At 45.5% G+C, this 63146-nt stretch overlaps 1 protein-coding gene across 1 annotated transcript; it reads right to left on the bottom strand.

The window, feature by feature from the left end:
• Positions 1-5807: 5807 nt before the first annotated feature.
• LOC137527354 (cytochrome P450 2G1-like) lies at positions 5808-26990 on the bottom strand. The gene is made up of 9 exons (XM_068247864.1): positions 26889-26990; positions 25468-25630; positions 22044-22193; positions 20280-20440; positions 17792-17968; positions 13039-13180; positions 9607-9791; positions 9169-9310; positions 5808-6019 (listed from the first exon to the last, which is right to left on the bottom strand). Exons 1-9 carry the CDS (start codon positions 26988-26990, stop codon positions 5808-5810), a joined length of 1434 nt encoding a protein of 477 aa, XP_068103965.1.
• Positions 26991-63146: the final 36156 nt, after the last annotated feature.

The raw sequence follows: 63146 nt of genomic DNA, 5'->3' as shown, positions 1-63146 counted from the left end.
TATGCTTAAAAAGGCACTGTAATGACATATAGTAGAATGCAGTAAATTATTCAGGATACCCAATTTTATGTTAATTATCCTGGTTTCATCATCAGAAACACTTTTTATGTCTATATATTGCTGAATATTATGAATCCCTGCCCCTCAAGCAGGGGCGTAACTAGACTTAATAGGGACCTCCTGCAAAGATGATAGCATGGGGCCCCCTTGGTCCCCCAAACCCCATGAGGGTCATGTGATCGGGAGTCAGCGAATGGCAGCAGGGAGGGTTCTGCTGTGAAGCAGCCTATGGAAGCAGAAAAAAATTACAGCTACTTGCTACTCTGCATGGCGGAAGGATGTGGGAGGGACTTTTTTAAGGGAATGGGGAGGTTTTTTAGCCAATTGGCTGCACTTGCGGATTGGGAGAGGAAGGAGGAGAGGCCCCCAAAGCCTCTGGGCCCCCCTGCCATGGCAGTGGTCGCAGGGGTGATTGCTACACTCATGCCCTCAAGTGATGTTTAGCCTAGGCCAGTGATGGCTAACCTTGGCACTCCAGCTGTGACAAAACTACAAATCCCATCATGCCTTTGCTTCCCTGAGTTATGCTTAGAGCTGTCAGAGTATTGCAATGCCTCATGGGACTTGTAGTTCCACCACAGCTGGAGTGCCAAGGTTATCCCTCACTGGCCTAGGCTATTTAGTTATGCAGCCCTCTGCCCCAGATCACTCTGTGAGAACAAGTTTTTCTGCTCACTTTGGAACACACAACAAAAATAACATTTTGCATTGATGCACTTTACCAGCAGTAAATATGTCGCCACTTGTGATAAATCATGATAAGGAAAGATTTTACAATGGGAAAAAAATCGAAATTATGTATAATTTAACCACTTCCGGATTCCGGGTGGTTTGGCTGATCTGTGCTGCGGGGGCTCTTCAGCCCGCAGCACAGATCAGAAATCAGGCAGGGTGATCAGACCTCCCCCCTTTTTTCCCCACTAGGGGGATGTCCTGCTGGGGGGGTCTGATCGCCGCCGCGCTGCTGTGCCTAGCGGGGGGGGGGGGGGCTCCTCAAAGCCCCCCTCCACAGCACTAGTCCTCCCTCTGCCTCCTTCCCTCCCTCTCCCGTCCCCTGTGTGCGGCGCAGGACAGAAAGCCGTCCTGCGCCGGATAGGATAGGCTTTAGCCTATCAGATGCCGGCGATCCCCGGCCAATCAGAGGCCGGGGATCGCCGATCTCCTCTACGCCGCTGCTGCTGCGCAGCGCCGTATATATGTAAACACCGGGGAAGATCTTCCCCGTGTGTTTACATTTACCCTGCGAGCCGCGATCGGAGGCTCGCAGGGTGTTCACGGAGACACCCTCCGTGAACTGACATGGAACGGCCGCTCGTACGAGCGGCCGTTTCCATGGAAACCACTTCAGGATTCAGGGGCGTAGTTAAGCGTACGCAGAATCCTGAAGTGGTTAAATTATGTATAAATTGTGGTAATAGTTTTAAAATATAAGCAATGAATTAATGAAGTTACATTCAGTAAAGTTCCTCTGTAACATACATCACGTAGTTTCTTCCTGCCTCATGTCTTTGTCTAAACCTTTTTCACTGCTTTTGAAATTTTCAGTGCATTTGAGGCTATATTCACCCGTTTTTCATTAAGTTATCATCACTTTTTCAACATTTCAATGGAATTACTTTCCATCAATAATTATGATGCGACCACCATTTGCCAATGAAATTTTTTTTACCCCTATTCAAATAATTAAAAAAAAAACAGTTTCTTGGCCACTCCAAGTCCCTTAAAGCGGGATTGTCACCATAAAAATCTAATTTCAACAGCAACTGGTCTGAGTGTATTAAGTGATAAAGATGCTAATCCTGCATTCAAAACTTTCCAAAAAATTGTTGCTGTTATGATTTGGAGTAATCACATACTTAAGGAGCACTGGCCTTTTATTAGTCAGTGCCAAACAGTTGCATGCTGGGAGTTCTTTTGATCTATAATATATTCCTCCTCTTCCCTTTATCTCCCTGCCGAGCTGCTTATCTGAAACATGATCCACTGCTCACTTGTGTTTACAAGCACTGAGGTGACTCAGTGATTGGAGGAGAAAAGAAAAAAAAAGTAAAGGGCAGAAATGACATCAGGATTTAGCCTAAACTGTGGGCAAAAGACATGGTGTCCTCCAGACCAGGAACAGAATTATCTTAACTTACTATATATTATTCACTGAAATCAAAACATGGACAGTACAATACATGTGTTATGTAAAAAGATCAAGTATTTATCTATTTATATATGTTTTTTTCCCCCTGGCATAGTATGAATAATCCTACTGCTTTAAAAATCCATTTTCACCATGAAGTGCAGCAAAAGTGTTTATTCTCTCAGAACAAGCTGCAGACTCTGTTTTCCTTAGTGTCACAGGATGTAAGGCCCATACACATGCTAGATGAAAATGGACCACCCCCATAGGGATCCACTGGCATAGCGTTTTGCTGCCAAGCAGTGCCAACGCGTGCCCAGTGGGTCTTAGCCCTAAATTGAGTGACATGCAATAGCTTTCTTCTCGCCCTACACCCTCTCCTCCCCTGCGGTGCCACAGAACGTGTCTTCAGCTCGCAGGCTAAATACGCATCTGTGCAATCTCGACCCACACAGTCAGGCCATGTCTGCAATCTCTGGACCTTACACTTCACTGAAAATTTAGCAATAGTCAAAAATAGAACTTGAGCTTTGTATGCTACATGGTTACAGGGTTCTTCTAGCAGAGGGTATGTTCTGTCTATTATAATAACAAGCACATTTTGGTACTGTGTCACTCTATCTGCATTTCCATCACATCACATCACAGTGTTTCCTGTTTACTATATTCAGTATATTACTACTGCATATTATTGCTACTTTAACTGTTTGCATATTCAGCTCAGCTGTGATGCATCATGGGAGATCTTTCTCGTTCACTTAAAGTGTACCCAAGGCAACATGTGACATGATGAGATAAACATGTGTATGTATAGTGCAAAACATCATTAATAACCAAGCTGTTTTTATTTATTTATTTTGCTGCCTGAAACTGTTAATTTTCAGGCATGCAAGTGACCTCTATTGATGGTACCTTGTCAGGAAAATAGTAAGACATCACTGATAAGCAAATTACAGCCATAAATGTTTTCCTGGCAGAATACAACTTCTGAGGGCAGGGAGAGATATAAAGAGGTCAATAGTTGATGCATTTGAACTCTGGGATTCTTAACCTCCTTGCCGGTTTTCCCGACCTGAGCTCGGGGTAGAAAAAAGCAGCTGCTATCGGTGATCCCGAGCTCAGGTCGGGGTAGGCATTGCAGAGCTTTACCTGCAGTTGTGGAGTCCCGCGCGCGATCTCGCTGCGCAGCGGGACTCCAGCCTCTCTCCCCGGCAGTGTGGGGTCTTTCCCTGGCCGCCGGGATCCCCCATGTCCCCGCTATTCTTCCGGGGACCCGGCAGCCAGTTGGAGCAGCGCAGCCGTGGTGGTGGCAGCAGAGCGGTGGTGGCAGCGTGACGTCATCGGGGGCGGGGCTAACATTGAAAACGAACTTCTCTATATTAGAGAAATATAGAGAAGTTCGTTTATATGTATATTAGCGCCATCTTGTGGGCAAAGAGAAAACTGCAGCCCAGGAGCACAGGAAGGTAATTTTTTTTTTAATTTTGCTGCAGATCTCCCTGCCAGAATGATTTTTTTCAGGTTTTAGGGTCTGAAAGAGTGAAAAAAAATTGCACCGCTTTTAGACCCTAAAATCTGGAAAGAATCAGACCGCCAAGGAGGTTAATAGACTGCCATTGAGCAGAGACAATAAAACATTAAATCTACATTGTAAATGTTTTAATATCAATAAAAAAGGTCATTTTTATGTGTAGGAAGACAGATCCAATTGTTTATCCCACCAGTTTATTTTCTCTGCAGGTTCACTTTAAAGCTGAATTATTGCAAATACCTTTTGGTTTCAAGAAGGCAAAGTTATATTTTCTATCTACTACAGAAATTTCTAAGTTACTGCCAATCACACGACCTTTTTAACTAAAGCTGAGGTTGAACATGAAGCCAAACCAGCACGGCAGGTTGTGGCATCTTGGTGTAGTACAGTGCTGGCAGCCAGCTGCAGAGTGCTAAACAAAAGAAAGAGCTGTGGGTGTAGGGAGGGTTTATTGAATAATAGTGCTATGATGCATTCATAGAATCAAGGGAAGAAGGAAAAAAAGGTGCCGGCTGAGGGTGGAGGAAAAGGGCGCCACCATAGACTGTAATGCAATTATCGTTAATACCGCGAAAAAAAGCTGAAAAAAGGGTGCTGCAATAAATATCATTAACAACATTAGAGCATTAAAGATTTTGAAGTATGTTATCATTTTAGAAGCTTGCAATGTTATAGTTTTTGCCATATTATTTCATTTGTATGTACAGATTTTACGTTATCAAAGATATTATCGTTTCTATGTGGAAAAGGGTGTTTCTGCAGAAAGAGTGGTTAGGGTTAGGCACCACCAGGGGGAGGGGTTAGGGTTAGGCACCACCAGTGGGAGTGGTTAGGGTTAGGCACCACCAGGGGAGGGGTTAGGGTTAGGCACCACCAGGGGAGGGGTTAGGGTTAGGCACCACCAGGGGGAGTGGTTAGGGTTAGGCACCACCAGGGGAGTGGTTAGTTTTAGGCACCACCGGGGGAGGGTGTTGTGTGAGAGTAGGATTGGGTTAAGCTGTATTGTTGAATTACGCAATGATATCTTTTCGTTATTATGTCCCATCTGTTTTAACAATATTATTTATCGTTAACCAAGTTTGACAACAATGTTTATCATTATCAGATTTTGTTATTCACCGGCGCCATTTCGTTATCCAGCCTGGCCCTTTTTTCACAGCGCCCTTTTTACATGCACACGTATAAAGACACCTGAGAATTTGGGCGTCACAGTGTTACCAATATTCTACTATCACCTTTACTAACCTATCTCTCACATTTACCTCCCTACCACATCACCTCAGTACCAAACATTAGCCTCCCCCCCTAGTTACCTAACACTAACCTACAGTCAAGCTGGGGTTCGGGTACATAATAGTTTAACCCTGGTTGCCTGGTTACCTATTCCCGCCCATATCCTACATTCCCAGTGATTGGCTACACTACAGCTGAGCAACCACAACTATTTCCGGTGCCCAAATTATTCTCTTGTCCCTCCATTACCATAACGATGCTCATCTGAACCGTGGTGTTAGGATCAGGACTACAGGTACAACTGTTTGTCTCAACAGTTCATTTTCACTTCAGGTTTGCATTAACCCTTTAGCAGCCAATTTATTTAGAGGTTTGTACTGTAAGTGCTCCAGGCCAATTTATTTTAGCACATGCTTCTCTTTCCTATTTGTTACATTCCCCTGCTTCTAATTAGTACTGCTGTACTGTGTATGTATGCCCACCTGTCACTAGGGGGCAGTGTGAGACAACAGAGGACTTCTGCTTTCATTTTCTTTATTTTCTGCTAAGGAGAGAGACCAAAGCATTCCAAGAATTTACAGCACAACGAGTTCTGCTGACTGAGGTCAAAAGCACTGCACTTATCTCAATTGAGATAAAGCTATTGAAGTTGCTAATGGGTTAAGAAACATGTCAGTAAATTAAAATATGTCTTCATACCTGCTTTTGAGTTGTATCCATATGTAATAATCATTGCATTACAATAATCAGTTTGAATAAATATGTTTTTATTTCATTAATTTAATATAAAAAGACAAAAATAATGTAATATAGTTTAATCCAAAAATATATACCAAAACAAGTAAAATGCAGACTTTAGCTTGGAATAGATGAGGGTACGTTTCTAGTCCTAGGAACGGCCCTTATTTTGTAAGAGCGAGGTAAGTGGCCAGAGCTGCTGATCTCAGGGCTCAGGTCCAGTTCTTCTTGGGACACACTGGTGGTCAAGGTGAACTTCTGGAGGATGGTGGTGACAAATAAGAAGATCTCTGTGCGAGCCAAACCTTCTCCTGGGCATATGCGCCGACCTGCAGTGATAACAGATACGGTGTTATAGCTGCCATCCAACATTTGACAACATTCTGTGTTCAAATTTGTCTATAGAAATAAAGTTTTTTTATGTAAATTGGTAACTGAAAACAATTGCCAGAAAGCAATGTTTTCTAGCAAAGTCGTCTACCTACATTTGTAAATACCTTACATGATCTCTGTGCATTAAAATGTACCTGAACTCTTGCACAGGACAGAAGGAAAACATAGAGAAATGCACCCTGTATGTATTTACACTGTTCAGCCTGTCTAATTCTCCCTCATCTGTGACTTATCACAACCGTAGTTTGATCTCTCTGGAGCATTCAGGCTACCACCTACTAAGGTAAGTATATAACTTTTTTTTAAGTTACAGGTATACGTTAATAATACTTATTAGAGAGCAAGTTGTTCATCTGATGTTTGGTTATTTCTAGATATTATTCCTCCCGTGTAAGCTTAAAGGATACCCGAAGTGACATGTGACATGATGAGATAGACATGTGTATGTACAGTGCAAAGCACACAAATAACTATGCTGTGTTCCTTCCTTCCTTCCTTCCTTTCTTTCTTCCTTCCTTCCTTCCTTCCTTCCTTTCTTTCTTTCTTTCTTTCTTTCTTTCTTTCTTTCTTTCTTTCTTTCTTTCTTTCTTTCTTTCTCTGCCTGAGAGAGTTAAATATCAGGTATGTAAGTGGCTGACTCAGTCCTTACTCAGACAGGAAGTGACTACAGTGTGATGTATCTCACTGATAAGAAATTCACCTTTTTACCTTTTTCTTGCTCTCAGAAGTGATTTTCTGCTAGGAAAGTGTTTTATAGTTGGAATTTCTTATCAGTGAGGGTCACACTGTAGTCACTTCCTGTCTGAGTCAGGACTGAGTCAGCCACTTACCTAATATTTAACTCTTTCGGGCAGAGAAAGAAAAAAAGGAACACAGCATAGTTATTTGTGTACTAGGCACTGTACATGGTAACAGTTAAAAAGGGCGCAGGAGGCTAGTGGACAAATCGGGGGCGCCGCCATTCACTCCCATAATAAATATCGTTTAATGGGCGCCCGATAGGAAAAAAGGGCGCCGGAAAAAAATAACGTTTTAAAAGCGGCGCCCGGAGACTTAATGTTTTATTACTGCTTCTCATGATTACACATTATTTAATGATTTATAATTTTTTTAATATTATTTTTAAACGAAAAACAGTACAATATTTTTTTCAAACATTATTTTTAAACCAAAAACAGTACAATTTTTTTTTTACATTATTTTTAAACGAAAAAAACGCACAATATGTTTTTGAAACGTTATTAATGCTTATCACAGGGGGGTCTTAGGTTTAGGCACCACCAGGGGGGTCTTAGGTTTAGGCACCACCAGGGGGGTCTTAGGTTTAGGCACCACTAGGGGGGTCTTAGGTTTAGGCACCACCAGGGGGTCTAGGGGTTAGGGGTAGGTACAGGGAGGGTTACTTACTAATTTTTTTTTAAACGTTATTATACGTTTTACTTTTTAAACGGAAGATTAACGTTTTCACAATTGCCGATTTCATGAACATTATTTAATGATTTATAACTTTATAAAACATTATTTTTAAACGAAATATAGTACATTATATTTTTAAACGTTATCCATGTTTATCGTTTAAAACCCCGCGCCCTTTTTTCCCAGCGCCCCTTTTTAACGTACGCACTGTACATACACATCTCTATCTCATTATGTCACATGTCACTTTGGGTATCCTTTAAGGGCAAAGTGAATGGTTGTAAAGGGAAAAAAAGGCATTTAAGAAAAAAAGGCAGCATTAAAAAATAATACTTAAAGAGTTCCCTTAGGGACTCAACTTTTTTAATATGTATTGCAAATAAGAGCTTGTAATTAGCGATATAGTGTAAACGAACAACACAACTGAAAAATACACCTTTATTATCAAATAAAATATTGTTGCCATACATTGTACTAGGGACAGAATTTAAACGTTGTAATAGTCAGGACAAATAGGCAAATAAAATGTGTGGATTTTGTCCACAGTAGCACGTTTCATTTTTAAACTGTAATGGTCGAAAACTAAGAAATAATTTTTTTTAAAGATTTTCTATTATTCCCATTAAAATGAATATAGATTAAAACAATTCTTAGCAAAAAGTACCATCCAAAGAAAGTATAATTGGCGTGGAAATAAATAAGATATAGATAATTTCAGTGTGAGAAGAAGTGATAAAGTTATTGGCAAACGAATAAGAGGAACGCAGAAATGTGAAAATTGCTTTGTTCCATAAGGGAACAACACCTGTAGTGGTCAAGTGATTAAGGGGCCAGAGACTTCTGGTACTGAAGTAGTTACAAATGTTTTTTGGTATTTTATTAAAAAAAACACTGTGATCCTCATCTCCTCCCCAGTGTTTGTTCTTTTTGAAATAAAAGAAAAATCTCTTCATTATATTTATTTTGATAAAGAAGCAGTTTCTATGTTACTTTAGCTATTTCTTCTGTCATTTCCTCCAGGCTATGTAGGAGATTCTCCTTGGTGGGACTGCATCCCAGATCAATGACATCAACTGCCAATTACCCCTACATAGCTGGGTCCAAGGAAGAGGTAATTTTGCCCATCTAGTTGACAGTGACGGGGAGTAGAACCCGCCAGATGGGCAAAGCACCAGTGCTGAAAATGATGGAACAGTTTGGAGACATGTTTATATAAGACAGTGAATAATACTGAGATTAGGGTAGTAAATCCCTTTCAGTAGTTGTATATACACAGAGAGTTGGACTGTGAATAATGCACTGGCAATTTAAAAAGTGATTTATGTGTTCATTAAAATAAATATCATGAAGTGGTAGGAGTGTAAATTCTCTCCAACCATGAATGTACAAGAAGCCATATTGGTCCATATGCAATTCACTTTTTTTCCTGACTTTTCTCCTGGGTGATATTTTCATAGTTGCTAATTAAATGCCTTTTAAACCCACAGCAAGCGCAAGGAAATACTCTAAATCATTTCTATAGGACCTTTTCACTTATTTTTTGTGTTTTTAATTGCAACATGGTTACAAATTATTTTAAAGAAAAGATGAAAAATTATCTCCTAGGCGATAACCTAGGATAAAAAAAAATAATTGGACATGGGCCATTATGAATAAATAGATTTGGTACCTGCAGAAAAAGGCAGCAGGGCAGGGTTCTTCTTTACGTTTCCCTGGTTATCCAAGAACCTTTCTGGTAGAAACACTTCTGGATTTGGAAAGTGTTCAGGATCTTTCAGTGAGCTGGTCAGCAATGGAAACACATCTGTACCCTGCAGAGATTAAGAAGCATGTCAAAAGGGATGACAATCACTAATGTGTGAATACTTGTGAATCGGGTTATTGTCATCTTTCTTCGGTATTTGGGAAGTTACTACTAACTGCCAGGAAAGCATTTTCCAACATAAGTAGTAATAGAAACAATACAGAAAAACTGATCAACATAGTTACACTGTGAAATTAGAGAAAAGCAGCATTGACACTGGAGGCCACAATTTTCTGCTGGACTTGACATAAACTGCTCCACCAAAAAATGAACTTTATCAAGCACTACTCCCATAGTATTTACCTTGGGGATCAGGTAATTCTGAAACTGCACATCCTCAGTTGTGGTGTGTGGCAGTCCTGTGGGGATAATGTCCCCAAACCGCTGGATCTCATGGATTACTGCCTCGGTGTATGGCATCCGGGCTCGGTCATTTACTGACGGGTACTGGTGACCCATAACCTGATCAATCTCATTCTGGACTTTAGCTGAAAAATACACAACAGGAAGTGAATGTAACCTATGAACCTGATTCTACCTACAAATAAATGTAGCCTCAGAAAAGAAGTTTGAGCACAGAGTAGTTATACATCCAGATTACTGTTTACACAGGAAATGAATTCGTCCCTAGTGGGCAAATCGAAGGACAAGGCCCTCAGGTCAGCTTCTTGACTACCTCTGAGTTTAAAGCGGATTCGAGATGAAAAACTAACTATAAGAAGTAACTTGTCTATATATCTTATCTAAAGTTTAGATAGTTTACTCAGCAAATCTAGCTGCCAACAGCTTCAACAGTTTATGATTATTTATTCCTGTGATACAATGATACTGTGATACATGTTCTGTTTGTCACATTACACACAGGCAAGCTGATCTGTATCTCCCCTCTCCTACTCCCTCCTCCCCTCTGCGTCTGAAACCTCTGGCTAGTAACCTCCTCCTGCCCAGACTGAGCTCCCATAAGCCCTTGCTACTAAGGCTGAGAGTGCCAAGGCTCTCTGGAGAAGCTGTGGGCGAGGCTTGTTTAGTTTATAGGGAATTAGAGTATTAAAACAAAACAAAAAAAGTATTTGGCTCGAGGAATGCGCTATAAACTATATGAAAGGACCACAATTATGCAATGAGTAGAAGTTTCTCTCGGATCCACTTTAAGTAATTACTTCTTTTAAAGTTTTCTTGATGTCTTATCTCTATATTTGTAACACTTTCTACCACTTTCTGTTTGGATAGGATGTGGAAAGCCTCTCCAAGAATGACAGACAAAACGCAAACAACGCCTCTCCGCACCCACGAATCTGGCCAGAACAGTGGCGGATTGAGGCGGGACGTGGAGCCGTGACTTTGCCCGAATCACAGGAGGGTAACGTATGTGGAGTTGAGATCATATGTACTGATTAAAGATTGGACACTAGGTCCTTTATTGCCAGGTTGGCGTATGTACTGTGGAAGATAATCTGAAGGAGTGACACGCATCATCCTATACAAGTTGCATAACAGCTTTACTTATACTATCTATACTGTGCATGCCATATACCGCTAAGCAGTTTGCATATGGACAATATTTTTGGAAACATGGTCTTTTGATTCTTCACTGGGATCCCTATTTTTTAACCATTTTTTGAGCACGGGCTCACTGCAGTGAGGCTGAGTGAGTGCTGTATGTGTTGAATGCATGTGTTTTTATGGGAAAGGTGCTATATATAAATACATCTATAGCCTAGGATCAATTATCATTGGTTTACCTTAATTTTGGATTAATAAAGATTAATATCTTTTAGCGCTGTGGACACTTTTTTATAAAATACAGTATCTGTTTGTAGGGTAAAAACTTTACATGTTAATAGGAAAACAGGAATCCACAGGGACAATCTCTGCACAGTATGTCACAGCATGCCACAGACTGAGCAGAGGAATCCACAGTGACAATTGCAGCGAATGTCACAGTATGCCACAGACTGAGAGGAGCATAAATAAACTGTAAACCTTAAAAATGTCCACGGACTGCTTACCCATTGTACCCCTATCTCACCTCCTCCCGTGTACCCCATTTCCCCCTTGTTTTGGCAATGCCTGTATGAATCTTGGTCTCGCCAACAAAGCTATTTTGGATTTGATTTAAATGAGGAAGAGTAAGAATCCCTGACTAGTTTTTATTGCGGTCTCTGATTTTCTGTCTCTGGGACTCCCAGTATTCATATTAAAGCAACAGGCTCCATGGACGTCCCAGAGAGAGTTAGCAAATCATAAGATAATGATCTTGTTAGGAATGAAAATCCAATGTTATTTAATGGACTGGGTATATAAGTTCCTGTATCTCATGTCACTGAGCCATAGGCAGATCCTAGGAGCAGGGCCAGTTTTAGACTTTTTGCTGCATAAAGCAAACATTGTGAGGATGCCCCCTCTATCCCCCCCCCCCCCATTTAAAATGCAATAGTTACCCCAAATATGACACACAGCAATCACCCCAAATATAAACTGCAACAGCTGCCACCACATATCTCTGACTTGTGTCAGTGGGCTTTATAGATCCAAAAAATACCCCAACCTACTGTATATTACCCCTCTACCAAAGTGCAGTCACCGCACCTGGCCATCATTGGTGTTCGGTGGGCAAGTGTGCCTGTTCATCATTCCTGCTCAGTGTGTGTGGGGAGGATGGGGGAGGATGACTCAAATTTGCAGAAAGTCAGAAACAGTGACAGTTTGCAAACTTTATCCAGATCCCAGGATGTTTACACATACATAGCAGTTTAGTAACCATAGCTTCTAACAGAATCAATTAACACGAGAAAGCAAAAAGTTCAATTAGATTGAGAACAACTGTTTTTCTTTAAACTGAGGTACATCTACATATATCTGGCTACTAATCATCACTGATCTATATCCCCCTGCCCTGTACTTGTTTTAAAAAATTTATTTTATTTTACGATACTTCCATACATCAAATTAACAATTTCTGATAGCTCCTGGTTTTTAAGTTTATGAAAGTGCCCATATGTTTGTCGAAATTTCCTGTTGATTCCAGGCAGATCCAATAACTTTGATCTCCAGACATGTAATATAGATTGCATGACACCATACGGAATCTAAGGAATGTCTTCAGAGGGCTGGCTGAAAGTGATAGTCTACAAAGTCTATTGCTACTGCTATGTTGCGTTGTACATGAAGTCATTAGAACATTGCTGCAGACTGAGACAGGTGTTTATAACGAACCCTGGGGAGCAGGGACAGTGTACAAATTCCAAGGTTTGTATAATTCCTTATCTGTGTGGCGGGCACATACAGTCATTAGAACAGTGGTACAAAGAGCAGACAGGTTTTTTTTTACAGACAGGTAATTTTTATGGCACCCTTAACAGTTTGCCACCTATTGGAAAGTGCCGCTCTGGAATATTTGCCTCAGGTCACGTCATGGTAGATCCAGCAGTGCCTGGGCATATCGCTTGTGCAACATTTAAAGAGACTCAACTTACACACCATACTTATTATTATGGCATTTGAGCAAGATTAAACTCAGTACTAGGGGTAGGGTTTTGTGGCAGTAGAGGTCACACGGGGCAGCAGGATTGTAGTTACTTATGTCAAACTGTGGCAATATTCTGGTGCCATAAACCAACATATACAGTATGATCCCAAAACATTGCAGGATCTAACAGAACACCTGGCAATTTTACAATCGAGAATATCGTTTGGATCCAAGGTACTTCCCAACTGTTAAGTGCCCTCGTGTACCTTGTATTTCTGGATATTTTAGCAGGATGAGAAAGCCATAGCGAAGCGTTGTGCTGACGGTTTCTGTTCCAGCAAAAAACAAGTTGACTGTTGAAGCCACAAGATTCTCCATATGAAACTCAGTGTCTGGAGTCATCATATCCTATGGGTAAACCAAACAATATTAGCTTCTGTTCTATGATTGAACTGCAGTATACAAATGATATTTCTTTCATAACTATGCTGTTAAAATGTTCATTTAGACTGAGCAGGTAAGGAGGTAAATTGTTCATTACTTAACCCAAGTGATTTTCAGTCAGAGTGATTGTCTGCTTGTCAAATTAAGCCATTATTAACCCCCCTGGCGGTTTGCAAAAAATCCGCCAGGGGGCAGCAAATCTTTTTTTTTAATTTTTTTTTTTTTTTTCATGTAGCGAGACAAAGTCTCGCTACATGATAGCCGCTGCTCAGCGGCATCCCCCCAGCCCCTCCAAGAACGGGATCTCCTGGAGGGCTTCCCCCGTCGCCATGGCGACGGGCCGAATGACGTCACCGACGTCATCGACGTCGTGACGTCAGAGGGGACTCCGATCTGCCCCATAGCGCTGCCTGGCACTGATTGGCCAGGCAGCGCACGGGGTCTGGGGGGGGGGGGGCGGCCGCGGCGAGAGGAATTGCGGCGGATCGGCGGGTAGCGGCGGCGATCAGATGCTACACGCAGCTAGCAAAGTGCTAGCTGCGTGTAGCAAAAAAAAAAAATTATGCAAATCGGCCCAGCGGGGCCTGAGCGGTGCCTCCCGGCGGCATAGCCCGTGCTCAGCACGGGCTTACCGCCAGGGAGGTTAACCAATTCCTTGGCTAGCTTAAAGAGGAGCTGTTAGGTATAAGGTCTCAGAGAAAATAAACACATATATCAGTAGCTAAAGATTGGCTGTACTTACATTACATATGCATTTCACTGTCCACGTTTGGATTTCACAGAATTTTTATATAGTATATGCAGAGATTGATGCTCCTGACAGCTCATGGCGGGTTCCATGTTTGTCTGTCTCCTATGAAGCCAAATGTGTCGTCATGTCCTGCCTGCTTCCTGATCACAGAAAAGCTCGTACTGAATAACACAGTGTGCAGTGAATATTAATTAGCCATGTGGCTAGGAACAATAGCGGACTCCTGCAGTGTACTCTGCCCGGAGATTTATCAGTGCTATGCGCTGGACTGATTACAAGCTGCTGAAACTCGATCCTGTAGTCTCATTAGCAGCCGAGGGGAGGGCCCCAGAATGCTTTGCAGTATGGTATGCGGCTTGCGTCCTGCTTGGGTCTAACAGCTTTGCTGATAAGCACACATCAAAGGTAAGAGAGATTTTTATCTTCGGTAATGCCTTTTTGGCTTCCTTCTAAACTGTTTAACACAGGAGAATAGAGGTTTAAATTAGCTTCTGCAGCCTGACAGTTACTCTTTAAGTCTCTTTGTGGCAGTTTCGCACTGTGGGTGATAACGTGTGCTGCATTTTGTCACACTGAGGTGTGGGGAGATAGTTTTAGTTGTAGTTTCTTACTTGAGCTAGTGACAATAATTCAATAAGATAATAAGCAATGACATAGGTAATAGAACTAAACTGGTGGTGGCTAAGTAGAGAAGATGCTCCCTCATTTTGCATTAGATTAGCTTAAAAACTGCTTGCTTTGGTTTTGATAAATTTGCCCTACAGTTCTCAGCTGAAATCTATTGTTTTTTGTTCTTCAGTCTGCCAGTACATTTTTTTGTTCTTTTGTTTCACTCAGATGCCTCCCCAAGAAGGCAGCAGATAGTGTTGACATTCCCTCCAGCACAAGACAGTGAGAGTGTCACAAACCATTTCCACAAGCCACAGGAAGGACACACCTACATAACTGACACGGGTCCATCTAAAAATGGCACAGGGAGAAAAATGGCGCACTGTTCTGCTGATAAATGTATCATAAAACGCTATTTACCATAAATACATTAAAACGGTAAATAGCGTTTTATGATACATTTCTTTCAGCACAGTACGCCATTAAAGCATGCAGGGGGCTAGTATAGGCAGCAGGGGTTGGGGGAGAGAGGCAGCGGGACACTGGAGGGCATAGGCAGCGGGGGAGGATGTGTGTATTATGCATACGTTACCTTGTCCCGGGCCGGCGATCGCTCCTTCACTCCGGTCCTTCACTTCCTAGTTTGTTTGCTGTAGTCCAGCAGCCGGCCAATCACCATGCGGAGACTGAAACCACATGGTGATTGGCTGGCTGCAGGACTACAGCAAAGGAATGGAAGAAGTGAAGGAGTGGAGGGAAGGAGCAATCGCTGGCCCAGGACAAGGTAATGTATGCATATTGCACACATCTTCGTCCACTGCCTATGCCCTCCAGTGTCCGCTGCCTCTCCCCCCCCCCCCCCCCAACCCCCTCTGTCCTCTGAAATTTTTAAGATTCATAACGCTATTTAGCGTTATAAGTGTAAGGCACACTGCCTGCGCCATTTTTTAACACTTATAATGCTAAATAGCGTTATATAATGTAAGTGTATGCAGCGCCGTTTTTATCCCCCTGGCGCTGTGCGCCATTTTTAACTGCCCCGAAATGACACACCTACATAACTGAAAAGCCATTTACACATTTACAGAAGAGAGCGACATGGAAGAAATTAAAGATTTGTTGCAATTGTGGTGGCAGTAATGACCCTGCAGAATGCTCAATTTAACAGTATGCATAACAATCTAATAAACTAGAGTTCAGTTTTAAACCACTGCCCCAATGTTGTATGCTGTCCAGGGTTGTAAGAAGAGTATACATCGTAGCCAAGGAACTAGCATTTTTTTTAAACAAAAGATCAAAATGGTGTCTTCTTAAATTTTGATGATGAGAGCACTTTTATGTTCACAAGCAGAGGTATTTCAAGAGACCCCGTAATCAGGCCCAGCTTTACCTCACAGGAGCCTATAGGCACGGATGTCCTGGCACCCTAGACTTCTCCCTCCATGAACCTACAAACCCAGCTGAACGGCACTGCAAGGGTGCTGGCTGGCCCAGCTGTCATTTCTCCCTTACCCATCATAGGTAGCTACAGGTGCCCCTATGTATTATGTAGCCAGAAGAACCCTCAATATTCAGTAGCTAGAGGTGCCCCTGACTGAAGGGAGATCTCATCAGTGGAATGCAGAGAGCAGAGTGTGTAGCCTCTCATTTACACTCTCATTAGGACTCTGTATAGGGAAGGAGGGAGGGAGGCACTTGGGGAGTGGAGTGAGCCGCCTTTCCATCATCAGGCACCTGCAGGCACATGCCTACAGTGCCTTATGGTAAATCCAGCCCTGGCCGTAGGGATGTAGTAGAATGTCATAAATTATTAAGGATAACCACTTTTATGCTGGGAATACACGTTTCGTTTTTGCCTTCGTTTTAGCCTTCGATTCGTTTGGTAAACGAATCGAGTGTTGAAAACGTATGTGAAAATAGTCATAATCTCATTATAGTTTCGATTAATAGACCCCAAAAACGAACGACTAGTGATCGAACATGTTTGATATTATCTCTCTTTATCCATCTAATCGAACCATTGGTAGGCTTGATGGCTGGTCAGATCGATTATATATTCGTTTATGCCGTCCGTCCCTGTACTACGTTTCGTTTCTTTGCAGCCTTCGATCATTGGAAAAACGAAACCATCAGAATCTAAAAAAAAACGAAACCGTGGGTGGTGATATTAACCGTACGATCGATTATTTCGGGATCGAAAAGGACAAAAGGCACAATCGAAACGAAGGTTTAAACGAAGGCAAAAACGAAACGTGTATTCCAGTGATGCTGCTTTCAGCATCAGAAAAACGTCCTATATTTATATATTGCTGTATGCTGGTATGTAGCCCGACCCTCCCAGTGATGCTTCGCCTAGGCTGATTAGCCATGCAGAATTTTGTACCCCCTTCCCCCTTGAACATTCCTGAAGACCAAGTATATTCTGTACTGGCTTAAGAACTTTCAATAAACAATCATTCAGCTTAAATCACCTGATAGGATTAAAGATGTCACAACCTGTGATAGATTTCAGAATGTAAATCAGGGAGAGGAAACATTTTACAGTGGGCAAACACTGACTAAGTAATTTATAAATGAATATCGTAAAAAATAAGCAATTTAGTTAACTACAGACAGTATGTAATTTTTCACTACAGTTCCTCTTTAAACCTTTAAAAGCCAATTAGAGGCTTGCAAGTGCCAATTTATTTTAGCACCTTTTTTATTTCTTTTTTGTTACATTTCCTTGCATCTAATTAGTACTACTTTAATGTGCATTTATGGCCACTTGTCACTAGGGGGCCGTGTGAGACAATAACAGAGGACTTCTGCTTTCAGTTTCTATATTTTCTGCTAGTAGAGAGAGATCAAAGCCTTCCAAAAATGTACATGTTCTGCTAACTGAGGTCAAAAGCAGAGCACTTATCTCAAATTCTGTTGAAGCTACTAACGGGTTGAAATTGGAATTACACTTTGATGTAACCGTTTTTTGTTTTTTTTTTAAATACATTGGTGTGTACTTGAAATTTCTTTTGATTGAGGAATCAGTGAGCTGTCATTCTTTACTCCAAAAAAGGTGACAACCCTCTATATTTGCTTTTGGCCAGTTTATAAAAGAATTTAATTAATGTGATTTTCCATTATTAGCCAATCACAGATGACACGATCTAATAAACCGCTGTTTCTATTTCAAGAAAACACAGAAGAAAAGCCTTTTTCTATGACCTTGATGGTACCTGCTGCATCTTTATCAGAAAGCAATCAATGAAGTGTCGGGGGGATTGGGGGTCCAAGCTCTCCTTACTCTCCTCCACTCTCTCACGGACAAATGTCTTCAGCTCAGATATGTGTTTCAGGATTCGCTGATGAGGACCTGGAATGTGTCGGAAGAGCTGAGGGAAGTTGTAAAGAACCTAAAATATTAGAAGAAGAATTATTTAATAAGAAACATCAAGACGTTATACATATCCAAACATGGAAGCACACACGTCAGGATTGTGGACAGTCAATGACAATAAGATGCCAACATAGAAAGCAGACTGGGTCTCCACCTGGATTTTAGGCCAGTTGGACAATTTTATTGTAGATATCACAGTATAAACACACAAAGTTTCGACCTAAAGGGTCTTTCTCAAGTACTTGAGAAAGACCCTTTAGGTCGAAACGTTGTGTGTTTATACTGTGATATCTACAATAAAATTGGCCAACTGGCCTAAAATCCAGGTGGAGACCCAGTCTGCTTTGTATGTTGGACTGTTGTTACACCCTAGGTGGATACGGGTTGTGACTGGTAGACTCCCTAGTTGGAATATTTATTTGGGTTGCAGTAACAAGGTATTTCGTATTGCTAATGACAATAAGATGCAAATCATTTTGAGCTGATGCTAAATTATGCAACTTTATTCATCCTGAAAATGGACCAATCAAATCCCTTCTTGGTTTCCATTAAAATTGGCCCATTTTCAAGCTGTGTTATGCAGGAGCTGCAGGCATCACTGCAGATCGAGTTGGAGAGAGCAGTATTTAGCTACTTTGGATTTATGAACATGTTGTCTTGAAAAAGGGATCCTGTGGGGTAACGAAAAGTTGGCTTATGTTTTTTTTTTTAATTTATGAAACTTTACTAAGGAGTGGAGGTGCCAGTGTCACAATATCTTGCTATATAGAGGACATGGTCATTCATCCAGTTCAGTCCTGTGCACTACACTAACTATAGCAATAACTTTATCATCAGGATTGTGGCATGATCTCATCCTCTTTTTCTTTTAAAGCACATCTGAAGTGAGAGGGAAATGAAGGCTGACCTATTTATTTCCTCTACCGCTTATACCTTAACCCATAGGCAGCGAACAAGCATGCAGATCAGATGTTTGACTGAAATCTGACCTGATTAGCTGCTGGCTTTTTAGATGTGGAATTCAGACATTACTGCAGACAAAGCAATCAGCAGGGCAGCCAGGCAACTACTGTAGTATTATTTAAAAGGCAATAAATAAACATGGCAGCCTCTTATCCCTCTCACTTTAGATGTACTTTAGGTTAGCCAGCAAAGGGTATCTTCCTTATTCAAAACTTGCTGCTTTTAACCCCCTTGGCGGTATGAAAAATACCGCCAGGGGGCAGCGCAGCAGTTTTTTTAAAAAAAAAAATTTTTTAAATCATGTAGCGAGCCCAGGGCTCGCTACATGATAGCCGCTGCTCAGCGGCATCCCCCCGCCCGCTTCGATCGCCTTCGGTGATCTCCGATCAGGAAATCCCGTTCAAAGAACGGGATTTCCTGGAGGGCTTCCCCCGTCGCCATGGCAATGGGGCGGGATGACGTCAGCGACGTCGGAACGTCATTGGGAGACCCGATCCACCCCTCGGCGCTGCCTGGCACTGATTGGCCAGGCAGCGCACGGGGTCTGGGGGAGGGGGGCGCGCGCCGCACCGGATAGCGGCGATCGGGCGCGCAGCGGTGGCGATCGGGGTGCTCGCGCAGCTAGCAAAGTGCTAGCTGCGTCCAGCAAAAAAAAAATTATTTAAATCGGCCCAGCAGGGCCTATGCGGCACCCTCCGGGGGCTTACCCTGTGTCACACACGGGGTTACCGCTAAGGAGGTTAATGCAGTGACATATTCATGCCCCGCGGAGGAGAGCTCAGTCAGATACCAGTAACACTGGAGATGTATACAGTCAGGGCCGGATTTCTGGAAAAGGGCCATGAAGGCCTGGGCCTTGGGCGGCTGCAGCCCAAGGGGGCACCTGGAAGGAGGGGTTGCGACATATGAAGGCGGAGGCTGCAAAAGGGGAGCAACACATGAAAAAAGGAAGGTGATGCCCAAGGGAGCTGTACATGAAAGAAAGAGGCTACAGTACATGGATGTCACATGGACTAGACAGTGACATGTGGAATGGGAGGGGCACTGCTGCACATGGAAGAGGAGGCCCAACCTACTTGGCCCAGGGGAGGAAAAAGTGTAAATCAGGCCCTGTATGCAGTACAAGGCATTTGTATTAATCCCATCCCAGTAGAGGCTGGGAATGATACTATCCAGCTATAGAGCTGTAGTATTTAAAACAAGCAGTGTGTTAGAGCTTGTTAAAGTGCTTGAAATGTATAAAGATGACGAGATGGTATTTTTTGTCTTTTTTTTGTCATTAGTCCTTGCAATGTATAGAGCTTAACTGAACTGGACAGATATTTTGATCTTGGCTTCAGTCTCCGTTTAAATGATCTACTCACCAGATTCCATGCGGAAGCCATATAGCGAATGATCCCATTGATGTTACGGAGCAGAGATAAAAAGCGCTGGTCACTGAATTCAAACCGATTCCCGAACACAACAGAGCAGATAATGTTGGACACAGCACAGCTCAGGAAGAAGGTGGGGTCAAATGGCTTCTCTGTAAATGGAACACAGGTGTCACACCATGAAAATAATTAGAAAGAAAAAAAAATATATTACAAACATGGTGGCCCCGAATAGTGTAATACTGTTGACTGGTATTAGTATCAATGAATAGTAGAAATTTTACTCACAAACATGGGTTGCCGCCACAGACAACCACTATATGCGCAGATGGGGAGATTATCCTGTCCCCACTGCTTTTTTGAAGTTTGTGTGTAGAAAACAGGTTGTGCTTCAATTCCAACATTTTTTGCTAACTGTAACTCTATCCCCACACAGAGCAAATACAGAGCAGTGTAAATCAAATCCACTTACCAGAGCTCCGGGTACCGGTCATTTCACTTCTTGCAACTGCCGGCTGCTTTTCTGCATCTGCTCAGTATGGCTCCCAAGCATGCACGTGAGCATGCAGCTTAGGTGAGACATTGGGAGCCTATGGAGGATGCAGCAGAGCAGCAAACAGCTACAAGAAATGAAGTAAACTCTAGTAAACATTTTGGCGTTTTTCTCTGGGGAGTGAGATGAGGCGGGGCCACGCACCGAGAGCCAGGTGATGCATGGTCTGCAGGATGATTTCGTGGGGCCAGGCAGCACAGGTAACTATAAACTTTCTTTTACAGGACGGCTACTGGATTTTAATTTTAGCACGGACATCCGCTTTAAAATCCATAAAATAAAAATTAAGAGGTGGCCTTCCACAAAGATGAAACAGATATAAGGTAAACAGAAAATGTATTTGCACTAGGACAACGGGTTTCGTGAGTATACACCATTGACTTCATCAGGCCAAATATCAGTGCTGGGTCCAAAATTAGCCTGGCTATGAGCGCTTCTGCCCAAAAAAGCGTTGCCTTAGTGCAAATACATTTTCTGCTTACCTTATATCCATGTAAGCTTTGAGGTAAGCCACCTCTTAATTTTCATTTCAAGGATTTCAATGTATTTTATTCTTTCTGAGTGCCTCTTCCCACCATTGTGTTTGTTACCCTCCTGAGGAGGGTGACCTCCTACCAACTGTTTACAGCTGACAAACATTCATAGGAATGAAACTGCAGTCATCATCAGTATCTAGTGCACACAGAGCACAGAGGGATCATATTGCAGCCACACTTGTCTGTTTCAGAGCTTCTCTCTCAGCAGGAGCAGCCTCTCCCATGTCATCACAGCTCTCAGTATGCAAAGCAGGAAATCTAAGCCAGGAGGTGGCAGGCTTGGGCTTGAAAAGACTCCACAGAAGAGTGACTCAGCTATAATGATTCCAGGTCAAACCTAGACTGAGCCAGTCGGGGATTCTTATCACAGCTGCTAATAGACTAATTAAGCAGATAACAATAAAACTAAAAGCAGGGTAGGTGTTTACTGTCATGTTCCCACTGATAAATGTAATAAAATACATGAGGGTGCTTCTTCTCTGGTTCTCTTTAACCATTACACTATCCAGCCACTCTGACAGGTCCTGCTTTACCAAGAGTACAGTGCTGAATCCTGTGCCTGAATTTATGTCATATTTCATGGATGTGGCTTTAGGAAACAAGCTGGTATGCCCATCATCAGTGGCAATTGCAGAGTTTCAAGGGGCTAAGCAGTGTTCTTTTTACCTCCCGTTTTCTGAAATTCCTCCAGCAGAAACTGGGCCTCCTCTTGAATTCTCTCCTCAATCGACCTTTTCCCCACACCAAAATTCCTGAGCGTAGTCAGGGTAAAACGGCGCATCTGTTTCCAGCGTTCCCCATTACTAGCAGTGATACCTGGGAGAAACAGAATTCATATCAGGCACAATACATGTTTTCAATGAAGCAGTTTCCCCCCATCTTACGATGAAGCAACACTAGTTTTCTTGAAGCTTTATTGATTTTGATGCAAAGGGCCGCCAGGAGGTTAATCTATACTCTGATTGGTTTCTTTATCAATGACAAAATCATGACTGTGACTTTACAGCGGTTCTTTAACTTCCTGGCTCTTCTCAGCTGCCAAATACAAGTTTTGGGGGAAGTTAGGTTCAAAATAGCCCTGGAGGTTGTAACCAAGTACAACTGCTGTAATCTAGCGAGGGTCAATGATAATGATTTAGAAATTATGCAAATCTTATGCTATTCTTATACAAATGTGCACAGTTTAGAATCGGACCAATCAAAATCATCATCTATAGCATTTGATTGAACCTATTCTAAAGGTGCCCATACACTAACGCAATAGACAGCAGATTCGATCACTGTGATCACTTCTGCTGTGAAATCGATAACGCAAACACGTACCAATCAACCGGTTTGCATCAGAAATCGATCGATTTTGCTTGATTGTTGGCAAGTCGGGAGAGTGTCGTTAGTGGCACTCTACTGTTTGAACTTTCTGCTTGTGAGAGGGCGGGACAGGAAGTGAAGCGAAGATGGAGGACATTGAAAGAAGTGAGAGACTGCGGGGACTCACCCCGGTGGACAGGCAATGTATTGCGGCTGGCCAGGGGAGCAGGGGCGGCAAGCAGGCAGCAGCGGCAGTTCCACAGGTTGTGAATCGATTTCATGCTGAAATTGATTCAAAATCTGTTTGCAGTGTATGGGCAGCCATTAAATCCCTCTCTGATCAGATTCGATCAGTGAGGGATCTATCTGTTGGTCGATCTGGTGGAAATCGACCAGTGTATGGCTGCCTTTAGCTTCATAAATGTGTTTAAAATTAGCATAAATTTGCATCAACTCAAAGTTATTAGCATTTCCCTAACCATTGCTACAGTTATCCACAGAAGTACTGTTAAAATGAACCTCTATGGAGAAAATCAGCAAAAAATAGATACTTACCCCAGTGGAGGGTAGCCTCTGGATAGTACCAAGGCTCACCCATGAAGCCACTAATGTATGGCTTTTTCCTCCATGCACAAGTGGCTTCAAGCTACTGTGCAAGCGCCGATTGAACATCTGCATGCGCATTACAGTTACACTTGTACATGAACAAGAGTGTGGCTGTGAAGAAGAAGAGGGAGGGAGGGACCAAATGTACCATAAGGCATTGTAGGCACATGCCATGAGTCAGTGAGTCAGTGAGTGCCTCCCTCCCTCCTATCCTATAATAGGAGTGTAATTGAGAGGTTACTAACTCTGCTCTCTGCATTCCACTAATGAGATCTCCCTGCAGTCAGAGGCACCTCTAGCTACTTAATACTGAGATTCCTCTAGCTACCTAAAACTTGTGGGCACCTCTAGCTACTTATTATTGAGCATACATCTGGCTATTTGATACTAAGGTGCACCTGTAGCTACCCGACGGGCAAGGGAAGAAAGGGAGAAGTGACAGCTGGGACAGCCAACACACTTGTGGTGCAGTTTGGTTGGGGTTTGTAGGTACATGGAGGGAGAAGTCTAAGGTGCCAGGACTTCTGTGCTTATAGGCACCTGTGAGGTAAATCCGGGCCTGGGATCTGGCCATTAGTTAAATCGCACCCGAACCAAACATTTTTTTAATTCAAAATATTTAGTTGCACCACTCTGACACATACAAGGATAAATAAACACTCCATCAAGCCTATAAGCATTTCAGTGCATGCTTTTCACCCTTCTCTTTTCATAACTAGGGTTATACAGGTGGCAGCCATTAGCAATTCCTCCTTTGCCGGACACTACCTACTCCACCAGTCTGCCGGATTCTGTCTTGGCAATATGAAAGGAAGGGAGGGGTTCCTCCAATAAATGTAAAATATTTTATATTTGTCATCATGCAGCTGAAAGGGGCTACTAATTATTATTATAATTTAGAAAATAGATTTTATTTCTGAAATCTTGTATTTTTAAGTTGGGTCCACTTTAATAATCAGGGATATACTGAAAACACAGGAAACCAAAAATTTGCAAAAATACTTTTTCTTTTCAATTTCCAAAAAGTGCAGAATTTTGTATACAAGAGCTTTAATCACGTAGTAAAGTGCATATAACTGGTTGAAAATGGCTTAATCACGTAGTAAAGTGCCTATAACTGGTTGACCATGGCAACAAAATAGATTTGTTTTGGGTCGGTGACCCTTCTTCAGGCCTTTATACATACAGTGAACATCTGCACTATTGAATTACACAGTAGTATCTCATCTGGACAAATATAATGCCAGGGTAGACCACCACAAGAAGTTTCAAAATAAGAGCCGCATGGGAGCAGGACATCCCAGCCGGGGCATGGGAGCAGGACATCCCAGCCGGTTCGGATGTCCTGCTCCCATGCGGCTATTCTTTTAAAACTTCTTGTGGTGGTCTACCCTGGCTTTATATTTGTCCAGATGAGATACTACTGTGTAATTCAATAGTGCAGATGTTCACTGTATGTATAAAGGTATAAAGGCCTGAAAAAGGGTCACCGACCCAAAACAAATCGATGTTGTTGCCATGGTCAACCAGTTATAGGCACTTTACTACGTGATTAAGCCTTTTTCCACCAGTTATATGCACTTTACTATGTGATTAAAGCTCTTGTATACAAAATTCTGCACTTTTTGAAAATTAAAAAGTAAAAGTATTTTTGCAAATTTTTGGTTTCCTGTGTTTTCAGTATATCCCTGATTATTAACTAGTTATTGTTGTGGTGCTTGTGGTGCACCTACAGGGATTCTTTTTTGTTTTTGTGCTCTCCCAATACATAACTACTGGGATCTGGCCATTAGCGGTGGTGTTGAGGAGGACAGAGGAAGTCTCTACTGAGGTAAGTATCTAACTTTATTTATTTATTTTTTCATTACAAGTTTGCTTTAAGGGTGCACAAAATCCATTTTTAAGAGATTATCTAGTTTACTCCAGTGATGCAGAACAAACCATGTACAATATAGTGATGTAGAGAACAATTCAGGACTTTAACTGCAGGTAAAGTCATGCAGGTGTGAAAACAGGATGCCTCATTTGGATCCCTGATAAATCTTCAAGGCTCTCCAAAGAAGCTGTTTCAGCACCACCCCGCCACTCAGGTGCAGTGGAAGCAAATGAAAATATTTTATGTTGCAAAAATACAATGTATAATATAAAGGGCAGACAAAAAAGAAATCCTTCTTACCATATCCTTTCATCACATAGTCATTTATGGGCATCTTCCCTCGGCCACTGAAGGCATGCTTTTGGTCTACCAGCGCCTCTTTTATAGCATTGTATCCGCAAAGCATCACTACAGGCCGAGATCCAAAATGCACAGTGAAGACGGGACCATATTCCTCCCTAAACTGCATGTAGCAAAGAGAGAGGATATTTGTTGTATTACTGACCTAAAAACTCTAAAGCTGGAATCAGATTTAAATATTATACTAACAGAAGAGAGATTCAAGCATGCCCATATTTATGCAAAGCCTGTTAGTTTCTTAATAAAAAACATGCGCAATGAAAACAGCAGCTTCTTGCATCGTTTGTGCAGCAACAGTTGTGGATTTATAATGTGAGTAGCCTGGTGAAGGTGGGGGAGAAAGTTGTATAATGTAAGTGCAGTGTAGAATAAAAGTAGGGGATAACATGAGTGCATGCCATGGTGAGTAGGTGGTCTATAGTGTGAAGGTAGCCAGTACAGAGAGTTCATTCCAAAGTTTTTTCATGTACGATAAAAGTTACAATTACCATCATGGTTATAGTAGGCTTAGGTTCTTTAAGTGTAAGCATGTCCACTTTAGGGATTAACTTCTGACAGTTAGTTTTTGGAAAAAGAGGAGACTCATCAAGTGTTAGTGTTGGGGCAGGGTTAGGTTAGAGTATCATTTTTAGGGTTAGTGTATCAATTGCAAGGCAAGTGTAACATAGCCAGTTTCACCACTCAGCACTATTAAAGATATCTGGCATCTCCCATGACGTGGGTATGGATAGTTCCTGATGGCCTGGGAAAGAAGGGGTGGCTGCATGGCTGGATTGCAGGCAAGGCCACAAAGGCCATGTCCTAGGGCATCAGGAAAGCAAGGGACGGGCTTTGTACAGCAGGGTGGCAGTAGCAGTTAGCCTGCCGAACATTCGTCCTGCTACATAGTTTGTACATAGCAGTGGGCTGCTGCTACCAACAGCCGGATCTGGCAATGGATGAAGCAGCAGCGAACGAGCACTTACAGTGATCTCTGAGCTGCCTGTCACTCACCAAATATGCTGCTCGCCAAGGAGCTTACAATCTAATCCCTGCCATCATATCACTAACTGTTCTCAGAGGAGTTTACAGTTTAATCCCTGCCATGCTAAGGGGTAGTTTAGGATCCTGTCAGTCTGAGAGCAGCTGGTAATAGTGGGCCTTTGGCGGTTTGACATTGGAGACCAGGGTTTGAATCCTGGCTAGGGTCAGTACCTATTTAGTAAGAATTCCTTGGTCAAGACTCCCTAATACTGCAGGGTGGCTCCTTGAGTGCGCCCTTAGTGGCTGCAGCTCTTGAGTCCAACAGGAGAAAAGCGCTACACAAATGTTAGGATTATTAAGAATGGATATTTTTGATATAATCATTACGTGCAATTTACCTTCTGCAGTGACGCCAGCAGCTCTCCTGTTCGGATTTGGAGAAGGTTTCCTAACAGTGGCAACGGAGGAGGTCCAGGTGGAAGCTGAGCTTGCGTCTTCATTTTCCCCTTCAACCATGCCATGAAAACCAAGCATATCAAAGCAATGCAGAGCACCACACTAGAGAACCACATGTCTTCCCTAATTATGTCTTCAGACCTATGTTTCTCCAATGGACAAGGTTTCCCTTTTATACATCTAACAAGTGACATGACCCCGACAGGTGTCCTGTGGGTCACCTATTCCCAGCGGTGTGCTAGAGTCATTTCCTCCTGATTAACAGAGTTTCCTCATTTTGAAACAGTGACCACAACACAACATAGCATGATGACATCTCTAGGTGTAGAAATCCTCTGGGTTGTTTATTTTTACTTTGAAGGCAGAAAATAGGGTTGGCTGGGAAAATCTAAAATTAATCTGGAAAATCACAGATTCTGCTCTGAAAAGCTATAAACAAACATCTGCAATGTTCAAGATCAAAACATGTAAGTAAAGAAAAAACTATAAAAAAAACCCACATTGTGGTAACTATTTGCAAATCTACGTGCCAATTTAATTTGTTAAATTGTAACCCAGAACACTTTTGGTTTATAATTCCACAACAGATTATCAACAAATTGTTGTTGAAAACATTTGTTGAATATTGTTTGTTGAAAAAAAAAAAAAATGGGAAAAAAAAGTTGGAAAAAAATTACATGAAGTTTTCTTTAAATGCCGCACAGTCACTTGTACAGTCACGTAGAGCAGCGAATGTGCAGCCCTTTCCTATACCACACCAGACCAGAGGCTTTTTATTAATAGAACACCAGCTTGCAAGTGAGGTGTCGAGCCCCATCACCCCACAAAGTCCTCTTTTGTTGAGAGTCAAAGGGTTCTTCCCAGTCTTCGTGAACCTTAAAAAGAAGGTGGGTTGAATAAACTGAATAAAAAAATCAGCTTTTACTTTTTTTTTTTGTCGTCAGAAGTAAATCCAGTGTCAACCAATTGTCAACCAGTTGTCACTGCACTGGGGCCCTCCCTCACTTGCAGTATTAGCTCTGTATTTGTCCTGTGCTGGTAATGATTGCTTCTATAAAAATTTTTTTAATTATAGTAATAATTAAAAAAAATCATTTTTAATTATAGTAATCATTAAAGAGAGTCTGAAGCGAGAATAAATCTCGCTTCAGACCTCATAGTTAGCAGGGGCATGTGTGCCCCTGCTAAACCGCCGCTATCCCGCGACTTAACGAGGGTCCCTTCACCTCCAAATCCCCCTCCGTGCAGTGGGGGAGCGCTTCCTGGTTGGAGCAGGGCTAACCGCTGCAGCCCTGCCCCACGCGCGTCTGTCAGCGCGTATCTCCGCCTCTCCCCCGCCCCTCTCAGTCTTCCTTCACTGAGAGGGGCGGGGGAGAGGCGGCGATGCGCCGCTGACAGACGCGACTGGAGGCAGGGCTGCAGCCGTTAGCCCTGCCTCCAGGAGCGACCAAGTCTGCGACCAAGTGTTGCAGTGGGGGCTTTGGGGGTGAAGGGACCCCCGTTTAGCGGCGCGATAGCGGCGGTTTAGCAGGGGCACACATGCCCCTGCTAACTATGAGCTCTGAAGCGAGATTTATTCTCGCTTCAGAGTTTCTTTAACAAACTGTTCCACATCCCCTTCTTGCACCTCTGAAGCAAATCTGCACTTACCTGGGGCTTCCTCCAGCCCCCTGTAGACCGCAAGGTCCCTTGGCATCCTCTGGGGCCCATCCGTGGTCCCGCTGATGGCCCCGGTAGTGGGGTGACATCTGGTGAAGTCGTGCACAACTGCACATGCACGGCCTGTCCATGCACCTGACTTGATCACGCACCTGTCATTGTAGGCGTCCCGCGCATGCGTGGCTCTCGTAAGACTGAACCAGTCCTCGCGTTCTATGGGGGGCTGGAGGAAGCGCAAATTTGCTTTTAAAGTCTCTGCTCAGGGTCCCTTTTAATAGATTATGGTTTATGTTAGGGCCAGTGAACGGTGCAGGAATCACACAATAAAAAAATGCAATGCCACTGAAACGCATTAGATGTGGTATGATTTATAGAGATTTATAGAGATGAGTGAGACCACCTCTGGTAGTATCACAAACATTTTTGACAAAATGCTTGAGCAAATTACATTGAAGTCAATGGTGCCAAATTTAGTCGTAATTTAGTGGCTCCTATTCATGCGATATTTACCAAATTTGCAGGGATTGTTAAAGGAAACCAGTGATGATTAATTATAAAAGATTTATACATATCTGGGGCTTCCTCTAGCCCCCTCCGCACGGATTGCTCCCACGCCATCTTCCTCCGCTTTCTCAGTGTCCTGGTTGAACCCCGTAAGTTTGGCCAGTTGGGGCGCACTGCCCATGCTCGGCTCGGTCACATGCGCCTGCCCCGCCGCACTTTCATGGCCTGGGAGCACTCTGCACCTACGCAGCACCACTGTACAGGTGCAGAACACTCCCAGCTCTGGGAGTAAAATAGGGGGGGGGGGCATGCGCCGACTAATCCCAACTTGCCAAACTTATGGGCCTTCTACTGAGACACAGAGAAGGCGGAGGAAGACGGCGTGGGAGCCCCGGGTATGTATAAATCTTTTAAAATTAATCATCTATGGTACACTTTAAAGAGAACCAGAGATGAAGCACCCTCATGTATTTTATTACATTTATCAGTGGGGACATGACAGTAAACACCTACCCTGCTTTTAGTTTCATTGTTATCTGCTTAATTAGTCTATTAGCAACTGTGATAAGAATCCACCGACTATTCAGTCGAGGTTTGACCTGGAATCATTATAGCTGAGTCACTCTTCTGTGTAGTCTTTTCAAGCCCAAGCCTTCCCCTCTCCTGGCTTAGATTTCCTGCTTTGCATACTGAGAGCTGTGATGATATGGGAGAGGCTGCTGCTCCTGAGAGAGAAGCTCTGTGGCTGTAATATGATCCCTGTGTGCTCTGTGTGCACTAGATACTGATAATAACGGCAGTTTCATTCCTATGAGAGACACTTCCTACAGGCAGCTGTACATCATACTAAAATGAAAGCACATAGATGAAAGGCTGCATTTAGCCTAGATAGCAGCATAGTCTCATATGGCATAGACAGCACATCCAGAACAACTCATAACCCGTAAGGAGAAGAGATATGAGCCGGCGGCCATATTTGATTTTTCCTGGAGCAATAATGGATAAAAAACACTCAAAAAGGCACACCAGAACGGCAAAATTATCAGGTAGAGCATTTATTCTTTACAAGCTATCAACTGATATGTTTATTTTGTGTGAATCGTTCATCTCTGGTTCCCTTTAAGGAGACTAGAGGGAACAAGGGTATTTTTTTTCAAAGAGATGTTAAAGGGAGCCTAAACTGAGAGGGATCTGGATGTTTCCTTTTAAACAATACCAGTTGCTTGGCAGTCCTGCTGATCTCTTTGGCTGCAGAAGTGGATGAATCACAGACCTGAAACAAGCATGCAGCTAATCCAGTGTGACTTCAGTCAGAGCACCGGATCTGCATGCTTGTTCAGGGGCTGTTCCTAAAAGTATTAGAGACACAGGATCAGCAGGAGAGTCAGGCAACTGGTATTATTTTAAAAGGAAAAATCCATATCCTTCTCAGTTTAAGTTCCCTTTAAGGTTACAATAGGAAAATGTTTAGTTTTTTTTTAACCAGTTAAGAACCGCAGGCTTACACCCCCTAGTGGCCAGGTGATCTTTTACAATTCAGTGCTCTGCAGCTTGCCGCAGAGCCATACAACTTAGCACACAAATGAATTTTACTTCCTTTTGTTGCCAGCAACAGAGCTTTCTCTTGGTGACATCTGCTGCTGCAATGTTTCTTTTTTTCATTATTCATTTTATTGTTATTATTGTTATTATTTTTTTAATTAAAAATAGTTATTTTTCTTTTAATTACCCTTCCCAGCATCCCTTCCTCCCCCCGAAGAGCCAATCAGTATGATCACCTCTCATAGGCATCAGCCTATGAGAGGTGATCATCTTGTGAGCCACTCGAGGGGACAGCCCAGCAACAGAGCTGTCCCCTGTATAGCGCTGCAGGATAGCGCAGCGCTATACATAGAAATAATGGATCCTTCTTCCTAACAGTCTGCTAACTGCGCAGGCTGATCACGGATCTCCACCGCATCACTCAGCAGGGAACGATTGCGCCCCCAGAACTTGACGCCAATCGGCATTAGGCGGTCCTGGGGTAGCCATTCTGCGCCGCTGATCGGTGTTAGGGGGTCGCAGAGAGGTTAAATAAGGTTAAATGACAGATAAATATATCCACCCATTGGTAGTGACAATTTATATATATATACCCTGAAACTGCAGTGGATTTCCTGCTGGGCTTTCCAGGGCAAGTTGTTACGCTGTTGCCGGGGATTGCTGCTGTTTGAGGATCCCTGGCAAATATACTTATTATCTGCATAATCTTGTCACCCATGTAGGCTGATATAGCCATAATTCAGCACCCAGACTGTGTGGGGCTCTGCATCCTAAGATATGTGAGCCCACATGGTCCATGATATGGGGGGGGGGGGGGGGGGGTTTGTAAGAGAGGGGCTGCAAAGGCACCCCCTGTCCCCCAAGTCTATGGACAAGGAGCTCATCCCCACTTCTGGTGCCCAGGAGGAGGGTGGGAATTAATTAACCCCGTGCCTGGGAGTGTATGTCTCTGAGGGTTTTTGGTGGCATCTTTTAAAAGAGGAACCCCCATACTCCCACCCCTGAGGTGAAATGTGTATATGGAGTACTAATGTACCCCTTTCACTTTTCAAAAAAGAATTAAAAGTTAACTACAAACACAATGATGAAAAAGAAGTCCTTTAACCACTTCCCAAACACAAGTTTTTCCCCTTAAAAAACAGAGCAATTTTCACATCACACTCCTCCCATTCATTTGCTAAGAACGTCATTGCTACTTATCATGGGCGTAGGGCCCGCGGTCGCAGGGGTCGCGTGGTGACCTGGTCCGCCTCCTAAAGAGGCGGGGGATGGGCCCGGGGGACTGGACCCCCCAGGTGTTGAAATGGCTCTCGGAGGCAGAGCAGGGCTACGGCAAGATGGCAGCCGAAGCCCTGCACTAGAGACTATTTGTGTCTCCAGTACAGGGTTTCGGGCGCCATCTTCCCGTAGCCCTGCACTCTGCCTGTCAGCGCGGGAGAAACTGGCTGCAGGAGAGGATCGTCGCTGAGGAGCTGCACGGGGGAGGCTGGCTGCACGTCGGGGAGCTCACGTCAGAGGCTGGCCAGGTGAGTACATTTTTTTTTTACTTGTACAGGTTTTTTTCTGGTAAATGCTCCCCACATAGCGTTTTTTTTCTGGTGACTGCTCCCCACATAGCGTTTTTTTTTTGGTGACTGCTCCCCACATAGAGTTTTTTTTCTGGTGACTGCTCCCCACGTAGCGTTTTTTTTCTGGTGACTGCTCCCCACATAGCGTTTTTTTTCTGGTGACTGCTCCCCACATAGCGTTTTTTTTCTGGTGACTGCTCCCCACATAGCGTTTTTTTTTCTGGTGACTGCTCCCCACATAGCGTTTATTTTCTGGTGACTGCAGTGCTCCCCACATAGCGTTTATTTTCTGGTGACTGTCCCCACATAACGATTATTTTCTGGTGACTGCTCCCCACATAGCGTTTTTTTCTGGTGACTGCTCCCCACATAGCGTTTATTTTCTGGTGACTGCTCCCCACATAGCGTTTATTTTCTGGTGACTGTCCCCACATAACGATTATTTTCTGGTGACTGTCCCCACATAGCGTTTATTTTCTGGTGACTGCTCCCCACATAACGATTATTTTCTGGTGACTGTCCCCACATAGCGTTTATTTTCTGGTGACTGCTCCCCACATATCGTTTATTTTCTGGTGACCGCTCCCCACATAGCGTTTATTTTCTGGTGACCGCTCCCCACATAGCATTTATTTTCTGGTGACCGCTCCCCACATAGCGTTTATTTTCTGGTGACTGCTCCCCACCTAACGATTATTTTCTGGTGACTGCTCCCCACATAACGATTATTTTCTGGTGACTGCCCCCACATAACTATTATTTTCTGGTGACTGCCCCCACATAACGATTATTTTCTGCTGACTGCCCCACATTGCGTTTATTTTCTGGTGACTGCTCCCACATTGCGTTTATTTTCTGGTGACTGCTCCCACATTGTGTTTATTTTTTGGTGAATGCCCTCACATTGCGTTTATATTCTGGTGAATGCCCTCACATTGCGTTTATTTTCTGGTGAATGCCCCCACATTGCGTTTATTTTCTGGTGAAAGCTCCCACATTGCGTTTATTTTCTGGTGAATGCTCCCACATTGCGATTATTTTCTGGTGAATGCTCCCAAATTGCGATTATTTTCTGGTGAATGCTGCGCACATAACGCTTATTTTCTGGTGAATGCTGCGCGCATAATGATTTTCTGGTGAATGCTGCGCACATAATAATTATTATCGGGTGAATGCTGCGCACATAACGATTATTTTCCTTCAGACTGGCATCTTGCTACTAATTGCCCTATTTCCTCTGGGTGCTGCGTATGTTTGCAAATTGAACGTGGCAGCCATGCTGCTGGAAAAGCGGAATTGATATAGCCATGCCATCCACAGCTATGGGGATTTGGATATGTGTGTGCTTCGGGTGTTGCGAGGGGGGGGGGGGCTGTTGTTGCCGGGAGGGGGGGGCACATCCAGATTCTGCATCGGGGCCCAGAGGTTTCTAGCTACGCCAATGCTACTTATCACATCAAAATGATCTATACATTGTTTTATTCACCACAAATTAGGCTTTCTTTGGGTGGTACTTTTTGCTAAGAATTATTTTATTTTATATGCATTTTAAATGGGATAATAAGAAACAAAAAATTAAAAATATTTTTTTCTCAGTTTTCAGCCATTATAGTTTTAAAATAAAATGTGCTACCATAGATAAAACCCACACATTTTATTTGCCCACTTGTCCCAGTTATTACATTTAAATTGTGTCCCTAGTACAATGTATGACGTCAATATTTAAATTAGAAATAAAGGTGTTTAGTGTTTTTTTCATACTACATCAATAATTACAAGCCTTTATTTACATAAATAACAGTAATACACCCTCATGACATACATATAAAAAGTCCTTAAGGTAACTATTTATGTATTTTTTTTTTACAAGTGTCCTTTTAGTAACTATGGCGTAGGAGTGAAAGGGGTTAAAAATGTATTTTAAAAATGTATTTTTGTTATACATAATAGAATATGTGGGTACATTTTTACTTTTTGGCCTCAAGATGGCGTGACACTTAATTCCCGAGTACTACAAACAGTACACAGGAAGTATTAAGTGTAACTGCCTTACTTGTCGTCTCACTGTGATCGGGTTTGGGAACAGAGTGTTTCCATTCACCGATCATGGAATAGCGGGGTTGCAAAGGAAATGAACAGCAGCTGTGCAGCGATCTGAAACAGCTAGGTAAACAAAGGAGTATGCATATCTACACCCCTGTTGTTAAGTGAAGTTTACAGGGGTGTAAATATGCGTACCAGCGGTGGGGAAGAGGTTAATAGTCTTAATTAACCAAAAATACTTACGTTTAACGAAAGTTCCTATGCCAATATCCTCTAAAAAGGTCCCACGCCAATATGCTCTGGATATACCAAGAAAATCAGGGAATTATATTGTATATGGCAGCTTTGCTATTAACCACTAGTCAGTGGTAGTGAATCTCCAAACTTTGCCGGTGAATGGGTAGTGAACATTGCCGGTGAAAAGGCAAATTTTAAAGCAAAATAGGCTGCAATACTGCAGGAAAGTTCTGTAAGTGGCAATTGGCCAATATGACACAAAATCAAGTTGGGAAAATACAGCTGCTCATCCCTAGTGATGAATGCAGGCCCAGATATACCTCACAGGAGTCTATAGGCACAGATGTCCTGGCACCTTAGACTTTGCCCTCCACAAACTCACAAATTCCCACCGAACCACACCGTAAGATTGCTGGCTGTTCCAGCTGTCACATCTCCCTTACTTCCCTTGTCCGTCGTAAGTAGCTACAGGTGCCCCTTAGCATTAGGTAGCCAGAAGTACCCTCAAAATTAAGTAGCTAGTGGTGCCCCATGTATTAGGTAGCTAGAGGAACCTCAGTATTAAGTAGCTAGGTTAGTGGCTGAATGGAGTAATGGCTAAGGGCTCTGACTCTGACACAGGAGACCAGGGTTCGGATCTCGGCTCTGCCTGTTCAGTAAGCCAGCACCTATTCAGTAGGAGACCTTGGGCCAGTCTCCCTAACACTGCTACTGCCTATAGAGTGCATCCTTGTGGCTGCAGCTCTGGCGCTTTGAGTCCGCCAGGAGAAAAGCGCGATATAAGTGTTCTGTGTTTGTTTGTTTGTTTTGCCCCTGACTGAAGGGAGATCACATCAGTGGAATGCCAAGACCAGGGTGAGTAACCTCTCACTTATACTTTCATCAGGATGCATAGGGAAGGAGGGAAGGAGGTGCTCGTGGAGGGGAGTGAGCCACCTTTCCATTATCAGGCGCCTGTAGGCACGTGCCTACAGTGCCTTATGGTAAATCTGGCCCTAGATGAATGCGATTTTGCAAATGACGCATGCAAATTCTAATACGTGTGTACGGCCCCTTAGGGGGCCATTATAGAAGGATCACTAACTGATCATTGAATATAGCACAGCTTTTAAAATGAGCTGATTAATTGTTCTTTGAATATATTACTGCACTTGATAGAAATGTTTACATTTGCTCTACATTTACTTTAAGCAACCGATTCTTATAGAAGAATGTCACCTCAGGTTAAGCACACATTACAATTACACTGGACATGTCCTGTAAGCGTGTCCTGGGCTCTTTGGGTTAATGTTTGCACATACTCAGTGTGTCCGCTTGTTTATGGATGTTTTTGAAGCAGTGTAACGTAATGTGTTTGGTAGGTCAGGAATGCCGGCAGCATGGTATCCGCTTTCCCAATGTACCTGATTTCAGTCACTCCGTGCTGAGGGTCAATGGCTGGTGACAGAGTTATCATTACCTCACTATGTGGTGACAGCCATGAGAGGAAATTGTTAAATATACAACGACCCCTATTAGATTAACATTTACATCATGTTCTCTCTGCAGAAGATGTTTCCACACCTTATTAGTAACATACCTTTTAAGCCCCAAACAAGCACAGAAATACAATCATTTTGATATGACTTTGTTCCCCATTGTTTAGTATTTTCTTCATTGTTAAGTACCAAAATGTTATTTTGTAGATAAGATGAAAGATCTTCTGGGAGTAAACTCAGGAGGAAACGTATGCATAGAGAACAATGGCCCTGATTCACTAACCCACGGTAAGTTTGCCAGCAATTTTACCGTTACTAAAATTAGCGCGACACGCATTACCAATGATTGGATCAGCTAAATGTCATTTGGGAGCGGGGATAGGCAGGCCGATCGGTGGAAGCGGGAAATTCAGGCGCCTGGGGCTAATGTACTGTTTGGGTGCCTCATAGCTGGATATGTAAAATATCAGCTAAAGGGTGCAAAAAAGCAGGAACTTGGACGCCTGATAAATAGCGGAACTATCCAACTGAAATTTTTTGTTTTGAGAATGATCTATTGTTTTATTATTATTATTGTTGTTGTTGTTTTGAGAATTATCATTTGTAAAATTATCATTTTTACATTTTGTTTTGAGAATTATCATTTTGTAAATTATCGTTTTGAATGTTTTTATCATTTTGAAATTCGTTTGGAGAATTATCATTTCATAAATTATAGTTTATTGTCTTAGAAATATATACAAGGTTAGGTGTCAGGAATGGGAGTTTTAGGGTTAGGCGTCAGCAAGGGGGGTTTTAAGGTTGGATAGTGTACTGGTTACGGTGCAGTGTACTGACTAAGGGCCTGTTTCTACTATTCGCAGATTCTGGATGCAGAAAAACTGACTCCAATGCATGCCTATAGGAAATCTGCATCAGAAAAATCGAGTTTAGTGGAAACAGCCAGGATACATAGGCATTCATTGGAGAATTTCTCTGCATCCAGAATCTGCGTGTAGTGGAAACAGGCCCTAAGGGCTCTGCCTCTGTCACAGGGGACCGAGGTTTCGAATACCGGCTCCTCCAGTTCAGTAAGCCAGCACCTATTCAGTGAGGAGACCTTGGGCAAGACTCCCTAACACTGCTACTGCCTACCAAGCGGGCCGTAGTGGCTGCAGCTCTCGAACTTTGAGTCCGCCAAGAGAAAAGCGCAATATAAATGTTCTGTGTCTGTCCACCAGGTTGGTCTTAGGGTTAGGTACTACCGGGGAGGGGGAGGGGTGGTTAGAGTTAGGCATCAGTAGAGAGAGAGTTCTGTGTGAGAGTGGGGTTAGGTTTAGTTGTAGTAAAATATTGGTCATATTTACCAATGTTTTACTATCCACACTACGACTGTAAAAATGTATTTGTTTTCATTGTTATACGTAGATGATATTTTGCAATTTGGCTTCATCCTGTGCCCTTTTTAATAATGTTATTATAACATATTTATTATTCTAACTTAGATAAAGATAAAGAAACACCTTTTCTTCCTGGTGCTCTTATTTCATGTATGCCCATCGGCTACTACATAGAAAACAATGGTTGTGGCCAATTGTAGACAATTGGCTACAACTACCACTATTTTTTGCTAGCAACTCCAACCGGCGCCATACTCGGTGCTGTCTCAACAGATACTCACCTAAGATGAGTACATATTGTTACAGCACCGGGCAGTTCGGTACGGGGAGAGCCAAATGGCGGCTCTCCCAGCTGCCGCAAACCTCTCTGGTACTCTCTGGTAGCGTTTAATACTATTCCGCCTCCGAGTTGTCGTAACTCGGAGGGAGATGTAATTCGTGGTCTGGCAACCGCCGGATCCACAAATCACCACTTTGTGTCCCGCTCAACATTACATTGCTGCTATGGGGCGCCGAAATAACCTGCTTCACCTAAGATGACGTTGCTTTGCTGCAAAAAGCAAGTAGGATAACTGTATGGGCAACGAAGAAATCAAATTCCATTTACCTGCTTTTCTGTGCCTATTATGCAGCCCGCAGTCTTACCCTGCATTGCAAGCACTCCAAACTATTCAGAAATGTTTCTGCTTGAATAAATCTTATCTCTGTCAGTCTGGCAGCTTGTCATCACCCCTCTTACATTCCTGCTCCTCACTGATTGGCTGAGGGCAGTTCAGTGTGAAGCTGAAATCTGATCTATGCTGGCTTTGCTCACATGTTCACAAAGGACGCTAGCTATGACAGTGCAGAGTCTAGGAGGGAAAACATATTGGAAGAAATTACATCAGGATGCCAGGAAAAGAATTATCTTTATTTACTATATAAAATTTACTGAAATCAAACCATGGACAGTACAATACACACAGTGAGATGAGAAAGTTTGGGCAACTTTGTTAATCGTCATGATTTTCCTGTATAAATTGTTGGTTGTTACGATAAAAAAATGTCAGTTAAATATATCATATAGGAGACACACCCAGTGATATTTGAGAAGTGAAATTAAGTTTATTGGATTTACTGAAAGTGTGCAGTAATTGTTTAAACAAAATTAGGCAAAAAAAACCTCAATATTTAGTAGAGCCTCCTTTTGCAGAAATTACAGCCTCTAAACGCTTCCTGTAGGTTCCAATGAGAGTCTGGATTCTGGTTGAAGGTATTTTGGACCATTCCTCTTTACAAAACATCTCTAGTTCAGGTGTGATGGCTTCTGAGCATGGACAGCTCTCTTTAACTCACACCACAGATTTTCAATTATATTCAGGTCTGGGGACTGAAATAGCCATTCCAGAACGTTGTACTTGTTCCTCTGCATGAATGCCTTAGTGGATTTTGAGCAGTGTTTAGGGTCATTGTCTTGATTAACCAGTTCGCATTCAGTCGTTTTTCGCTTCATGCATCCGAACAATGTTCACCTCCCATTCATTAGCCTATAACTTTATTACTACTTATCACAATGAACTGATCTATATCTTGTTTTTTCCGCCACCAATTAGGCTTTCTTTGGGGGGTACATTTTACTAAGAGACACTTTACTGTAAATGCATTTTAAAAGGAAGAATAAGAAAAAAACGGAAACAAATCATTATTTCTCACTTTTCGGCAATTATAGTTTTAAAATAATACATGCCTCCATAATTAAAACCCACGTATTGTATATGCCCATTTGTCCCGGTTATTACACCATTTAAATTATGTCCCTATCACAATGTATGGCGACAATATTTTATTTGGAAATAAAAGTGAAGTTTTTTCCGTTTTGCATTCATCACTATTTACAAGCTTATAATAAAAAAAAAAAAAAGAAATATTTCATCTTTACATAGATATTTAAAAAGTTTAGACCCTTAGGTAAATATTTGTGTTTTTTTTTTTTTTATTATTGTAATGTTTTTTTTGTTTTTTTTAATTAAACATTTTATGTGGGTATTTTTGGGAGGGTGGGATTGAAATTGTATTTTTTTTTGTAAATATATGTGTATTTTTATTTTTATTTAACATTTAGATGTAGTTTACTTTTTGGCCACAAGATGGCAGCCATGAGTTGTTTACAGTGACGTCACTCTAAGCGTACCACGTACGCTTAGAGCGACATAGGAAGCAAAAAAAGCGTAGCTTCCAAGAGAAGCTGTCGCTTTTTCTGCGGGGGAGAGGAATCAGTGATCGGGCACCGTTGCCCGATTCACTGATTCACTGGCTAATAAACCGCCGGCCGGGAGCGCGCGTGCACGCGCGCGATCGGCCGCGTGGACGCGCAGGAGCACACATGGCTTCCTGGACGTGAGTTTCACGTCCAGGAATGTCAAATAGTTAAAGATCCAGCCCCGGCGCAACTTCAGCTTTGTCACTGATTCCTGGACATTGATCTTGTCAGGGGCCTGAACGGAGAAACAGGGTTTGACCACAGTTTGCAGTATACAGACACTGGAACCAGGAGTTAAGGTGCAAAAATAATGTTTTATTGCAAATGCAATAATGCAAGCATACATACAAGCGTGAATGTAAATACCATACCACATATGCACAGCACACAATATATACACAAATAACCCGGGAAGCAGTGACAAAATATATATATAACACCTAACTATCTAACTATCTATTTACAAACGGTGTGCACGAGATATATATGTACAAGCAATGATATACAACAACGCGGTATCAAAAGGAGCAGGCAAAGACAGGTCAAAACGGAATAAAGTCAGCAACAGGTAATCAGATACATACAAGGTACAGAGGAGTAAGCATAAGCAGAGTCAGGACAAGCAGAGGTTCAGTAGCAGATAATCAGATCACAGGGCAGGGTACAAGAAACCAGGTATCAGGAACAGGGGTGACCAGAGACTCAGACCTGTAACAAGGAAGTTCTGGCCATTAGCAAGGGGAAAAGGCAGTCCTTAAATAGTCCAAGTGATCAGCAACCACAGGATGCAGCTGGTGGTGAACAGTTTTAATGAGAGCTCCCATGAAGCCATCCAGAGGCCAAACAGGGAACTGCAAGTCTTTGTGAAGGCAGTAACAGGCCACCTGCTGGTGGATGGTGGAGGTTCAGGATAAGGCAAAGTCCTTAGAGCCCTCTGCTGGTGGAGCAATGAATGTCCAGGGCAGTCCAAGCTACTACTAGTGTTGGGCGAACAGTGTTCGCCACTGTTCGGGTTCTGCAGAACATCACCCTGTTCGGGTGATGTTCGAGTTCGGCCGAACACCTGACGGTGCTCGGCCAAACCGTTCGGCCATATGGCCGAACTAAGAGCGCATGGCCGAACGTTCCCCGAACGTTCGGCTAGCGCTGTGATTGGCCGAACGGGTCACGTGGTTCGGACCCGAACGCGCTCTGATTGGCCGAACTGTCACGTGGTTCGGGTAAATAAATACCCGAACCACGTCATATCTCCGCCATTTGTCTGTGGGTTTAGCTTTGGGTAGGCAGGCAGGGTAGTTCGCGCTCCAGCCACGCTAGCCAGGGTCCCCCCCAGTCATTGTGTGTCACTGCTGGGAACAGTAGTACACCGCTCGTTCAGCCACACTATATAGCATTCTGTGTACTGTTCTGTGTCTGCTGGGAACAGTGGTACACCGCTCGTTCAGCCACACTATATAGCATTCTGTGTACTGTTCTGTGTCTGCTGGGAACAGTGGTACACCGCTCGTTCAGCCACACTATATAGCATTCTGTGTACTGTTCTGTGTCTGCTGGGAACAGTAGTACACCGCTCGTTCAGCCACACTATATAGCATTCTGTGTACTGTTCTGTGTCTGCTGGGAACAGTAGTACACCGCTCGTTCAGCCACACTATATAGCATTCTGTGTACTGTTCTGTGTCTGCTGGGAACAGTAGTACACCGCTCGTTCAGCCACACTATATAGCATTCTGTGTACTGTTCTGTGTCTGCTGGGAATAGTGGTACACCGCTCGTTCAGCCACACTATATAGCATTCTGTGTACTGTTCTGTGTCTGCTGGGAACAGTAGTACACCGCTCGTTCAGCCACACTATATAGCATTCTGTGTACTGTTCTGTGTCTGCTGGGAACAGTAGTACACCGCTCGTTCAGCCACACTATATAGCATTCTGTGTACTGTTCTGTGTCTGCTGGGAACAGTAGTACACCGCTCGTTCAGCCACACTATATAGCATTCTGTGTACTGTTCTGTGTCTGCTGGGAACAGTAGTACACCGCTCGTTCAGCCACACTATATAGCATTCTGTGTACTGTTCTGTGTCTGCTGGGAATAGTGGTACACCGCTCGTTCAGCCACACTATATAGCATTCTGTGTACTGTTCTGTGTCTGCTGGGAACAGTAGTACACCGCTCGTTCAGCCACACTATATAGCATTCTGTGTACTGTTCTGTGTCTGCTGGGAACAGTAGTACACCGCTCGTTCAGCCACACTATATAGCATTCTGTGTACTGTTCTGTGTCTGCTGGGAATAGTGGTACACCGCTCGTTCAGCCACACTATATAGCATTCTGTGTACTGTTCTGTGTCTGCTGGGAACAGTGGTACACCGCTCGTTCAGCCACACTATATAGCATTCTGTGTACTGTTCTGTGTCTGCTGGGAACAGTGGTACACCGCTCGTTCAGCCACACTATATAGCATTCTGTGTACTGTTCTGTGTCTGCTGGGAACAGTAGTACACCGCTCGTTCAGCCACACTATATAGCATTCTGTGTACTGTTCTGTGTCTGCTGGGAACAGTAGTACACCGCTCGTTCAGCCACACTATATAGCATTCTGTGTACTGTTCTGTGTCTGCTGGGAACAGTAGTACACCGCTCGTTCAGCCACACTATATAGCATTCTGTGTACTGTTCTGTGTCTGCTGGGAATAGTGGTACACCGCTCGTTCAGCCACACTATATAGCATTCTGTGTACTGTTCTGTGTCTGCTGGGAATAGTGGTACACCGCTCGTTCGCCACTGTATAGCATTGTGCTCTGTGTCGCTGCTGGGAATAGTGGTACACCGCTCACCCGTCACTGTATAGCATTGTGCTCTGTGTCGCTGCTGGGAATAGTGGTACACCGCTCACCCGTCACTGTATAGCATTGTGCTCTGTGTCGCTGCTGGGAATAGTGGTACTGTATAGCATTTCTGTACTGCCACTGTACTGCTGCCAGTCAGCGTGTACTGTAAGGATAAGTGAAATGAGGAAGAAATCCGGTGAAAGAGGGAGGGGCAAGGGAAGAGGTGTTTCCCCTGACGGTTCACGTACAGGCCACAGGGGAGCACCCAAGAAAACCCACTCAATACCGCCCATGTTGTCCAGGACAACAACCCTCACAAATCCAAAAGAACAGGACCAGATAATTACTTGGATGACCTCTCAAGCGTCCAGCAGTGGGTTAAGCAGCACCAGCACATCACGCACGAGGTCCGAGTCCTCAGCCAGTTACAAGGAGCCAGTGGGCACAAAGCTGACACAACCGGCAGCGACACCACGCACACAACTGCCAGATAACCAGTCCGATGAATTACCTCAGGACACAATGGGGTATTCGCAGGAGCTATTCCCAGCCCAACAAACTTCCACCTTTCAAAGGTCAATGGAGGAACAGCCAGAAATGTTGTGCCTGGATTCACAACCGTTAACTGTGGGAAATGCACCGCGCACTGAAATACAAGGCGAGTCCGAAGAGGACTCGGAAACCCAAATCCCAGAGCAATTTGGGCAGGAGGGGTTGCAATTGCAGGAGGTCGGCCGACAAGATCTGGAAGACGACGTTGGAGTGTGCTGCGCAGAGGTTGTTGTGGGGAGCTCTACTCCACGGCGGTGGCCCACAATGACATATGACGAGTTTGAGGAGATGGAAGAGGAGGGTATGGACAATGTGGACAGAGACCCAGATTTTGTTTGTGAACGAGAACATCGCCGTCGTAGCAGCAGCACAGATGAGTCTGTTGAAGAACACACTGCTGCACGAGTTCGCCTTGTGCCACAAGGTAGGCGGCGCGCAATTTCAGGCACCACAAGCGTGGAAGTTCAAGTGAGAGGCAAAAGAGGAGCAAACAGAAATCGCCAGCAAGGAGGCAGGTGCTCCAAAGTCTGGGCTTTCTTTGAAGACTGCACTGAGGATGTTACCATGGCGATTTGCAAGGTGTGCAAGACCCGCCTGAGCAGGGGGAAAAATATTAACAACCTCTCCACCACCAGCATGAGCCGTCACATGCTATCCAAACATCCCACTCTTTGGGCAAACGCGTCAGGACAGGGTACCAGAAACAACACTGCCTCCCTTGGGTTCACCAGACTCACCACCAGACCCGCCTCAGCAGCAGCAGTAGCCCAGCCATTGCGTGGTTCACAACATTCACAAACATCAGACGACGCTGACACTGTCACTTTCCGGAGTAGTGCTCTTGAGGTCTCCCAGTGTTCATCAAACACAACAACCAACAGCCCTTCCGTGTGCAGCGCTACGGTTCAGTTGTCTGTGTCGGAGATGTTTGAGCGCAAGAGGAAATTGCCAGCAAATGACCCCCGGGCCGTGGCAGTAACAGCCAGCATAGCCAAGCTTCTGGCCTGCGAAATGCTGCCATATCGATTGGTGGAGACAAACAGCTTCAAGGGCATGATGTCAGTGGCCATCCCACGTTACGTGGTTCCCAGCCGCTACCACTTTGCGCGCTCTGCAGTGCCTGAGTTGCATGAGCACGTGGTCAGCAAAATAACCCGAAGCTTGAAGAATGCCGTTGCCTGCAAGGTTCACCTCACCACTGACACCTGGACGAGTGCGTTCGGCCAGGGTCGATACATCTCCCTTACCGCGCACTGGGTGAACCTTGTGGAGCCTGGCAGCGATTCCTCACCTGCTACGGCACGGGTGTTGCCCACGCCACAAACAGCTGCACCGCCGTCCCTCCCACTGGATAACAACAGCAGCACCTACCTCTCTGACTCCTTCTCCTCCAACGCATCTCAAAGCTGTACCTCATCCGGAAACGCTAACCCAGCAGCAGTAGGATCGTGGAAGCAGTGCAGCACAGCTGTTGGCATGCGTCAGCAAGCGTTGCTGAAGCTAATCTGCCTTGGGGATAAGCAGCACACAGGGGAGGAAATTTGGAGGGGAATAAAGGAACAGACGGATTTGTGGCTGGCACCGCTGGACCTGAAACCGGGCATGGTTGTGTGTGATAATGGGAGTAATCTCATTCGCGCTTTAAGGTTGGCTAAGCTGACACACATCCCTTGCCTGGCGCACGTGATGAACCTAGTAGTTCAGCGGTTCCTGAGGACATACCCAGGCGTGCCCGATCTGCTGTTGAAGGTGCGTCGAGTGTCCAAACATTGTAGAAATTCCAGTACTGCTTCGGGGGCACTCGCCAAGATGCAGGAGCGCTTCAATCTCCCCCACCATCGCTTGCTGTGTGATGTCCCTACGCGCTGGAATTCTACGCTGCACATGCTAGCCCGCTTTTGCGAGCAGAAGAGTGCAGTGGTCCAGTACATGACGGCGCAGTACCGAGGCGCATCCGGCCAGCTGCCAAGCTTCTGTGGATCCGATTGGGCCAACATGTTGGACCTCTGCCAAGTCCTCCAAAATTTTGAGCAATCCACGTTGCTTGTGAGCAGTGACAACTCTTCAGTCAGCATTACCATACCACTGCTGTGTTTACTGAAGAGGTCGATGTTAAAAATCAAGGAAACAGCTGTCATGATGCAACTGGGGGAATCTGAAGGAGAAAACGATCAGCGTGATGGTACCAACATCAGGCCATCCGCCTCAGGGAACGCTGGCCCCAGCAGCTATGACGAAGAAGAGGAGGAGGAACAGCTGGAGTTGGAGCAGGAATTTCATGCCACCACTGACGAGGGCCAGAGCGGTGCACGTTGGACTTCCACAATTCAACGCGAATGGTCAGCAGAAGCAGACCAGGAGGAAGGTGACGACTATGATGCATCACAACAACTATCACAACGCTCACAAGAGGATGATGAGGATTCTGGTAGGACTCTGGCACACATGGCTCAATTCATGCTAGACTGCATTGAACGTGACCCACGCATTGTGCGCATTCTGGACAACACCAATTACTGGGTTTATACCCTTCTGGATCCACGGTACAAACACAATGTTCCAAAACTGCTTGAAGAAAGAGTCAGACAGGTCAAAATGGAAGAATACCAGCAGGCCCTTGTGGAGACTTTAGAGAGGAGATTGACATCCTCCCCCTCCTCTAGCCAGTTGTACGCAGACAGACTGACTTCCGCAAACCCAGGACGACCAGGAGGGCAGCAAACAACGCAAGCCGCAGCTAGTACCCAAAAGGGAATGGTATCGGCAGTGTCCTTGGAGTGGGAAAATTTTCTGACACCCATGCAGCCGCAGCCCACTGAACAGCAAGCGTGCAGATCCACCTCCAACACCGATCGCCTGGAGAAGATGGTCAAGGACTACATGTCAGATGGCGTAGCTGTGTCGAACCATCCATCTGCACCCTTCAACTATTGGGTATCGAAGCTAGACACCTGGCACGAACTGGCAATGTACGCAATAGAGGTGCTGGCTTGCCCGGCAGCCAGCGTTATGTCGGAACGCTGTTTCAGTGCTGCCGGAGGCATCGTCACAGATCGGCGTATCCGCCTCTCTACAGAAAATGCAGACCGTCTGACTCAAATTAAAATGAATCAATCCTGGATTGGAAATGACTACGCAACACTCCAGGACCCCAACCAAGTAACATGACCAATGAACATCTGGGATGGTGTTGCGTTTCCGGGCCCTGTTTATTGAACCTCTCATCTGTATTACATTTATGACTGCATGGCGGCAAAAAGCATTGCTGCTATATCCGCACGCTTTTTGTCCACATGCAAGGCCTGGGTTGTTGTGTCTCACAAAGCGTGGCCTTCTCCTCCTGCGCCTGCTCCTGTTCCATCACGTCTGCTGCTGCTGGGTTAGCGTTGCCGCGTGGTCCCTGTTTATTGAACCACTTATCTTTATTACATTTATGACTGCATGGCGGTACAAAGCATGCTATCCGCACGCTTCTTGCCCTCATGCAAGGCCTGGGTTGTTGTGTCTCACAAAGCGTGGCCTTCTCCTCCTGCGCCTGCTCCTGTTCCATCACGTCTGCTGCTGCTGGGTTAGCGTTGCCGCGTGGTCCCTGTTTATTGAACCACTTATCTTTATTACATTTATGACTGCATGGCGGTACAAAGCATGCTATCCGCACGCTTCTTGCCCTCATGCAAGGCCTGGGTTGTTGTGTCTCACAAAGCGTGGCCTTCTCCTCCTGCGCCTCCTCCTGTTCCATCACGTCTGCTGCTGCTGGGTTAGCGTTGCCGCGTGGTCCCTGTTTATTGAACCACTTATCTTTATTACATTTATGACTGCATGGCGGTACAAAGCATGCTATCCGCACGCTTCTTGCCCTCATGCAAGGCCTGGGTTGTTGTGTCTCACAAAGCGTGGCCTTCTCCTCCTGCGCCTGCTCCTGTTCCATCACGTCTGCTGCTGCTGGGTTAGCGTTGCCGCGTGGTCCCTGTTTATTGAACCACTTATCTTTATTACATTTATGACTGCATGGCGGTACAAAGCATGCTATCCGCACGCTTCTTGCCCTCATGCAAGGCCTGGGTTGTTGTGTCTCACAAAGCGTGGCCTTCTCCTCCTGCGCCTCCTCCTGTTCCATCACGTCTGCTGCTGCTGGGTTAGCGTTGCCGCGTGGTCCCTGTTTATTGAACCACTTATCTTTATTACATTTATGACTGCATGGCGGTACAAAGCCTGCTATCCGCACGCTTCTTGCCCTCATGCAAGGCCGGGGTTGTTGTGTCTCACAAAGCGTGGCCTTCTTCTCCTCCTGCGCCACCCTCCTCCTGTTCCATCACGTGTGCTGCTGCTGGGTTAGCGTTACCGGTCCCTTTTCCTGGAACCTCTTATATGTATTACATTTATGACTGCATGCCGACAAAAAACATGTTACCTGTGCAAAGAAAACAGACATTTCCCGCATTTAAAAGACAGTTTTCCCTTTGAAACTTTAAAATCGATTTTCTCAAAAACTATAAGCTCTTTTTGCTAATTTTTTTTTCCTCTTGTACCCACTCCCAAGGTGCACATACCCTGTAAATTTGGGGTATGTAGCATGCAAGGAGGCTTTACAAACCACAAAAGTTCGGGTCCCCATTGACTTCCATTATGTTCGGAGTTCGGGTCGAACACCCGAACATCGCGGCCATGTTCGGCCTGTTCGGCCCGAACCCGAACATCTAGATGTTCGCCCAACACTAGCTACTACCACCAACAGGCAGCAGGAAATGACAGGAGACAGTTCGTGACATAGCCCCCCCCTTAAGGAGCGGCCTCAGGACGCTCCACCATGACCTTACAAACCCACCACCAGGGTCCCAGGAGACGGCAGGCAAAACAATTTTAAATAGGGTTCGTAGTGGATACCATGGCTGGGTGATCAGGGAAGTAAACAAAAAATTAAATTTTGCAACTGTGTTTTTAGAAAACAGGAACGCATCATGAAGATCACCAGGCAGGGAAACAGGTTGGATGAAAAACTGTATAGCATCAGGCAGGACCCAGAAAAAAGCAAAAAGTACTGAAAACAGCAAATGCCAGACCTGGGTGGGCAGGGAGGTAAACAATGCCAACCAAAATATGACCAGAATTCTTTGAACAGCCAGCAATGTTGGAAACTGGACCTCAGAAAGCTGGAACACACACCGGAAACCATCAAGCAGTGAAACAGGAAACTGGCAGGCATCAGGCTTGATAACAGGTTGGCAGGTTTCAGGCAGAGCAGGAAACTGGCACTCATCATCAGGCTTGGTAGAAGACAGGACAGGATCAGACTTAACAGGAGATTGGCAGACATCAGGCAGGACAGGAGACTGGACAGGATCATCAGGCTTAGCAGGAAACTGGGCAAGATCAGGCTGAACAGGAGACTGGCAGGCACCAAGAGGCTTGGCAGGAGACTGGCATGCATCATCAGGCTGAGCAGGAGACTGGCAGGCATGAGGCTTGGCAGGATCAGGCTGAACAGGAGACTGGCGGGTACTAACAGGCTTGGCAGGAGACTGGCATGCATCACCAGGCTGAGCAGGAGACTGGACAGGATCATCAGGCTTGGCAGGAGACTGGGAACTGGCAGACATCAGGCGATGCAGCAGGCTTGGTACCAACAGGGCAGACAGTAGTTTTGGCACCATCAGGAGCGTTGGCAGCAGGAGTCTCTAGCGGCTGGGCAGCAGCAGAAGCCTGTGACGGCTGGGCAGCAGCAGAAGCCTGTGACGGCTGGGCAGCAGCAGAAGCCTGTGGAGGCTGGGCAGCAGCAGAAGTCTGTGGAGGCTGGGCAGCAGCAGAAGTCTGTGGAGGCTGGGCAGCAGCAGAAGTCTGTGGAGGCTGGGCAGCAGCAGAAGTCTGTGGAGGCTGGGCAGCAGCAGAAGTCTGTGGAGGCTGGGCAGCGGCAGAAGTCTGTGACGGCTGGGCAGCAGCAGAAGTCTGTGACAGCTGGGCAGCAGATTGCATAACATCAGGTGAAACAGAAGGCAGGAAAACTTCAGACAGGTTAACAGGCTCAGTAGTTTCAGGCAGGGCAACAGACTGTATAACTTCATGGATCTGGACCTTTGGCTTAGCATTTGGCTGGGCCGTTGGCTGAGCGCATGGCTGAACCGTTGGCTGAGCACTTGACTGGACCTTTGGCTGAGACCCTGATACAGTTTGTGTGAGCTGGCACTGAGACTGTGTGGGCAAGATACTAGGTTCTGTAGGCTGTATGCAGTTTTCTGTATCTTGAGGCAAAGTCTCTACCAGCAGAGGGCGAGATTCTGCAGACTGAGGGCTACATTCTGCAGGCTGGGTGCAGGTTTCTGCAGACTGGATGCAAACTTTTGCAAATTGGATCAAAGTCTCTGCAGGCTGGAAGTGAGGTTCTGCAGACTGAGGCAAAGTCCCTGCAGGCTGGAGGCAATATTCTGCAGACTGGGAACAAGGTTCTGCAGACTGTGAGCAGGATTCTGCAGGTTGATTTGAAGTCTCTGCAGACTGGAAATGAGGTTTTGCAGACTGAGCACAAGGCTCAGGAGACGGAGGCAAAGTCTCTGCAGGCTGGAGACAAGGCTTTGTAGACAAATAAACGGCAGGACTGGATTCTGGAGCATACAAAGTCTGCAAGAGTTGTGAGAGGAAGGCAAGAGTCTGTATAACAAGTGTCACAGGAACATTAACTGGAGGCTGCACCAAACAGGAGTTAGATGGAGGCTGCACAGGAGGCAAGATGACTGGAGGCTGCACAGGAGGCGAGATGACTGGAGGCTGCACAGGAGGCGAGATGACTGGAGGCTGCACAGGAGGCGAGATGACTGGAGGCTGCACAGGAGGCGAGATGACTGGAGGCTGCACAGGAGGCGAGATGACTGGAGGCTGCACAGGAGGCTGCACAGGAGGCGAGATGACTGGAGGCGAGATGACTGGAGGCTGCACAGGAGGCGAGATGACTGGAGGCTGCACGGAAGGCGAGATGACTGGAGGCTGCACGGAAGGCGAGATGACTGGAGTAATGGAAGCTGTAGGAAAGTATTTGCGTCTGGTTTTGGCGACCACTCTGGAAACTGGAACAGCAGGTTCTCTTGATATAACTGGATACTGCCAGGACCAAGGTGTGGATCTGATAGCGGTTTGTAATGTTGCTGTTTTTACAGGTTTTTTAACTATTGCAGGTTCTGAGTTCTGGGCACAAGAAGAGATACATGGAGAATGAGCAGAAGGAGGAGAGTGGAAACAGGAAGAAAGGATTTCACGCCAGGCAGTAATCAACATAGAAGCAAATTCACGCTTACAGAGCTTATGCAGCATCAATGACTCAGTTGCACGAACACAGGCAGACACATACAATTCCCCCTTCTCAAAGTAAGATTCATAAAACCCTTGTTTGTCTCTCTTTAAATAACCATATAGGTGATCAATCTGATCAGAGTTAAAAATGAAATCAAATTGTTTTGTAATGGGCGATTGGCATTTAAGCTGTTTAGTAGCTGTGGGCTGAGGATTCTGAATGTGACAGACCTTCGGAGTGTTAACTGAAGAATTTATTACTTGCAGGACTTCTAAATAGGCAGCAATTAAGGCAGAAGCGGATTCATACTTGCAAAGCCTATGCGCAATCAATGTCTCAGTTGCTCGTATACAGGCAGACACAAAACCTTCACTTTTGTCACAGTAATACTTAATAAATCCTTCTCTATCCTTTCTCAGAAAATCAAACAAATCATCAATCAGTTCAGAGTCAAAAATAAAATTAAATTCTTCTTTGCTGGGAGACTGACTTTGCAGCTGTTTAACTGCAGTGGACTGGGAGTGAGTGGCATTCAGAGGGTTAACAGGAGGTGTGCATAATAACAAGATTTCTGAATATGCATTGATCAAAGCATGGGCTGACTCAGGCTTACATTTTCTGTCAGACAACAGATTCTCGACTGCACATTTACACCCCCTTACAAACTCAAAGCTTTGTCTTTTATAGAATTCAAAAAAGGCATTTTTGTCTCTCTTTAAATAATTGAAATACATGTTCACTTGTTCTGAGGTAAAATCAACCTGAACTGGATTCACAACAGGTGAGGTAAGGGTTGTGGAACCTGCAGAGATAATCTTCTGCCAAGCGTTTAACAGAAGGGAGGCTTTCCCATACTTGCATATTCCCTGAGTGATCAGGGACTGGAGGGAATCTATGCAAGCCTGCACGGTCTGTTTACCTTTGTTTGAGTAATGATCAAGAAAATATTCCCTGTCATCCTCAAACAAGTTAATCAGAGCTTCTATGGCATAATTGTCAAAAGGTGGATCATAATCACTGACTATACCTTGGTCAGAATCAGGTTGCATGCAAATATTTGTCATTTTGGGGTATGCAAGATCATTCCAGATCCTGGCTAAACTTTCAATATCTTCTGTACGAATTATTCCTAATTTGACATAACTATATGTCTGGCTAATCAACTGCTGCAATTCAGCTTTAGAGAAATCAGCAAAATCTGCACGACACTCAGCTTCATCCTCATCAGCAAGCAATGCATAATAATCAATTTGTTGCAGATCCATTTTTGGACAGAACAGCCAGGTATCAGTGTGCAGTATAGCTGCAGTGGTCAGTGTATATATGGGCAGAACTTACTGTCAGGAGCCTGAATGGAGAAACAGGGTTTGACCACAGTTTGCAGTATACAGACACTGGAACCAGGAATTAAGGTGCAAATAATGATTTATTGCGAATGCAATAATGCAAGCATACATGCAAGCATAATGCAAATATCACACAAACATATGCACAGCACACAATATATACAAATAACCCGGGAAGCAGTGACAAATATATACAACACCTGACTATCTATCTAACTAAGTGCATAATTATATATACAGGAAATATATACACAATCGCAGTACAAAAGGGATTAGGCAGAATATCAGAGTCAGCAGGAGAGCAAGGTCAGCAACAGGTAATCAGAAATAGAGTTGGGCCGAACCTCCGATTTTCGGTTCGCGAACCGGGTTCGCGAACTTTCGCGAAAGGTTCGGTTCGCGTTAAAGTTCGCGAACCGCAATAGACTTCAATGGGGATGCGAACTTTGAAAAAAAAAATTAATTATGCTGGCCACAAAAGTGATGGAAAAGATGTTTAAAGGGGTCTAACACCTGGAGGGGGGGATGGCGGAGTGGGATACATGCCAAAAGTCCCCGGGAAAAATCTGGATTTGACGCAAAGCAGCGTTTTAAGGGCAGAAATCACATTGAATGTTAAATGACAGGCCTAAAGTGCTTTCAAACATCTTGCATGTGTATACATCAATCAGGTAGTGTAATTAAGGTACTGCTTCACACTGACGCACCAAACTCATCGTGTAACGCACCGCAAACAGCTGTTTGTGTAGTGACGGCCGTGCTGGACTGGTGCGCACCATGGCGAGAGTGCAGGTTTTGGTGGCTTTACAGCCCATATGGTCAGTCACCTGGCTGATGTAGCTGAATGACAGAACAGTGACTGTCCAGCTGATCAAATTTGGTCTGACCACAATGAGGCAACGACCTTATTATCGTGGGTGTGCCCCCCGAGACACTCATCTAGGCGCCGGTCATTGCTCCATTGTGATACGCAAGCCCCTTCACCACGGCAAGGTAATGATCACGAAGGGGAATGGACGCATGTTCATGCCTTTTCTTTTGTTGTTGCAGCTGCCCGCAGTGCAGCCAGAAAAATTAGGCAGTCATGTACACGCACCCGAAAAATTATTACAGCGGCCGCTGCTAGCAGCGGCCTAAAAAATTCAGCAATCCGCCTGGAGTCCCGGACCCTGTTGGTGGTGGCGGAGAAGGTAGTGAAGCGGCCTGCAGGCAGACATGCTGTGTGGAGGGACTGGGAGCGACTTAGTCTTCTTGGGGCAGGCCAGGCAGCCAGTCACACGGCGTGCAGGCAGAGATGCTGTATGTGCGGGGACTGACTTAGTCTTGGGGCGGGCAGCAGCCCTCCGGGATCCATGCCTCATTCATTTTTATAAAGGTGAGGTACTTAACACTTTTGTGACTTAGGCGACTTCTCTTCTCTGTGACAATGCCTCCAGCTGCGCTGAAGGTCCTTTCTGAGAGGACGCTTGCGGCAGGGCAGGAGAGAAGTTGGATGGCAAATTGGGACAGCTCTGGCCACAGGTCAAGCCTGCGCACCCAGTAGTTCAAGGGTTCCTCATCGCTGTTCACAGCAGTGTCTACATCCACACTTAAGGCCAGGTAGTCGGCTACCTGCCGTTCCAGGCGTTGGTGGAGGGTGGATCCGGAAGGGCTACGGCGAGGCGTTAGACTAAAGAACGTCCGCATGTCCGACATCACCATGAGATCGCTGGAGCGTCCTGTCTTTGACTGCGTGGACACGGGAGGAGGATTAGTGGCAGTGGTACCTTGCTGGCGTTGTGCCGTCACATCACCCTTAAAGGCATTGTAAAGCATAGTTGACAGCTGGTTCTGCATGTGCTGCATCCTTTCCACCTTCAGGTGAGTTGGTAACAGGTCCGCCACTTTGTGCCTGTACCGAGGGTCTAGTAGTGTGGCCACCCAGTACAGCTCATTCCCCTTGAGGTTTTTTATACGGGGGTCCCTCAACAGGCAGGACAGCATAAAAGACGACATCTGCACAAAGTCGGATCCAGTACCCTCCATCTCCTCTTGCTCTTCCTCAGTGACGTCAGGTAAGTCAACCTCCTCCCCCCAGCCGCGAACAATACCACGGGAAGGTTGCGCAGCACAAGCCCCCTGCGACGCCTGCTGCGGTTGTTCTCCTGCCGCTGTCCCCTCCTCCTCCTCCTCCTCCCCCAAAGAAACACCTTGCTCATCATCCTCTGAGTCTGACTCATCTTCTGCACATGACCTCTCTTCTTCCTCCTCCTCCCCCCTCTGTGCTGCCGCAGGTGTTGAGGAAACAGCTGGGTCTGATGAAAATTGGTCCCATCCCTGTTCCTGCCGTAACGGTTCCTGGTCACGCTCATTCGCAGCTTCATCCGCCACTCTACGCACAGCACGCTCCAAGAAGTACGCGTAGGGAATTAAGTCGCTGATGGTGCCCTCACTGCGGCTCACCAGGTTGGTCACCTCCTCAAACGGCCGCATGAGCCTGCATGCATTTTTCATCATTGTCCAGTTGTCGGGCCAGAACATCCCCATCTTCCCAGACTGTTTCGTTCTACTCCAGTTGTAGAGGTACTGGGTGACGGCTTTCTTCTGTTCTAGCAGGCGGGAGAACATGAGGAGGGTCGAGTTCCAGCGAGTGGGGCTATCGCAAATGAGGCGTCTCACCGGCATGTTGTTTTTACGCTGAATTTCTGCAAATCGTGCCATGGCTGTGTAAGAGCGCCTCAAATGCCCACAGAACTTCCTGGCCTGCTTCAGGACATCCGCTAAGCCAGGGTACTTTGCCACAAATCTTTGAACCACCAGATTCATGACATGTGCCATGCAGGGTATGTGTGTCAGCTTCCCCATATGCAAAGCGGCAAGCAGATTGCTGCCGTTGTCGCACACCACGTTGCCTATCTCCAGGTGGTGCGGGGTCAGCCACTCATCCACCTGTTTCTTAAGAGCAGCCAGGAGAGCTGCTCCAGTGTGACTCTCCGCTTTGAGACAAGCCATGTCTAAGATGGCGTGACACCGTCGTACCTGGCATGCAGCATAGGCCCTGCGGAGCTGGGGCTGTGTAGCTGGAGAGGAGAACTGCCACTCAGCCAAGGAGGAGGAGGAGGACAGCGAAGAGCATGTAGCAGGAGGAGAGGAGGTGGCAGGAGGCCTGCCTGCAAGCCGTGGAGGTGTCACAATTTGGTCCGCCGCTTTCTGCTTGCCATCGTTCACCACCAGGTTCACCCAATGGGCTGTGTAGGTAATGTAGCGGCCCTGCCCGTGCTTGGCAGACCAGGCATCCGTGGTCAGGTGTACCCTTGACCCAACGCTCTTCGCAAGAGATGACACCACTTGCCTCTCAACTTCACGGTGCAGTTGGGGTATGGCCTTTCTGGAAAAATAAGTGCGGCCTGGCATCTTCCACTGCGGTGTTCCGATGGCCACAAATTTACGGAAGGCCTCAGAGTCCACCAGCCGGTATGGTAACAGCTGGCGAGCTAACAGTTCCGCCACGCCAGCTGTCAGACGCCGGGCAAGGGGGTGACTGGCCAAAAGTGGCTTCTTCCGCTCAAACATTTCCTTCACGGACACCTGACTGCTGCTGTGGGCAGAGGAGCAGGAACCGCTCAAGGGCAGAGGCGGAGTGGAGGAGGGTGCCTGTGAAGGTGCAAGGGAGAGAGCGGCATAAGCAGATGATGCACCTGAAGGAGGAAGAGGAGAAGGAGGGTGACTTTGCTTTTGTGTGCTGCTGCTGCTTTTGCTCAGGTGGCCATCCCATTGCTGTTTGTGCCTTTTCTGCAGGTGCCTTCGTAAGGCACTTGTCCCTACGTGAGTGTTGGCCTTTCCACGGCTCAATTTTTGTTGGCAGAGCGAACAGATGGCTTTGGTCCGATCTGAGGCACACACATTAAAAAATTTCCACACCGCTGAGCCACCCTGGGATGTGGGCACCTCAGCAGCTGATGCTGAAGGGCAAGTTGGCTGGCTGTACATAGGTGGCGAATCTGGCGATACATGGTGCCGGACTCTGCCACCAGCTGTTTCTGACGAAGAGCTGCCCCAGCTTCTTTCAGCAACTTCTATCCTCCTACTACTCTCTGACTCCCCCTCTGAACTGTCCCCCTCTTCATCTCCTCTATTGGGAACATACAGAGGATCCCTATCATCGTCATCATCGTAATCATCCTGCCCAGCTTCGCTTGCCTCAGAAAAATCCAAATGTGTAGGTCCTTCATCCTCCTTACACGTTACATCCATAGTGTTGTCGCGTAACGCAGACATATGAGCTGGTGAAAATTCATCTGGCTGTAACAATGGCTGTGCATCAGTGATTTCACCACCACTAAATAATTCTTGTGAAGTGTCAAATGCAGCGGAAGTGGTGCTAGTAGTAGCGCTGGTGGCTGAGCAAGATGAGGTGTTCTGTGTCGCTAAATACTCAACCACGTCCTGACAATCTTGGGAGGTGATGGGACGTGCCTTCTTCCGAGCACTGTACTGTGGGCCAGGTCCACACGAAATTACATTTACACGACCTCGCGCAGACCTGCCGGGTGGCCTTCCTCTGCCTCTGCCACTACCTCTTCCTCTTCCTCTACCTGTTTTGTCCATATCGGGTATGCACGGAGTGGTATATCACACTGCGTGCACTCACGTAGGTAGGTGGGTTCACTTAACTGCACAGGTATGCGCACTGATGCGGTGGGTTCACTGAACAGTACAGGTATACAGTGGCGGGTTCACTGAACACAACAGGTATGCAGTGGCGTGTTCACTAAACAGGTATACAGTGGCAGGTCCACTGAACAGAACAGGTATACAGTGGCAGGTCCACTGAACAGAACAGGTATACAGTGGCGGGTCCACTGAACAGAACAGGTATACAGTGGCGGGTTCACAGAACAGGTATGCAGTGGCAGGTTCACTGAACACAACAGGTATGCAGTGGCGTGTTCACTAAACAGGTATACAGTGGCAGGTCCACTGAACAGAACAGGTATACAGTGGCGGGTTCACAGAACAGGTATACAGTGGCGGGTCCACTGAACAGAACAGGTATACAGTGGCGGGTTCACAGAACAGGTATGCAGTGGCAGGTTCACTGAACACAACAGGTATGCAGTGGCGTGTTCACTAAACAGGTATACAGTGGCAGGTCCACTGAACAGAACAGGTATACAGTGGCGGGTTCACAGAACAGGTATACAGTGGCGGGTCCACTGAACAGAACAGGTATACAGTGGCGGGTTCACAGAACAGGTATACAGTGGCGGGTCCACTGAACAGAACAGGTATACAGTGGCGGGTTCACAGAACAGGTATACAGTGGCGGGTCCACTGAACAGAACAGGTATACAGTGGCGGGTTCACAGAACAGGTATACAGTGGCAGGATCACTGAACAGGTATGCAGTGGCAGGATCACAGTACAGGTATGCAGTGGGCTGAGGGCTCACTGAACAGAACAGGTATGCTGTGGCAGGATCACTGAACAGCTATGCAGTGGCAGGATCACAGTACAGGTATGCAGTGGGCTGAGGGCTCACTGAACAGAACAGGTATGCTGTGGCAGGATCACTGAACAGGTATGCAGTGGCAGGATCACAGTACAGGTATGCAGTGGGCTGGGGGCTCACTGAACAGAACAGGTATGCTGTGGCAGGATCACTGAACAGGTATGCAGTGGCAGGATCACAGTACAGGTATGCAGTGGGCTGAGGGCTCACTGAACAGAACAGGTATGCTGTGGCAGGATCACTGAACAGCTATGCAGTGGCAGGATCACAGTACAGGTATGCAGTGGGCTGAGGGCTCACTGAACAGAACAGGTATGCTGTGGCAGGATCACTGAACAGCTATGCAGTGGCAGGATCACAGTACAGGTATGCAGTGGGCTGAGGGCTCACTGAACAGAACAGGTATGCTGTGGCAGGATCACTGAACAGGTATGCAGTGGCAGGATCACAGTACAGGTATGCAGTGGGCTGAGGGCTCACTGAACAGAACAGGTATGCTGTGGCAGGATCACTGAACAGGTATGCAGTGGCAGGATCACAGTACAGGTATGCAGTGGGCTGGGGGCTCACTGAACAGAACAGGTATGCTGTGGCAGGATCACTGAACAGGTATGCAGTGGCAGGATCACAGTACAGGTATGCAGTGGGCTGAGGGCTCACTGAACAGAACAGGTATGCTGTGGCAGGATCACTGAACAGCTATGCAGTGGCAGGATCACAGTACAGGTATGCAGTGGGCTGAGGGCTCACTGAACAGAACAGGTATGCTGTGGCAGGATCACTGAACAGCTATGCAGTGGCAGGATCACAGTACAGGTATGCAGTGGGCTGAGGGCTCACTGAACAGAACAGGTATGCTGTGGCAGGATCACTGAACAGGTATGCAGTGGCAGGATCACAGTACAGGTATGCAGTGGGCTGAGGGCTCACTGAACAGAACAGGTATGCTGTGGCAGGATCACTGAACAGGTATGCAGTGGCAGGATCACAGTACAGGTATGCAGTGGGCTGGGGGCTCACTGAACAGAACAGGTATGCTGTGGCAGGATCACTGAACAGCTATGCAGTGGCAGGATCACAGTACAGGTATGCAGTGGGCTGAGGGCTCACTGAACAGAACAGGTATGCTGTGGCAGGATCACTGAACAGCTATGCAGTGGCAGGATCACAGTACAGGTATGCAGTGGGCTGAGGGCTCACTGAACAGAACAGGTATGCTGTGGCAGGATCACTGAACAGGTATGCAGTGGCAGGATCACAGTACAGGTATGCAGTGGGCTGAGGGCTCACTGAACAGAACAGGTATGCTGTGGCAGGATCACTGAACAGGTATGCAGTGGCAGTATCACAGTACAGGTATGCAGTGGGCTGAGGGCTCACTGAACAGAACAGGTATGCTGTGGCAGGATCACTGAACAGGTATGCAGTGGCAGGATCACAGTACAGGTATGCAGTGGGCTGAGGGCTCACTGAACAGAACAGGTATGCTGTGGCAGGATCACTGAACAGGTATGCAGTGGCAGGATCACAGTACAGGTATGCAGTGGGCTGAGGGCTCACTGAACAGAACAGGTATGCTGTGGCAGGATCACTGAACAGGTATGCAGTGGCAGGATCACAGTACAGGTATGCAGTGGGCTGAGGGCTCACTGAACAGAACAGGTATGCAGCCAGGAAGAAGTTAAGCCTAACTAATCTTTCCCTGAGAGACAGTCTGCAGCAGCTCGCCCTACTCTGACTAATGCAGGCACACGAGTGGCCGTAATGGCCGCCGCTGCCTGCCTTATATAAGGGGGGGTGGGGCTCCAGGGGCTAGTGTAGCCTAATTGGCTACACTGGGCCTGCTGACTGTGATGTAGAGGGTCAAAGTTGACCCTCAGGTGCATTATGGGGCGAACCGAACTTCTTCCGCAAAAGAACCACCTAAGTTCGCGCGAACCCCGTTCGCCGGCGAACCGTTCGGCCCAACTCTAATCAGAAAAGCACGGTACCAGGGATTAGACAAAAGCAAGGTCTCAGACAGAATAAACAGGTTTGGCAACAGGAAGGCATACAAAGGAATCAGGGCAGGGAACAGGAACCAGGGTGTCCAGAAACTCAGACCTGGAAACTTAAAGTTCTGGCCATTAGCAAGGGGAAAAGGCAGTCCTTAAATAGTCCAAGTGATCAGCAACCACAGGATGCAGCTGGTGGTGAACAGTTTTAATGAGAGCTCCCATGAAGCCATCCAGAGGCCAAACAGGGAACTGCAAGTCTTTGTGAAGGCAGTAACAGGCAACCTGCTGGTGGATGGTGGAGGTTCAGGATAAGGCAAAGTCCTTAGAGCCCTCTGCTGGTGGAGCAATGAATGTCCAGGGCAGTCCAAGCTACTACCACCAACAGGCAGCAGGAAATGACAGGAGACAGTTCGTGACAGATCTCCAGAATCTGCTGATACTAAGTGGAATCCAATGCGTCCCTCTACTTTGACAAGATTCCCAGTCCCTGTACTGGCCACACAGCCCCACAGCATGATGGAACCATCACCATATTTTACTGTAGGTAGCAGGGATTTTTCTTGGAATGCTGTGTTGTTTTTTCCTTCATGCATAACGCCCCTCGTTATGCCAAAATAACTCAATTTTAGTTTCATTAGTCCACAGCACCTTATTCCAAAATGAAGCTGGCTTTTCCAAATGTGCTTTGGTATACCTCGAGGGGAGAAAAGGCTTCCTCTGCATCTCTCTCGCATACAGCATCTCCTTGTGCAAAATGCGCCGAATGGTTGAACGATGCACAGTGACTCCATCTGCAGCAAGATAATGTTGTAGGTCTTTGGTGCTGGTCTGTAGGTTGGCTCTGACTGCTCTCACCATTTGTTGCTTCTGTTTGTCCAAGATTTTTCTTGGTCTGCCACTTTGAGCCTTAACTTGAACTGAGCCTGTGATCTTCCATTTCCTCAATATGTTCCTAACTGTGGAAACAGACAGCTGAAATCTCTGAGACAGTTTTCTGTATCATTCCCCTAAACGATGATGGTGAGAAATCTTTGTCTCTGACTACATTACCCAGACTGCTTCGCCTCACATGCATCTGCGTGCTCGCAAATACATCCACGGACTACATTACCCAGAATGCTTCACCTCATATGTAAATTTAATCATCCCATCCCGTTCCAGTTTACTACTTATCCTACGTTATGTTAAGCCTACAAAATCCATCACACACGGAGTGCCATTATACAATACAAAGTAGAATGTACCATTTATCTTACCAAGTTGTAATTACCTACCTGAATACAAATGTGGTTCTCCCTCCTACCGTGCATATTAACCATATATCCTCTTTAGTTGGAAATTGCATCACAGTGCATCATAAATCGCATATCCAGAATATACATATTTCCACAACACATCCACCCCTAATGTGCAGACCTACATGACAATATCATCCCATCTATACTCATGCGTACCCCATTCCTACTACCCCCCATACACATACGATACAACTATACCAACACCCTTCTACTTATTACTGCCATCTAGTGTTCAGAATATATATTACACTCTTTATCCCATATACAATTGTTCAATCATTGGAAATGAAGCACTTTAAATCAATCTCAATGTTTAAACCACCTGGTTTCATTGTGTGGAGGTTGTAAATCCAGCACGTTTCCATTTTTGATAGTTCACGCACTTTATTACACCCTCTCCACTGCGGAGAGTTCAGTTTTTCAATCGCACAGAAATGCATCTGCGATGGATCGCAATTATGCGGTTTCTTAACCACTTGCCGACCGCACGCTTATACCGTGCGTCGGCAAAGTGGCAGCTGCAGGACCAGCGACGCAGTACTGCGTCGCCAGCTGCAGGCTGATTAATCAGGAAGCAGCCGCTCGCGCGAGCGGCTGCTTCCTGTCAAATCACGGCGGGGGGCTCCGTGAATAGCCTGCGGGCCGCCGATGGCGGCTCGCAGGCTAAATGTAAACACAAGCGGAAATAATCCGCTTTGTTTACATTTGTACGGCGCTGTCACTGGCTGCACAGGACGGATAGCGTCCTGTGCAGCCTCGATCACCGGGGGGGGGGGGGGGGGGGGGAGCAGGTAGGAGAGGGAGGGGGGAATTTCGCCGCGGAGGGGGGCTTTGAGGTGCCCCCCCGCCAGCCACACGCAGGCAGAAGAGATCAGACCCCCCCTGCACATCATCCCCATAGGGGGGAAAAAGGGGGGCAATCTGATCTCTCTGCCTGCACCCTGATCTGTGCTGGGGGCTGTAGAGCCCACCCAGCACAGATCACTAAAAACCACGCTGGTCCTTAAGGGGGGGTAAAGGGTGGGTCATCAAGTGGTTAAAGTGAGCTGGCACACTATGATTTTCATGTCCCTTTTTTACCTTATATATATATGTGTTCATCAATGCGTTCTTTTAGCATTCTTGTGGGTCTTCCCACATACTGGACTCCACATCTGCACCATATAGGGTACACTACATATTTTGTTGTACAGGTAATAAATGATCTTATTTTATACTGATATTTAGTCACATTTGATTCAAACACTTGTTTTGTTTTTCTATTATCATTATTCAATTTACATCCTTGGCAGGTTGTGCAGGGATAAAACCCTGGTTTCTGCCTCATATTATCCCGACTCATATTAGGTGGATCCAACTAGGTACCAGGCTATCCCTCAAATTGGGTGCCCTCCTGTAAATAAATGATGGCCTCTTTGGTAACGCTCTTGCCAGTGCATGATCGCACATAAGCACTGGCCAGTGTTTTTTGACTATTTTTTCCACCTGTTTGTGTTGTAGATTAAATTCACTTATGAATGACATATCTTTCTCCTTCTGTTTATTATTCTTTCTCTCATTTACCAATACATTTCTGTCCATTCCCCTTACATTCTCCTTAAAGAGACACTGAAGCGAGAATAAATCTCGCTTCTTGTCTCATATTCAGCAGGGGCATGTGTGTCTCTGCTAAAACGCTGCTATCCCGCGGCTAAACGAGGGTCCCTGACCCCCCCAAACCACCCCCCTGCAAAATCTATGACCAACTGGGTCGTAGATTTTGCTGCTGTTGAGGCAGGGCTAACGGCTGCAGCCCTACCTCACAGCGCGTCTATCAGCGGCGCATCGCAGCCTCTCCCCCGCCCCTCTCAGTGAAGGAAGACTGAAAGGGGCGGGGAGAGGCGGAGATACGCACTGACAGACGCGCTTGAGGTGGGGCTGCGGCGGTTAGCCCTTCCTCAATCCGGAAGAGACCCCCGCTGCTCGGAGGGGATTTCGGGGGGTAAGGGACCCCCGTTTAGCCGCAGGATAGCGGCGTTTTAGCAGGGGCACACGTGCCCCTGCTGACTATGAGTTCTGAAGCGAGATTTATTCTCGTTTCAGACTCTCTTTAACATTCTCTAATGAGTCTGCATTATAACCTTTTTGCACAAACCTCTCTTTTAATATATTTGCTTGTATGTCGTATGTTTCAACATTAGTGCAATTTCTGCGGATGTGTACCATTTGGCCCTTTGGGATTCCCTGGAGCCATTGCGGGTGGTGGCAGCTATTAGTTGGTATAAAACCCTTACTGTCGGTTTGTTTAAAATAGCACTCTGTCTTTAATATCTGGTCCTCGACATATATGTTGAGGTCCAGGAAGTGTATTTTAGAAGTGCTACATTCCAAGGTAAGCTTAATATTTGTTTTAATATCATTTGCCTCTCCAATAAAGTCATGTAATGATGATTCCTGACCCCTCCACACTATAAGCAGGTCATCTATAAATTGCCACTACAAAATAACACTAGCCCCCCCCCCCTTTTGCTATGGCCTCCTCCTCCCATCTTGCCATGTATAAATTCGCTAGCGATGGGGCAAAGGACTCCCCCATCGCACATCCGTATCGCTGCACATAGTATTTACCTTTATACCAAAAATTATTTCTGGTTAGTGCAAACTCCAACAACTTCAACAAGAATAAAATTTGCTTTTCCCTCAGCTCACCATTTTGCTGCATATAGAACTTGGCTGCTTCAATTCCCCCCTGATGGGATATATTTATGTAGAGGG

This window comes from Hyperolius riggenbachi, chromosome 8, assembly GCF_040937935.1.
Source record: "Hyperolius riggenbachi isolate aHypRig1 chromosome 8, aHypRig1.pri, whole genome shotgun sequence".
NCBI lineage: Eukaryota > Metazoa > Chordata > Amphibia > Anura > Hyperoliidae > Hyperolius > Hyperolius riggenbachi.
The sequence above is the reverse complement of the archived record's forward strand: the minus strand, read 5'-3'. Positions and strand labels throughout refer to the sequence as shown.

What these genes read in the sequence shown, in the direction of transcription:
- LOC137527354 (XM_068247864.1), bottom strand. Translation starts at nt 26,990, where the DNA reads ATGAAGACGCAAGCTCAGCTTCCACCTGGACCTCCTCCGTTGCCACTG. An exon ending in GGAATTTCAGAAAACGGGAG is followed by an intron (nt 20,441 to 22,043) that starts GTAAAAAGAACA and finishes TTCCATTTACAG; the next exon opens with AGAAGCCATTTGACCCCACC. An exon ending in AAAATATCCAGAAATACAAG is followed by an intron (nt 9,792 to 13,038) that starts GTACACGAGGGC and finishes TGTATTTTTCAG; the next exon opens with CTAAAGTCCAGAATGAGATT.